The sequence below is a fragment of the Amblyomma mixtum genome, chromosome 9, assembly GCF_055824585.1.
Source record: "Amblyomma mixtum isolate Tamu chromosome 9, ASM5582458v1, whole genome shotgun sequence".
Classification (NCBI taxonomy): domain Eukaryota; kingdom Metazoa; phylum Arthropoda; class Arachnida; order Ixodida; family Ixodidae; genus Amblyomma; species Amblyomma mixtum.
The window spans coordinates 61622276-61688470 of record NC_143020.1 but is presented as its reverse complement, the minus strand read 5'-3'; the positions used below and the strand labels follow the sequence as shown (position 1 = coordinate 61688470).

General features: G+C 48.1%; 4 protein-coding genes across 6 annotated transcripts in view; 2 read left to right on the top strand and 2 right to left on the bottom strand.

Annotated features, from left to right (window-relative positions):
- Nucleotides 1–3559, top strand: part of LOC149329283 (uncharacterized) — an 18560-nt gene extending 15001 nt beyond the window's left edge. For all 3 annotated transcript variants that reach the window (XM_089562182.1, XM_089562180.1, XM_089562179.1), the window contains one exon: nt 3380–3559. In XM_089562182.1, coding sequence (XP_089418308.1) covers nt 3380–3427 — 48 coding nt within the window. In that variant the 3' untranslated portion in view covers nt 3428–3559. The remainder of the gene's footprint in view (nt 1–3379) is intronic.
- Nucleotides 3560–12202: 8643 nt separating this feature from the next.
- LOC149329282 (uncharacterized) lies at nt 12203–20668 on the top strand. Its single transcript, XM_089562178.1, has 9 exons — nt 12203–12413; nt 13900–13946; nt 14811–14858; nt 15016–15051; nt 15233–15335; nt 16896–17050; nt 18584–18637; nt 19673–19708; nt 20545–20668. Exons 1-9 carry the CDS (start codon nt 12347–12349, stop codon nt 20590–20592), a joined length of 594 nt encoding a protein of 197 aa, XP_089418304.1. The 5' UTR covers nt 12203–12346; the 3' UTR covers nt 20593–20668.
- A 12310-nt stretch (nt 20669–32978) lies between these two features.
- Nucleotides 32979–55220, bottom strand: LOC149329280 (zinc finger X-chromosomal protein-like). Its single transcript, XM_089560196.1, has 4 exons — nt 55026–55220; nt 40067–40151; nt 35996–36161; nt 32979–33195 (listed from the first exon to the last, which is right to left on the bottom strand). Exons 1-4 carry the CDS (start codon nt 55092–55094, stop codon nt 32979–32981), a joined length of 537 nt encoding a protein of 178 aa, XP_089416322.1. The 5' UTR covers nt 55095–55220.
- LOC149329281 (uncharacterized) lies at nt 48255–53389 on the bottom strand. The gene is made up of 3 exons (XM_089561186.1): nt 53381–53389; nt 49978–50253; nt 48255–49899 (listed from the first exon to the last, which is right to left on the bottom strand). Exons 1-3 carry the CDS (start codon nt 53387–53389, stop codon nt 49462–49464), a joined length of 723 nt encoding a protein of 240 aa, XP_089417312.1. The 3' UTR covers nt 48255–49461.
- Nucleotides 55221–66195: the final 10975 nt, after the last annotated feature.

Here is a 66195-nt window from a genome sequence, read left to right as displayed (position 1 = left end):
AGGCTGATGATTATGATAATGATGATGATCCCTGGATCTCAGTCGCTAGAGGCAGCACAGCAACTGATCAAGGCGGCGGTCAGACCTGCTACGCAGAGGAGGCTGCCAAGATTCTCTGACTCCAGATATTCCATAATTAGAAGCTGCACCTGGCAAAGTTTAACGCTAGAAAATTATCAAGTGAGGCTAGGCTAGCAATGCTGTTCGACAAACTAGCTGATATTAGATGCGCAGTCGCAAGCTTTAGTGCGGTTAGGAGAACAGACGAAGCTCATACATTGATAATGAGCGGGCACTTAATATGCTATCGCGATTCAGTGGACAGGCGAGAGCTGGGCGTGTGATTCCAGGTCAATAAGAATATATCTGGTCACATAGAGGAATACGTGGAGTTAACGAGAAGTTACAGTTGTAATTACACGTCATGGGTGGTAAGAATTTAGTGTACGCTCCTGCATCCACTCAAGTGATCAGATAATAGAAATATTATATGAAGACGTGCTATCAGCAATAAAACACAGTATATTGTACTAACCAGTCACTTTTGTGCCAAGGTATGCTCGTATTAGTTCTAGGAACAGGAAAGGGGAGTTATTGTAAGAGTTCGCAGAATGAGATATATTTCGAACCATGAACAGCTTCTCCCGCATAATGCCGCATATCGGAGAACCCTAAGTAGAAGTAAAAGAGCTTGAACGGCGAGGCTAACAATGCCACAGACTTGCAACTGTGCGCTCCCTCTAGTATACTGCAGGACGTGGAGGTGCACTCAATGTGAGATGTAGTGAGCATAGGGTGGTTAAGTCGCAAATTAGTCTGGACTTGCAGAGGGAAAGAAACTAGTGAAGTGGAAGCTCACCAACAAGTTAATGGTGAGAGGGAAAGTAGAGGAACTCCCGATATCGCTGGAGAACAGATATTCGGCTCAAACCGAGAACGAATACCTTTGTGTTCGAGCAATCAATGATGATATCACAGATATCATTACGTCATGAGCAATAGGAGTATAGGTTATGCCACCTACACAGGGTATCAATATGCTCAGGAGGCGAAATATCTGATTAACGCACGTCGTAGCACGAAAACATCTGATCCCAAAGATTGAAGAGAACTGCCAGATCTGTCAAAGTTTACCTTTATGTGTGAGATAATTGAGGTAAGGACTAAGGCAGTATAATGTGCAGAGAATAAAGAATGCTTTAAAAAACAGAGGTAGCCGGTAGCATCCAAGCGGTGCGGAAGAAACTAGGCATAAACAAATTCAGGTATATGCTTTGGGACAAGCACGTAATGTCGTTACTACAGTGGATGAGATAGTTATGATTGCGGACGAATAATACAGAGATCTGTAGAGTAGCCCAATTGATTAGAGTGATAATCACGGAGGCAGCATTGCAGGGTAAGTAGATATCCCGCCTATAACAAAAGAGGAAGTAAAGAAAGGCTTAGCAGCAATGGCAAGGAGAGAGCAGATGGTGGGAATCGGGTATCTGCAGATCAGTTGGAGGAAACAGGTGAGACTGTGCTAAAAAAACTATCCACCTTGTACACACAAATTCTCATAATTTAGAGTCTACCGGATTCTTGGAACAACGCTAACATTATTTTAATCTATAAAAAGGAAATTTCAAGCACGTGAAAAATTACACACAGATGAACTTACTGCTCGTCGCCTACAAGGCGTTTAATAAGGTAATTACTGAGGGAATAAAGACAACGTTAGACTTTCACTAACCAAGAGAGTAGGCAGGCTTTGGATGCGGCCGTTCAACAATCGACCACAATCATGCTACCAATCAGTTGAGAGATAAATGCGCAGAATATAAGAAACACCTAATATAGCGTTCATAGATAACGATAAAGCATCTGACTCAGTCAAAACCCCGGCAGTAATGCAGCTATTACGGAACCGGGGTGTAAAAGAGGTATATAAAAGTTGAAAACACCTATAGCAGTAGCTAAGCCACCATTGTCCTCTATACAAAACCAGTAAAACGCCAGTAAGGAACGGTATCGGGTAGTGAGACACGATCTCTTTGGTAGTATTCACCACGTGTTTACTGAAGTTGTTGAGAGATCTCTGTTGGGAAGAGTAGGGATGATAGGTAATAAAGAGTATGTTAGTGATCTGCGATTCTCTGATGACACTGCCGTGGGAAGTAACAATGTGACGAATTACACAGCATGGCAGGAAAACCAGAATAATGGTTCCAGAAATTAATGTTTAGAATACTAAACTGTTTTTCAACAGTCCTGTAAGGAAACAGCAGTTTATGACACGCAGCGAAGCGTAGGAATTAGTAAGGGCTTCTACTTAGGCAGGGAGTGCAGATGCGGACAACTACAGTTAAAATGCGCATTAGTCAGGTATTGTGAGATCATGAATAGAAGTGTACGAGTAGTCAAAAAGAAAAATTGTATATAACAGCTTTGTCTCACGGTTCCTCGCCTACGGGGCAGGAACGCGGTGGAAAGCTAAAAGGGTTCAGCATAAATAGAGGACAACGCGACAAGGTTTGCAAAAAAAAAAAAAATGGTGTAACGTTAAGAGACAGGACGTGAGCAGAGTTGGCAGGGAACAAAGGCTTGTTAATAACACCCCAGCCAAATTCTAGAATGAGAAAAGGGTATGGGCAGGTCCAGTATTATGAATGCAACATAACGGACGGGATTCCAAGAGAAGGAAAGTGTGCCAGTGGGCGGCTGGAAGTCAGCTGCCCAGAGGTTTGCAGTGATAACCCGGCCTCAGTTTGCGCAGGACAGGGTTATTTGGAGAGATATGGGAGAAAACTTTGACCTAGAGAGGGCCTAGTCAGGCTGTTAGTTATTGTGGTGTGACAGCGAAAACACATGCTATTATTTTTACACTGCTTACAATGCTATCTTTGTATTTGGCTTCTTTGTTATTTTTTTGTTAATCACTACAGGTAGTACAAACAATAAAGAGTTTCCTAGATGCAGCAATAAAATTAACTCCGCCTATATCCGCACAAAAAATAGCTGCCTGCTTTTGCCTACCCCTCTAGGTGCATCGCCTTGAAAAATTAATTATAGTGACATACCATAAAACTCACTTTTCAAAGTGATAGAACCCTATACCGTAATATCTTTCAGTGTTGGTTTGGCTGCGAGATATAAAGTAATGAAGCTGCACGTGGTCCTTGAGGGAAGGTACATTTGAACAACTGGGTTCCTTTCCGTGCTCACTGGCTGGAAAAAAAATTTCCGCTAGTATTTGTAGTGTGGTGTAATTAGTAATGGATCAAAAAGAAGATTGCGTGGTTTATTCTTCGTCTCAGGAAATAAAAAGTGTAGCGCCGAAAAATTGCGCCTTTAATGCGCCAATACTCTTTACTGAAATGAATCCATTTTCTTTCAGTGCGTCTACTACCGCATCACAGCGATCCTGCCGTACCAGGAATACTGAATGTAATTTCTTCGACGCAGCTCAACAAGGAAGACCTTGTACCCAGTTGCCCGAGAACCACTGAATATTATGTGGCCCCAAGAAACTAGAAACACTCTGCATCTTCATCAATAGTAAATTGTAGATCGTCTGTATGCCACCCAGAACACTGCAATGAATAAAATATGGCACAACAATGCATGCTCGTCTTTTTTTTTTGTTCGCTTGCGGGAAGAAACAATATTGGTTGAAGCGTTGCACCGAAAAAAGCCCCTGGTTCTCGTTTTCTAACAAGTCAGTCGGTAACAAGTCTAAGCAGTGAAGCGGGAATGTATGACTTCCTTTCGATCTTGTTAACCACATTTCCTGAGAGGCAGGAGGGTAAGGAGTTGTATTGAAAGGGTACTGATAATGAGATCAACTAACATGACGGCTGCATTCCCAGTAACAGCACCAGGACCTAGAGATACCCAAATCATATCCTCATATTGTCATTGCTGCTAAGACTTCCGAGGGATGATCATGGGATGTCCTTGTTTTGGTTGCTCTGCCAGGGTGCCCAGTGAATATCCCATTCGGCCTTATTAATGGCTCTTATACATTTTATATCTGTATTTCTGCGCGTATATGAGTTATATTTGCTTCTAAAGTACCTCTTATAGTTGCAAATGTTAACCTCAAGTAAACCATTACTGCAGCATGATAGCGCTTAAAAAGCAGCAATTGGTAACACAGGGCCAGGACCCGTCGATTCCTGTATTACATCGTGAACAGTCTCGCCAGTAAACCACTTCAGTTGTTTATGTCCGCCTGATTATAGAAGCCTAAGGCGTCAAAAGTCTACAGTTTATAATTTCGCCTCCAATTTGTTGCTTGTTAAGGCCTAAACAAAAAACTTAACAGCGGGCTACATCTTTTTTTGTCGTGAATAGAACTTGCATGGTGGGGATGAATGTGGGCATAACTTCACGGGAAACTTGTGTTGTATTCCACTCAAGAACGCACTTCTCAGGTGTATACAGCGTTGCTCACAACTTCCGGTGAATTACACTGGGTGTGGCCTTATGACGCCTTTTCGACCTGATAACACAACCTTGGAGGTGAATTTATCGTGCAGTGTGCCGAGGACGATGTAATCGTTACGATCGTCACCATTCTCATGCGCTGAGAAGGGCAAGTGTTCCACGGTTAAAATCCTTGCAGCTTGATAGTAGGTGCCTGCCACTGGTTGAAGATAATGAAAATCTAAAACCTTACTTAGGCAAGTTTATGGTACTAGTTCATAGAAATGCATCTTATATCATCACATACATTCCTGGGTAAGAAAATTTCACTTCAATATTGGCTCAATTGGTTTTATATTGTTGTGTAGCGGCAAGGCGATAAAAGCAGGACTGCATGAAAGATGGAAATGCATGACCTTATGGTGGCGGGCCTAGGGCGAGCGCTCCGTGCGCGCCACTGCCCACTTTCACGTCTTCTAGTCCGTGACACTACCCGGGGCCACTGAGCGATCGTCCCGATCGCGCGACGTAGTGACGATGAAACCCAAGACGTGACGGTGGGTGTGTCAGGAGGAACGAACACAGAAGAGAAGCAGTTGTGAGGCTTGCCGTCACGATTAAATGCATGAGATGATGATGATCGAATGAGCGTTGGTCCAGGAACCGGGCCATGGGTCACCTTGAGCCGACGGCCGAGGCCCATGAACGCACCGAACGGCATGACAGGAAGCTGTGTTCGAACACGCTGGCGGCGTTTCGGGCCGGAGGGGTCATTGGTTCTATTAGCGGCGGCGTCGTCGAGCGGTCGTGTATTTTCTTCGGGGAAGGGGACGTGGCTGGGGTGAACAGCGAGGTCGGTTCTGGTCTGGCGGGCTGGTGCACATCTGGGCGGTGTGGACAGAAGCACACCATCAACAACCCCGGCAGACGCAGGACGCCGAGGCTTCAAGACCAGGGTGGCGATGATTACCCCGCACCTCGCACCAAATGTTTCGTGACGGCTGAACGATAAAAACGGGACTACATGACAAATGGCGATGCATGACTTTATGGCGGCGGGCCAGCGCGAGTGCTCCGTGCCGCGCCACTACCCACTTTGTCGCCTTCTAGTTCGTGACGGCGTGAAGCCCATTCTTATCGGCTACGAAGTACAGATGGACATCTCTCTTTCACTTTAAAAAACTGCAACGACACTAGTCTGGAGTGCCTTATCTTGCAAGGGCAATCGCATCTAGCACCTGTAGCCAGCTGTCTCGCATGCACGCTTCGCAGCACTTCCGAAATGCTTAAACCTACAGTGGTACTGCTGTGTATTGCTGAACGGCTCTGGTGTTTAACTGCTAAGGCGCAGAGAGCGAGATAAAAGGTCGGTTATGGTGATGGTTTAATGCAAATCTTTCCTTGTCCTGCTGACATTAGAGAACTAGAGTGAGTTAAATGTATCCGAAATCCTTCACTTAAAGCCTTTTTAAACGCCGATATACAACTTGCGGACACTGAACCTTACATACTGCATAAGATATTTCGTGATGTCGGCAAACTGCGGTCTAAGTGAATTTTTGTCAGCACTGAATGCTCCTTGCAACGAGCGAAGCATCTTTCTTTGTAGTTGCAGAAATATACAGTAGTAAGATGGAAAGTTGGGCGAGTTAAATCTTATTCATGATGAAGTTAGCGCCAAAAACGAAGACCAAAGTATGAGAGAAGACACAACACAAGCGCTTTTAGTGTGGCCAAAGAAGCCGGACGGGATAGGTGGAAGTTAAAACACGCAACAGAGCCCGTTGTAGAAGAAATATACCGTAGTGAGGTGGAAAGCTGGGCGAGTTGAATCTTATTCATGATGAAGTTAGCGCCAAAAACGACGGACTCTGTTGCGTGTTTTAACTCCCACCTCTCCTGTCCAGCTTCGTTGGCCACACTAAAAGCGCTCCTGTTGTGTCTTCTCTCCTACTTTGGTCCTGGTTTTTGGCGCTAACTTCATCATGAATTTGCAAAAGTCGATCGCATACCACTCAGCTAGCAGTAATCGCAAGAGATCATCATTCTTCCCGGAGTAGAATTCTGTAATTTACTTTCACCATATGACAGGGCATAATCAGTAACAGGGCAAGCAAGGGAAATAAGTCACAGCACTTTTCTGCTGCGCTGACAAACAAACACAGATGGTGTTCTAAATGAGTTCTGCGCTTCTGTCGTCCATATGCGGCGGGCTTCCATCGCATGATGCGGGGTCTTGAACCTCTGGTCATCGGTACTGGGTTGCCTACCTCGGCGTCACGTGTGAAAGTGGGAACACGACCACGTTCTGAGAGTTTGCCCAATATTACTATTGTAGCTACAAGATGCCTCAAGTTTCTTGCCTGACTTGAATCGGCGAACTTGCACCACAATCCGCGTTTCACTCTCGACACTCGTTTAGTTATGCTCGTTGCGACTTGGAGTGTTTTTGCAAAGTCTTTATATTTAAAGAACTGGCTCTTTGAGATAATACCATGATCCTATCGCAACCATAGCGAAGGCGTTGGCTGGCGTTTAAAATAAATGAAATTTGTTCAGTACTGGGACAGCTATGAAAACCTGTCAATTTACTTAAAACTTTTGCACTTAGGCCTCTGGTTTCAATTAGAGATAGTAGAGGGTCGTCAGTAAAAGTAAATAAATTATTAGTTGTTTGGAAATGAAATTGCCCTCGATGGAATTCGACTACAATTTTCGGCTGCACAAATGCTCTCTTTTTTTTTGTCTTTCCTCCACCACCCTTACTATTAAATTCATGGTCCTTCCTCACCCTAACTTCGTGGAATCCCCTGAGCTTCCCTCGCCTCCATCCTCCCATTGTCAGCGCTCCGTCACCTTTGCCCTCACAATCAACACTTTTAACATTCCAGCTATTTCTCTTTGTTGCAGGGGAGCGCCGCGGTATTACCCAGTCGCAATGAGCGCTAACTACTGTTCACTACTTTCGGTTTCCGTTTAGTAGAGCTGCGTGGACCTTGCTTAGCCCTACGAAGTTGTCAATATAGTCAAGAATCGCCGCAAAAAAACCACACGGGACCATACTCATGCTGTAGCCGATCGTTGGTAAGAGCTGGGTCAATCTGGTACTTCTGGCAGCTGCTAAAATGAGCTGCGCCGGGAGAATCGGGGCCGTGAAAAGCGCTGAGAAATTCTTCTCCCCACGCCAAGTAACCAATCAGAAGAGAGTCCCGGCAGGACAAACGCTGCCATAGCTAACTGGGTCTACCTACGCATCGCTTCATCTCCTTAGGCTTAAGAAACAAACTACTCCATACCATGTGCGGAAGATTCCCACTGCTGACCGGCGACACAGGTCACGCCTCATTAGCCGCTGACCCAAGACAGGGCGGGTACCCGGCATATCAGAGGCCGAAAAACGTTACTCCAAATGATGTTACAACCAAACCGTATCCCGCACAGAGCTGAAAGTAGCAACGTGATTTTAGTGACGCCTCCTTTGCGCCAAATCAGGACTTGCAGTGCCAGCTCCCTTTCGCCCGGCTGCGCGAGCAATCTCGCCGTGTTTGAGATATTTGGCGCACACACCGACTCACAGCCACACAGCATGCACAGCAACGACTCATTTCTGCCGTTCCACTTGGCTGGCGACGCCGCGGCGGAATGGAGGCTAGGTCTCGGAGAGCAAATAGACACCTTCAACGTATTGTGTACCATGTTACAGTTGCCGTTACCAGACTACCGGGATCCGCGCGCCATCAGTACGTATGCGTACATCTCCTTGGGGCGTCACATGATGCTAGGTGCCCTGCAGGTGAGCATACGCCTGCCGCTTCAAGACCAATCAAGGGGAGCTCACTGGCGGTGGGCGGGCTACCGGTACTCCGGTAGCGGTAACGGTAATTATAACGTGGTACACAACAATATGCTAAAGGTGTCTGAAGTTTGTACCATAGTGATGAACATGAGCACAAGCTTATAATGGTTAGTGTTTTGTTCGGTTCTGCCTTCCTCCCGCTCCATCTGGCGCTGAACATGTCCGTTGCTGAATGGTAACAATCTTGTTAGTGGTCGTGAGAGAGCGCTTATTTGAAATAAATGTCACAAGAGGACACCAAACGCGTAATAATTTCTACCAAATAATTTGCTACATCGTTCCTTTAGGCATGAAGTGCTTAAACGAGCGGAACTTTAGGCATTGTTTTCAGCTGCCATTTCCTGCATATTAGTAGGAACATCGTCCGGGAAGCACGGAGAACCTGAAGGTGACAATGGCGGTGGAATCATTGGAAATATTGCGAAAATTTTTGTCCAAACACGATTTATACCTAAGCTATACTTATAAGAAAATAGTAATTATGGGCAAGAAAGCGCTCTTGTAGAAGCTACTTACTTCCAGACCACCAACACGGATGGCCAGCCTACGTCTCTCACCGCGCCTGCGCAAAAGTTCCCCAAGTGCCCGCGAGAGGCACTCCAAGAACTGCTGGTATGCGCCAAGCATCAAGAACTTCTGATGGGAGCCACCATGATTGCTATACTATGTTCCTTTTATTCTTAAAAACACCAACCACGAGAACTGAAATAAACTTTATTCACCTGGATTTGTAATTGCTGAACACTAAAGCAGAAGCGCGGTTCAGATCGCAGACTCTTGATGGGGCGCGTGTATTTCAGGGTTCTCTAGTGATGTTGGAGCACCAAAGGAGGAAAAAAAGTTACCCCTTTTCCGAGTAAAAATTGATCCTCTGGTCCTTTCTATCTGCAGTGACGCTGGTGCGAAGGCAAAAGAGGCATTTTTCGGCGAAAAAAAACCGCATTAAAAATTCTTCTTAGAAGTCCATTCAAACTAGCGACGCCTTTATCGAAAAGGTCAGGTTGGTGTCATTTTGAGGCTAAAGGTGCTGAAGCGTAATTTGGGGATTGTACGTAAAAAATCGGTGTGACGCAAAAATTTAACTTGCGAAACCTGCCGGTGGTGGCGACTTTTTTTATTCAGTTTCTTTTTTTTGCAGCTGATAACTTCTTCATTGTTGGTTACAGTGATCTCCTTATGGTTATAACGCGGTACCCTATTAGTAAGTGAACTTCTAGTTGTGTCCAGTGCCTCGTTAGGAGTTGCTATGTGTGTAATTACGTGAAGCGCGCAAGTGAAACGCTGCGCACACTTCAGAACATTTTCTGAAGCATGCCCAACAATTCTGGACAAAAGCATTTTTGAACGGCAACCAGTTTATGATCGCAATTTTTTATACATTGCAAGATTTCACTGCAATCATCAATTCCCGACCTTCATTTCCTCTTCTATGCAGACGATCTCACCTTGTGGGTCACCACTGGCTCACCGGGAGAGGTCCAAACTACACTCAAACAGGCACTTAACACCATTTCCTCACACCTCTCCCAAGCGGGCCTGCAACCCGCTCCGGAAAAATCTGAACTTCTACTCATAACACGCAATAAATATCAACGTACGATGAACCCCTCCATCTCCCTCACCCTAGCCGGACAACGCATCCCCCGTGTCGACTCTTGTCGCATCCTGGGTACGCCACTGACCTCCAAAACTTTCACCTCTGCCTACAATCAGCTCATACGCACATGCCACTCAATCACACACTTACTCCGCCGCGTAGTCTTAAAACATGCCGGCCTCTCCGAGACACATGCCAGCCGCCTTGCTCAAGCGCTGGCCCCGAACAAATTCCTATACTATATCCCTTACTGCCCCCTTACAAGTACACAACAAGACAAACTAATGCGGGCCCTCAATACACTATACAAAACAACACTAGGACTCCCCCCTCAGGCTTCTACATATACCCTGTACAGAACAGTCCTTCTCCATCCCTTTCCAGCCCTCCTTAACCTGCACTGGGAGAGACAAATCATCCGCCCTGTCCAGTTCATCAGCTGGACGGTGGATACTATCACAGACTCCCTACTCGCCCAAATCTTTCCCAGACCCACTGCAGTAACCGATCTACCCCCCTAACCTCCGCCTCACACCGATTCCATGCAACATATCCGCCCACACACACGCAGGCCGTCGCCGAGCATACGCATACAACCACAAGCCACCCTTGGACGCTGCGGCGGTGGCCTACACAGACACCTGTCTCACGGAAACGCGGGCTCCTTCCTCCACCCTTGCCTCTCTACAGCCAACACTAACACAACCGGTCCATACACCTCCCCACCCTCCACGCTCGCCCTAGAAATACCCGGGATCGCCGATGCCATCACACACTTTGCCTCCTGCCCCCCGCCCCCCAATACGTTGTCTATACAGACTCGCAGGCAGCTCTGCGTGCCTTCCATGAAAGAGCCCTCCCTTTCCCTACCCGATCGACCTTAGATGCCGCCCTCTTAGCATTAAGCCCAAGACCGGTGACCCTTCGGTGGATCCCTGGTCACATGGGCATCTCCGGCAATCAGCTGGCTCACCAGCTTGCCTGCGATACTATACACCGGGCGCCAGAGATCCCATGGACGAGCCCACCGACGGAGCAGGCGGTCAGGGCTTAAAGACACACTGTCGACGAATACTACACGCAGCAAAAATTGGAATTAGCTGGTCTGCCACCACCACACCCATCCTTATCGATCCATGAAGCTCGCATTCTTCGCCGAATACAATTTAATCTCCTACGTACACCAGCCAAACTTTATCTGTACCGGCACACTTCCACACCTCAGTGCCCAAACTGTCCACACACATATGCAGACATAGAACACTGCCTTACACAGTGCAACGTAGCCTTCCAGTCCCCCGCCTATCCTTTTCCGCCACCCCCACCGTGGCCCATCTGGCTTGCTTCCTGGGACTTGAACCTGCAACGCGCCCTCGTCGCCTTGGCCCACGACCTATTGAACGCCTAACATAAAGGCTGTTAATAAAAAGTGTCACACCACCGCAATAATCAATATATCAACAGAAAGCCGTCGGCAGGCTTTCATTTTTTTTGCTGTTAACGTTTCTGCAATCGCCAAAAGCTTTTCTTGTTGGTATTTTGTGGCACTCTTAACTGCCCCATGCGAGGGATGGAAACAGTAGAAGTAAGCCTTTGCTACACACCGAAAGAATGCACATATACCTTCAATATCTCCTTAACAGCCCCTTAAAAGTTTCCAAAATTCAAAATTTTAGTCCAAGAATGTTGGACACGAACTAAAATGTAAGCTGAGAAAGACTCACAAAGACCGCTGCGCCATAGATGCGATCTGAAACTTTCTTGCTGTGCAGAAAGAGACCTAAAGTAATTGTAATGAGCCAAACCGCACCCGAGCGTTTTTGAGGAAAAATATTCTTTGCGGTAGCCACGGAATACGCATCGCGCTCTTTATTCTTCATATACCAAAGCACATAACTGAAATCATTATTTGCATGCTGCATTTAAAGATAACATGTGATCAATGCAACACAAACTGCAGTACCAGGCATATTCTTTCGCTTTCTTTTTATAAACTCAGCGGGTGTTTCTCATGGGTTGCGTGTTTCCATATAAGGTGCGGCAACCGCCGTACTGTAAGCAACGACTCGCATTGCTTAGTTGCCACCGGAAGCGACAAGCGTCCTTCAAAGAGAAGTTCGGTGAAATGGACGCGTGCATTTTGATTTTTCCTCGCTGACGCACGAGCGCGAGCCGACAGCAGCTGTCCGCCGGATCTTTTTGCGTGATATCCTGCCACGTGGGGTGGTCGACTCTCTGTGAACAAATATAAAAATAAAGTCAGGCAGCCAAAACGCTAGAGCGCTAATTTTCATCCGGTTACACTGCACCTGATTCCTTTACAGTGAACTCAAGCAGTACGCACCACGTGTACCCTCAATCACCTTATATTTCTGTCGGTAGTTCTGTACGGCTACATATGCTTGCACTGTCAGCCAGCGAGGTATAAAAGCATTGCCCCTTGTAAAAGGTTCGGAGTGAAGTCCTTTATTCGACAAGGAAACATGCGGACAAAGTCGGCCATCGTGTTTGTGTTCGCCGCTGTGCTCCACGCTGCAACCGCTGGCAGTGGTAAGCTATCCATACTTCGTATGCTGTTACTATACTATCAACGTGTATGCAAAGCTAGAAAAGTATGGGAAAAGCGAAACCTCTCCCTTTGTAGCAACACAATTTTGATTGCTTTTTCGTCTTGAGGATGCAATAAGATTTGAAGCCACGCTTACCTGTTTTCCCAATTACCAGCTCTTAACAGTATGACACCGTAAATTCTACTTACCTCTAGCTTTATTCCCACTTAGCTAAATGATCCCAATGCATAATAAGTGAATCGTATGTACGAGTTTACTTTCCTACCTCAAAAGGCTTCTATAAGTTTTTAACAGGAATCACTCCGTTTGGCATGCGACGCTCTGTGGTAACTCGCATGAGCTTCAGCAAACCGACAGCTTTATGAAAAAACAGTGGCGGTCCCACAGCATTGGTTTTAAGGGAGGACGGACGGACGGACTTTCGTATACCAAGAAAAAAAAGAATAGAAGCAAGGATTTTCTTATTTGAATTTTATTTGTACAAAATTGTTGTTTTTGTTGTTGAATGGCGGGTGATATAGATATTATACCATAACCCATGCTTTGACTGTTAACAGTTACGAGGGAAATATACATTTCGATACAAGGGGAAAGCAGGTCGTCGGCTGAGATATCCCGCCAAGGCATGTCCAGGAAGGTCAAAGCTCCTGCCCGGGCATTTCACGAGCGGGGTTAGAGGCCTACGTTTCTCAGTTTGGGGAAGTGGCTTTGTTCCGCTCTGAGTCCCCTCCGACAAGGGGCTGGTCGGCGTCCTTGTCAAGCCAACAAAAGGGATAATCCCCTCGCTGGCGTCGCTGTGTTCCATGGTGGGGTAAAGACATGAATGGGTGGCTCCTTGCCACCCCGACGAAGTTGCTAGCCACCGCAACCGCAGGATAATGGCACCGCCCGCCGCCCTCGTCGCCACGCCGACGACAAGGCAAGGGAACGGTGGGGGCACGTCAGGATCAGGATACCTCGACAATCAGTACAATATGTACTCGTACAACTACTAACCAGCATAAGGTAGAATTTTGTGAAGTAAGGCAGCGGCTAACATGGTGAACGCACAAAGTAGGAGACCACTTGACGCATCGCAGACGAAAAAGCTCAAAAACTGCATCTCGCCCTATGAGAACCCGAAAACGGACGTTCGGGAAGATGTACAAAGGCCTGGGAGAGGGGAAGGCGACCCGCCACCCCCCCCTTAGGATCGCCACTGTCACAAAAGAAATTCTGCGGAAAGAACGCAAAAGAAAAGAAGAGCCCAGAACAAAGCTGGACCCAGCTCGCCGCACTTATCTTCCAGGGTCAGGCTGTGTTCTTGCTGCGAGCTTGTGCCTCGATTGTATTGTGCGTGGCCATCCACAAAATGGCCCAGATGTGCACTCCTTTAAACAGAATACTTTGTTTTTCTTATGCTCGAGTTGTTCTCGATGTAAAACACCCAGATTAAAATCTACGCATGCGGTTTTCTTTTCTCGCAGTTCCTTGCTTCACCATTACTACGCCTGACTTTCTTACGACTAGTGTGGTATGACCATTTTCGCATTTATTTGTCTATAAGCTAGAAACTCTTTGTAATTGCGCAAAAAATGCACCAGTAATTGGTTAGAGGTCTTTCTGTAATTTATTGGCTATTATAAATGAGCATAGTGACGATAACGTTTTATGCTGAACGGGAGTGCGCTTTGATGGAACGTGATAAAGGATTCTCGTAAATGAGTTACAAATTGATGGGGACAAACGGCGAAGAAACATTAAGTGAATACTTCCTCGTGGCGCAGAGAATAACATCCTCGAGCTAGTGCTTCCACCGAGTGCCTTGCATATAAAAAACAGAAAGAATGCAAGGTAATGCTAATCGCTTCTCATAAACTAATGCTAAGTGAATGTGGTCAGAACCTGCAGAAAGAAAAAATAAAGCTTAGCTCAGATCTAAATCATTTGGACGGCCTACTGCTGTATCTTCTGTGTACTCGTTCCGTCTTTACTGAAGTGGTGTTGCCAAAATTTAAACCGCTTTAGCAGTTAATTAGATAAGCTTTTGTGAACAACTTCAAACATTTATTGCCGCTATTGATGCATGAAAATTTTAAATATTTGAACACGCAGCATTTGTGTTCCTGACGAGGACATTACTGGAAAACTTTACATATATAGAAACTGGGTTCAGTTGTGTAAGAATCAGTGTGCAATACGAAAATAGGCAGCGTATATATTGGAGCTGCGAAAAATGCTTTATAAGCATTATCCTTAGTCGGGAAATCAAACAACTGAAGAATAGAAACACTGTGCACTTCGTCTCCTTCATGTTCCCCTTAAGGTTTCGTGATACAGCTTATGCAATGTTCTTCCAATGTACTCCAGCAGCTAACTAACTACGCTTTCCCACCAGACACACTGTTACGAGAACTCACCCATCGACATTTGTACTCCGTTCAACGTAAGTACTTATGTATTTTTACCATTATTTATTTCAATTTCTTCTGCTAACTTATTTGGCCCAACGCAGCAGTGAGCAGGCAGTTTTTGAAAATGTCTTTCATTTTAGCTACTATGGGTCACAAAGGAACTTATCGTTTCACGCTCTGTATTTTCAGGACAATGACACAGAGAAAGTGCGCGAGCTGATAAACGTGAGTCTTCGAAAAAGCCGTGGATTTCTGTATTCCGTTAAAGATTGTAATCAAAATTCAACAAAATTCAACCTTTGCATGCAAATGGTGCAACTTTCTTCTGAGTCTTCGAACATTTCAAACGTGCACGAGCTGAATGAATAGAAGACTTGCATTCAATCAATATTCTTTATTTTTTCAGTGCACGAACTACGATACAGAGTACAAGGTACTAGCGCTGACGTACTTGTTAAACGATGCCGTGGCATCTACACTTCCAGAAGAGGAGCGCAACCAGAGCTTGAGTACGTACAATATGCAGGAATTTTTACAGAAGCGCCTAAGTTAATTCAGTAAAATTTATTTGGTGAAAACATATGTTGCAAGATACAGGTAAAAGCTACACCGCCTGGTGGTGCCGAGTTCGGCTTAAAATGAAGAGTTTCATAGCAACGTCAACATAGAGAAATGGGCCGCCGTCCTTAGATCATTTCTTCTTAACTAAACTTTTCAAATTAAGAAACAACGCTATTGCAGCTGATATCAGAAAGAAATAAAGAAAGGAGAAAGAAATAGGAATGAAAGAAAGGAACGAAGGAAGGATGGAAGGAAAGAAGAAAGAATGTAAGAAAGAAAGAAGGAAAGAAGGAAGGAAGGAAGGAACGAAAGAAGGAAAGAAAGGGAGAAAGAAAGGAATAAAGGAAGACAGAAAGAAAGAAAGGAAGAAAGAAAGGAAGGAAGAAAGAAAGAAAGAAAGATAGAAAGAGAGAAAGAAAGAAAGTAAGAAGGAAAGAAAGAAAGAAAGAAAGGAAGGAAGGAAGAAGTAAAGAAAGCAAGAAAGAAAGAAAGAAAGAAAGAAAGAAAGAAAGGAAGAAAGAAAGAAAGGAAGAAAGAAAGGAAGACCACTTGCAGTCGATAGCTAATGTTGCAGAAGCCTCCACGTTAGCAAACGCACCGCTCGGCGTGTACGCTGGGCTGCATAAGCAGCGCTACGGGGGCTAACCGTCTTTGTCAAAAGTAACCAGGCTGCATGGTTTGCTTATAGCTTGTATAGTGGAGCCCTTGTGGATTTCGTAAAGATCAAAAGGCGTTGGTACGAAAGATCAAAAGGCGTTGGAAGGTAAGAAGACCCCCAGTCCTTACCTTTAACGACGATTTCAGCTGCAGGGAAGCTGTAAGGCCTCCACTGTACAAGCTAGAAGCAAACTATGCAGCCTGGTTACTTTTGACAAAGACTGTACCAAGTCTCCACTCATTAGTCGTGAGGGTGGCTGTGCGGTGAAAGCTGCCTGACCAGTAGGTTGGCTTGTTGCCGACGCTGGCTACTCCTCGGCGCCCGGACTATTCTGCCAGACCCGCCACGTTAGCCCTCAAAAGCGTCGCACGCTGTGTGGGGTTGAGGTCGCTGAAGTGCTGGCCGCAGTTCTTTGCGAGAACTTCTTTTTAGGATCGGGAACGGGATCCATCGTAACGCTGGTGCAAACGTAAACGCAGCGACAATAGCTAAGAGGGGTCTTCAACGTCCAGCCTGCGGTAGTTTTCCTTTCGGTTGCTGCTAGACTAGACGGCATGCTGCTCGCTACCAGCGACGATAGAGTCCCCAGTTACGTTACGTTTCTGCTGCTTCTTCATCACAGAGTCCCGAATTTGAACCAGAGAGGTGGAAAAACGTTTCTCAACAGCGAATCAAAATCTCTTATCAATAAATGCATCTTTCGCTGCCGGACAAGCGGCAACAAAATCAAGAAATACTCAACTGTTAGATTTTTCACAGATTTCTTCCTCCCGCAGTTTCCACAGATTTCTTCCGGCGATGCTGACAGCTGACATCGAATTATGAACTTTAAATTAAATATTTCTTGCAGCTAGGGCTGAATTCATCGCAAGGTGGTGCGTCACGGGGAATCCTCTTCCAACATTCCTCTACAACCTGACATGTGAGGACTACCTGGGCATGATTCAGGTTACGTGCGGAAAACCCGTTACTTTTAACGTTCCCGATGTCAACGGCCTGGGAGAGGTAAGTGTAGAAATGCAAGTCCTGCTTTTACAGCGAGAGCTCTACTTCTCGGGGTAGGTGGTAGTGATTTATTTTTAAAAATAAAAAGGTGAAGCAAAAGTGTGTTGCCGGCCGCGGCAATTGCTATCTAATATCTTAAGCACCCGAGCTGCAGCCGCTGGAAATGAAAGGAAAAGGGAGAGGATAGTGAGGAGAGTATAGAGGGGAGCGAAACCAGGAAAGGACAGGGGAGTGCTTTGTACACCATCCGATTTCGATGCGGCTGAGACAATGACCAACAATATACCTCACAAGGTAAACCGATCTTAACTGCGTGGTGGTATCCCCAGCTACAGCAGTATCAACGCGTGATATGGCTATGACCACTGGCTACCTGACCTTGACCTTTGACCTTGATATTTGACTGCAGACAGTCGGCACCATATAAGCAATTACCTTCAGTGCATCACAAGGTGAAACCGAACTTAACATCGTGGTGGTATGCCTCAAGCTATGGTGCTATGACCGCATGATCATATCACTATGACCACTGGGTACCTGACCTTGACCCTTAATCTTGATCCTTGGCCTTGACATTCGATTTGTGACAGTGGAGGCTATGCGTAACAGAGTTTTCACTCGTGTAACTAGGCTCAAGCTACGTTGAACCACAGGTATTTTTTTCCCAAATTTCACTACAAAAAGAGACTAAAATCACAAGTTCTACCGTGCATGCAAAGCAAATGAAGGTAATGGTTCTTTGCCCATGAATAGCAATGTCTTACTGGCGTTCTTCATCTCGCGACTGCCTTCGATATAACATTGTAGGCAAGTTGAGTGGAGTGGTTTTGTGCGGGCTCACATAAATATTTAGGCAATGGAGGCTACGTGCGAGGACGTCAATTTGTCATTTGGGTGAAGGGCTTGGACTAAGGAACTGCCTTTTTTGCAATTGGATGTAAAATTGGAAGCGGGAGAGCTAGCCATGTCATCGGAGCACCCATAAGCTCCGCATTGGTCGACTTTGGTCTGCTGATGGCTATGACCGTTTAGTTTGCGCATAATCGTCGAGGGTCGTGAGGATTGTACGGGAAAATCGTATTTATTTTTATTCCATTTTGAACACGGGGCGGCCAAGGACGAGGGGTTGTCTTTTACGATTCTTGGTTGCTCTGCAAAAGACTGCCGCACCTAAAAGGCCACAGTTTAAAGGCAGGAAGCGATCTAGAAAGTATTGCTAATGAAAACGTGCGCAATAGTGCATATTGTGGATGCTAGTCTTCCCGTTTTTGTTGCACTCAAATAGCAAGCCATGCACGACTTAGACACTTGCATCTTGATGCATGCACGCCGGTGCATACGCTTATTTTGGCAAGCGTGAGCAATGGGTGAGAGCATGTTAGCATACACTTAACATTTCTTTTGTGACAAAAAAGCTGGTTACGAAACACAAGTTTGCGAAAGCCCAAATTTTATTGCCATGGACATAAATGTTTTAAGATAGCAGTGTTAACCCGCATATGACCTGAACGGCTGTCTTTTTCTTGTTTCAAGTGCGCCCAAAACAATGAAATCGAGCAGCTGTGTACAGAAGGACAAACATTCACCGTAAGTATGGCCAATTGCTGTCATCTGTGCACTTCTGAATGGTTCCTGAAGGATATTATTTAACCAACTTGTTTTATCGCTTGTTCGGAGTTCTAATTTTAATATGCACCCTACATGGCTGCAGAAAAGCGCTCAAGAGCAGTTTTGAGGCCCGTGTACTGTGCGATGTCGGTGCACGTTAAAGAACCCCAGGTGGTCGAAATTGCTGGAGCCCTTCACTACGACATCCCTCATAGCGTGAGTTTCTTAGGCACGTTGGACCCCAATAAACCAAAGCAGAAATTGGAGAGCCGCAAAGCTTGCAATTGCGATCACGGGTACATTGTCTTTGCTTTGAACTATGTACAGAATATGATTCTACAGCTGAGTAGTTTATTATGACTTCGATACGTGTTTCCCATCGTGCTCCTTATAAACATTTCATTGTGAGAAAAACATGTGTGTAACTTCATCAAGTCACATAAAAGCCGCCATCAGTTGTCCGCTGATTTTACAGCAAGATCCATGCAAATACAGATAAATACATGTGACATTAGATGAAGGGAACTGATGGCGTCTCTGCTTTTTCTACTACCTTTCCCTAGACCTTTATGAATGTACGAGAAAAAGGCCTCGTCTTTTGGTAATTCATTAGTCTGAAATAGCACCCGTGAAAATTGTCAAGGATTCCTTTGGAAATGAGTCGTCATGAAAATGAGCTATAGCCTTGAGATAAAAACTAGTGGTCTGTTCTTCACTACCTGAATGGTTTGACGCCAAATTTATCAAAATAAAAAGTACAAGTATAAGTTACCTAGAGCGACTAGGCTTTAAAATATTTATGCAAGCGGTGTTGAAGTGACTATTGCAATAACACAAAAAAACGAAGTAACTACTTTAGCTAACGAGTGAAGTTTTGTACGAGAGCATTTCGCTCAAAGCGAAGAGTCAGTTTCAGACACTTAGATAAACACACCAGTACAAAGGACTGCACACAAACATCATTGATAGCGTTGCTAATCATGATCGCTAATCATAAGTTACATTATTTTTCAGTGGAAAACCTTCTCTGAGTTGATTGAACTACTAAGGGTAAGCGACATTTTTGCTAATAATGTATTGTTCAGACAAAACACATTTGTCGTTATGGTAGCGGGTTGGCTTTACGCTTGTTTTCTTTTAAAAAAGTGGTCATGATACACTTAGTAGTTTTTGATGACAATTAAGGCTGTTATAACGGAATGAGAAAAAATTATTAGCGCTAAATTAGAATCCTCTACATGTGCGACATGAAGATAAACCTTATGATACGCATAACTAAAAATGTATTTCGAGGAATGTGAGGTAATTTTTTTATAAGTGCTAGAATAAAAATTTTTAACTACCTTTTTTGCACCGCTCAGGAGGTGCGCTCCAGTAGTTGATACAGAAACTGAAAAAGATGTCTTACAAAATGGTTCAAGGACTTTTAGCGTTGATAGATTGTGTAGCACTATATTCCTTCAATCTTTCCACTGTTCTTAGACACCACTGCATGTTGGAACATTGAACCGAGACACTTTTTTTTTGCGCTGTGACAATTGTCTGCTTCTGTTTGCGCTGACAGCTAGCCTGTGCAGAGCAATACTACCAAATGGGAAATTTTTACTCTGCAATTCCGTAGCATCGCAAGAGTCCTGGTTTCAGCAACACTTAAAAGTGCAATGTGCTGAGCTATTTATGCTTCGATAGCTCGACTAATAGATCATTAACGCGCAATAAATCCGCCTGTCTGCCCGTATTCAATTTGTACTGGAACATTAACACCCGGTCGGTTCAGGTGTTAGTTTAATGAATCACAGTCCTCAAACAAAATTCGCTGTATGCATCGGGTCACCAACAACAGAAATTGGGCTCTCTTTGATAACTCTTGTTTTCTTTTTTTTCAGTGCATTTATTTCAGCATCATACCGATTCTGCCATACCCTGAATACTGACGACGCCGAATGGCTTTCATCAGCATGTAGTAGAAAGAGTAGGAATGTAGCTCCTTGATAACATTCAGTCTAGTAAAGCAAATAAAATAAAAGTTTTGTGTTCGGTTTGTTTTATTTTTAAGGGATTCTTCGATATTGGTAATGATGATGACGAATTTTTACCGCACAAGGTCATTTCTGACCAAAGCGCGCATGGTACAAGGTTATTGTCTACTCAAGGTAGGGCCGAATACCCGTTTCTGAAGCATTTTATCCCAAAGAAACCGATCATCAGACCATGTGAAAGCTTGTACCCATGTAATCACCGGTGGGCACCCGGCGCACTGGGGATCTGACAGAGCACGTACTGTATGCGTGGTGGTTGCTCCAACGACTAGGCCATCGCTGAGGTGGTTAGGTATTAATTTGGTCATGTAGTTCAAGGAGAGTAAATTCTATTGCACTTGAAGGAAAAATACTCGTAATGTTTTAACGTAGTTAAACCAAGCAGACCTGCGAAAGCATGTGTCCATTCTTCACCCTTTCTTTCTGGCATCCACATGTGCACGCAACCGCATTTCTCGCTCATCTTAGCCCCCTCTCTCTATTCGACAGCAGCTGACATGACGCCTTCATCCCATTGGCTGCAGCTTGCGCGACGCTCCTTCAAACTAACTCGAGCTTGCCCGAGTTTCTACGAGCTCTACACAAGATTCTTGGTTGGGACAGAGTAGATTGAGACCCTATGTTGGGACTCTCCCGCACCACTAATGTATCGCGCGTTCTTGGTTGGGACCGTGTTAAGTAGTGCGTTTGCTCTGAAATTTCGAGGACGCTTATGCTTCTCCTTTTAAGAGTAGAACGCGCTAGCATTATGGGGCCGCCGCCGCTTATCGTCAGCCGCTATCGGCAATCGCAAGTTGACGGAAGAGCTGCACAAGTCCTCCGCCACTGGTGCTTCTGCGGGTGCCTTAAAGTACGTTGTCGGGCGAGTTGGTGACTAAACATTACGATTCAGTGAGGGCTGCTAGTCAGCGCTGGTGTGTGTCTCTTTTGTACCTTTTTTCTGGCGTTGTCTTTGTTCATAATGCCCCCGACATTTTTCACCACGAATGACGCTACGGAGCCACGGTAGTCTTAGACTGCCGCGACGCCATGACTGTGACGACGACGACAACGACGCGGCTTTTCCGCCTCACGAGCTCCTTCGCGCTTTTGCGTTAATATAACGTGACGCTCGTCACGGAGCAGTTCGCCATTTCACCATTTCAATTGCTTCTGTTACACTGGATGAGGTGGGGCCCAGTAGGTCACTTCGACTCTTAGTTTGTTCCGCCGTATATGACCAATTAAATGAAGCTGCTTCTTGCACTACATCTCAAATCTTATCATTTCCATGCCTGACGGGAACTAAAGTTTTTTCCCCATAAAATTGCGATGTCTGTGGTAAGTGGCGACGCTGTATGCAAGTTCTGCAGATATCACAAAGGGAAAAAGAGACCGGAAACTAGCTTGTAGCATTAGCTAACCAGCGCCTAGAGCCTTTGTTCCCGTTTCCTTCGCGAAGGCTTCGACAGTGGAAGCATGCAAACCACCTCGCATGCCGTGCCTTTACTCAGTTGACAAACTCGTGCTCCTAATACCCCTGTTACACGGGCGTTTTCAACGACAGTTCAGTTGACCGTCAGTTGAACTGAACGGCAGTTAGCAGTGTTACACGGCAGCGCTAACTGCCGTTCAGATCTCAACGGCAGTTGAGTTCGACTGAGATCGGGGGCCCCAGTTGAACGGCCAACTGACAAGATGGCGTCCAACGGATAAAAAAATTTCCCGTAGTGGATTGCCTTGGCTCAGTGTACTGCGGCATGCGCAAAGCAGCAAACTAAAAAAAGCCCTCCAAATAAAACTGGAGACGCATTAAACACACATATAAGAATAAAACAAAACAACATGGAGGTTTACTTAGTTATTAACGTGTATTCTGTCCAAGGTTCTGTCTACCTCGGTTCTGTGTTGTGATCACGTGACCACGTGATCACGTGATTTAAGACTATCCCGCGAAAGTGCGAACAGCGCATTAGCAGCATGGAAGCGACCGGACAAAGTACGGCAGCGGCGCAGTGCGGCCCCGTCGTGGCCAGGCGCTTCATGTGGACCGAAGCGATGACTAATCTTCTCATTGATCTATGGGAAGATTACCTCCCACAGCTTCGAGCTCAGAAGCATAACGCGTCTGTGTACTCGGAGATAACGGAGCGTTTCAACGAGCTGATTGCCAACATGAGCTGTCTCGTTACAGTCAAGCAGGTGCGGCAGAAGCTTGAGAATTTGAATCAACAGTACAGGTAAGTGACTGCATGTTAATAATTCATCAATACAAAACTTTGCTGCTTAAAGCGTTTTGTAGCGAAAGCAACACCAAGCTAGCAGAAGCGCATTTCACGGTGCCCAGCGCCGTACCACGTGCGGCACTTGCTCGCTGGGCAGGTGCGCCGACTTTTGTCCGCGCCGCTCCTTAATTTAATGGGAAGAAAATGCGCAGGAAACGTGCAGTATGTGTCTTTCTGCTCGGGGGTAGAAACTTGATTTACTCAAAAAATTTGAAACTTGATTAACTTGATTTGATTTTGCAGAAACTTGATTTTACTCGGTGAATATCAATTTTAAATAAAATAATGTTCCACAGTTGTTCGTGCATTGCTCGCAGTAAAAAAACAACAACGAAATGTCCATTTTTATGGTGCACCGAAAGAACCACATAGTTCCGTACATTACCACTCAATACCTTGAATGAGAAGAAATGTTGCTACCAAATTTATGAGGCAACTGCTGTTTATTCTCCTCTTTATTTACAGAAAGCGCGTGAGATGCGCAACCGGTTCTGGGGCCATCCAGTGGCCTTATTTCTACCGGCTGCATAGGTTTCTGGGGTCGCTTCCATGCAACAACGGAAGCCTCTTGGAAGAAAGTTTACAGGTGTGTCAGTTATGTGTTCCGTGAGGTGAAGATTGGGATGTGATTTTTAAATCAAACAAACCGTTTTATTCTTGCAAAGGCGCAGTATTTATTTTATTTTTATTTAGTAAGGAACCCACAGCGCCGTGGCATTACAGTGGGGGGGGGGGGGGGGCAATGTACAAAAAAGAAGCACACATGACACCTCCGCTCGCAGGCAGAGTTACAAGCATAAAGCGTTCGCCATGTACATCTCACTTCAAAAGAACACATCACAATTCCATCACATCATTAAAGAACGAAAGAACGCATCATTTGATGTCACACTCACAACATCGCTCGGTAGTCTGTTCCATTCTCTAATGGTTTTCGGAAAAAAAGACATTTTAAACAATTCAGTTTTTGCCGCGAATTCGCGGACTTTAAAAACATGGTCAACACGGTTGGATCTATAAAAAGGCTCCTGCACATACCTTTCGCGTTCAACCCGAACAGTTGAATAATAAACAGTATGAAATAGCTTCAGACGCAACTTCTTTCGGCGCGTGTCAAGCAATTCCCAGTTGAGTGCATCCTTCGTACGCGATGCACTGTAACGAGCCCCGCGAGTTCCAGACACGAAGCGAGAGGCAATGTTCTGCACCCTCTCCAACTTATCTTTATCTCTAGCAGTAGGCGGGTCCCAGACAGTGCACGCGTAGTCCAGAACCGACCTGACATAAGTCTTGAATAAAATGTCACGACATGACAGTGGAAAAGTGCTTGCATTTCGGCGAAGAAATCCCAAGTTTCTGCATGCTTTAGCAGAGACATAATCGACGTGACGGCGCCAGCTCAAATCAGGAGTAAAATAAACGCCTAGACATTTAAATTCGAATACCTGTTCTAACATTGTGTTCCTAATAACATATGAATACACATCAGGGTTTTTCTTTCTTGTAAACTTCATATGGACAGTCTTGGACAAATTCAAATTCATATTCCATTTAACGCACCACTCTGAGATTCTGTTCAAATCTTCTTGGAACATTTCAGCATCTCGATCACTAGTGACAACACTATAAAGAATGCAGTCATCCGCAAATAACCGCATTTGGGATACTATTCCGTCACCAATGTCATTCACGTAGAGCAGGAACAATAGTGGTCCTAACACGGAGCCCTGGGGAACACCAGACACAACCTGCACTCTTTGAGACTCGGCGCCATTCATAACCACAAACTGCTGCCGTAAACATAGGTAATCATTTACCCATGATATCACTTGAGGGCTAATATTGTAAAAAGACATTTTTTGAATTAGCAAAGAATGCGTCACGGTATCAAAGGCCTTTTTAAAGTCCAAAAACACGCAGTCCACGCTAAGTCGCCTGTCCAGTGCCTCAGCCAGATCGTGCGCAAATTCAGTCAGCTGCGTAGTACACGATAGGCCCCTTCGAAAACCATGCTGACGAGGATTAAACAATGAATGTGCGTCCATATGTGCTGCTATACTGGTGAACAAAATATGTTCGAGTGTCTTGCACGCAACTGAAGTTAGAGATACCGGTCTATAATTTGATACAGTGTTGCGAGGGCCAGATTTGTAGATTGGCACAACACTTGCAATTTTCCAGTCATCTGGAAGGCAGGATTCTTCAAGAGATTTTTCAAAAATTATCTTTAAGTAGGGTGCAACCGACTCAGCACACAGTTTGTAGAATTTGTTTGGCAAGTCATCAGGACAACCAGCCTTAGCAATGTTCAGATTCTGCAACAGAGACTGTATACCGTTGATGCTGATCACAACATCATCCATAACACTCGCCACTGGCTGGAAACTCTGGGTATTCATATCAGCATGTTCGATTTCAGAGCTGAAAACAGAGCTGAAATATTTGTTAAAGAACTCAGCTTTTTGTGCATCATCATCAACAAAGGTGTCACCAGAAACAAGAGGTGGTATAGTTACAGAGTCTTTGCCATTTCTCTTTACATGTTTCCAAAATTCCTTTGGATTTTCTTTTAATTTCGTCTCCATTGAAATGCCAAACGAATTCTTTGCAGCTGCCACAACAACTTTCATTCTTCCGGCAATTTCCTGCAGCTTGAACCAATTCTCACGCGTCGCATTTCCTTTAAATTTAACGTAAACACGTTGCCTTTTGCGCGTAAGACTGCGTAGCTCCCGAGTAAACCATGGTTTGCTTTTACTCCTCCTTTTCGTTAATATCCATGCCGGAACAAAGCACTGCCTCAGTTCAAACATCTTATCCTTAAATCTAGACCATAGTTCAACCACTCCAGAGTTATCGACATGCGTTTCAAAGATCGTTCGGTACTTATTCAACTCTTCGTTTATCTCCCTTACGTTTGCTTTTTCATAGTTATATACTCGCCTATGTGCTGTACCAGCGCTCCTTACATGTTCAACTTTCATTTCACAAAGCACAGCACTGTTGCAAAGAAGTTGCAGTAAAAAGCAATGTGACACAACAGCACAAGGAAGTGTACTGGGTTGCTTATGCCAATGTTACTCTTTTAGGTGGAACTGGTAACAGAAATGTCAGCCGGTGCAGAAGTGCTGGCGTCCGCAGAAGAGGAGGTGGCGGAGACAACTGCTCTGGGCACCGACGAGGTGTGTGAAAGTGGGACACCATCCCTGGCAGGGAGCAGCACTTCAGATGGGCCTGCAGCAGCAACGAATGGAAGACAGAGTAACCAAAGAGAAAAGCGCAAGAGAGGCTCTGCATTCGACAGGCTGATGAATGCCTATGAAACCGAGGCCAAAAGAGCAGCTCTGCTATCGCAACAAGAACTAAAAATAGCCAGAAAAGCTAACCGTTTGCAGCAAGAGGCAAACAACATACAGAGAGAGTTGCTTAAAGTTGTGTCTAGGTATTTTCAAAGCCCAGATCAATAAAGTGCAAAGGCATGAGCACGTCTTTTTTTTTTGTTGCTGACAGTCTATTACTGCACAGCAATATAAAACAGTTTTTCCGGTAAGATGATGCACAACCACTTGTCGTTATATAAATTTTATAAGGTCTGAAAAGATTCCAAAACAGAGAGTGGTGAAACTTACGCATTCATGGCCAGGAGATGCCTTGCCAGAGCACCTCGAACTCTCTCAGCGGGTACACTTGTGGTGCTGCTGACGTTCACTGGCTGTGGGAGCTCACTTCCAAGTTCCTCACTCCAGTGGCTGTCACATTCATCGCGCATTTGCTCGCAAATGTTATGAAGTACGCAACACGTTTTAACAATACAATTGGCATTGCGAATGTCGCATTCTAATCCCTTTAAAATTCGGAACCTTGCCTTCAATCTTCCGAAAGCATTTTCTACCACACGCCTTGCTTTCGACAGAGTGTAATTGAAGATGCTGACAGCTTCATCCCCAGTGTGCCGGTGAGGGTACGGCTTCATTAAGTGAGGCAGTAGGGGAAAAGCTTGGTCGCATAATATCACAGCTCCAACCTCTTCTCCTCCAATCGCCTTTGCTGGCACAGAAAAGTAGCCTGCATCAGCTAACTTTGGTATCAGAGTGCTATTATAAATACTTGAATCATGGTTTTTCCCAGGAGATCCCACAATCATGTGCATGAACTTATAACTATGATCTACAAGTGCCAGTAAAATGATGCTATACCACCCCTTGTAATTATAGTAAACTTGGGCGTTCTCTTTAGGCGGTGAAACTTTGATGTGGCACCCGTCAAGGGCACCAAACCCTTGTGGGAAACCGGTCACCGCTGTAAACTGACGGATGTGGTCTTGCATTTCTTGCCTTGTGGGCATCTTGATGACAACAGACTCAAGTTCTTCCACTATGAAGTGACAGAATTCTCGGAATATGATATTGACAGAAGGGCGGCTGACTCCAAAAAGATTGGCCACAGTTCTTTCTTCTGCCGAAGTAGCGAGCCTGTACAGAGAGATCGCGACGCGTTTTTCCAAGGAGATGGCCCTTCTCATGTTCGTGTCGAATCTCTCCAGCCGCCTGCAGCAACTCACAACATAGGCGAACGTCTGCCTTGAGAGACGAAAGTTTGCCTTAAAATCTTGCTCCGACAGCGTTGGCACGGTGGTGTCGTACCATGACGGCGGCCGATGCAGTGACCACACTCGTGGCTCCTTCGTCCGCAAGTGGATAGCGCATGCCATGAGGAAGCGGCACCGCTTCTCCGCTGCTTGCCTCTTCTTTTTGATAGTGGCTTTTCTTTGCAGAAGAGCGCGCAGCTCGCATCTTTTGGCCGAAACCAAAGCCTGCTGCTGAACCAGAAGAAGCAGCAGCTCATCGCGGCGATCACGATCGCGCTGGTTCGCCAACCGACTCAAAGACATCGCGCGTGCGTCGAGCAGTCGAAGTGAGAAGAAAAAGAACGATGACGAGCAGCGAACCGACCGACATCGGATAGTCTTGGCTACGAACCGACGTCGTAACGCAAATTTTTACCCAAAAGCAAAAGAAAATACACAAAATTTGTCGCTATAGGAAATAATATGTACACGTAAATTATTTACTCCACAAAAAAATATGTATAGGTTGTTTTGTTTTTATTTTCACTTCGCTCTAGATGCGATGTCACGTGGTTAGTATGCTAACTGAACTGAACGCGACGTGCTCGTGTAACAGCAAGCGAATCCAGTTGAGTTCAACGACAGTTGAAGTACTCAACTGAGGGGTAACTGAACTGCCGTTGAAAACGCCCGTGTAACACGGGTATAAGCGTCCTGATAATCTGGGACCGGCCTATGTCGCACGTTCAGGCCTCTGTAATACATACATAAAAGCTTCATCTATACCGTGGACACACACCAGACCTGCTGCCGATTAGCTTAATATATTCGGTACAGGCCAGGCAGGTTAGTGACGTGAGCACCGCAAAAGCGCTGAGCACAGCACAAAATGTAGGGTAGGGAATGTAATGTGGCATCAGCAATAGAATTGGAGTCTTCAAACTGCAACGCACATAACGGGATAAGACAGGCCATAATGAAATAAGCACACCATTAAGTTTGTACGATTACTTTTCCACCTCGTTTCTGTGCTGACTGGGCACTAGTCACCGTTTTGTCATTCATAAGCGCCTGCTCCGCAGTCCTCCAGAGCATGTTGAACTTGACCATCGCATTAGATTGCCTTGTAGTGAAAAACGCCCATATTGCGTGCACTAAATTTGGTTTTTCTCGTGCACATGATCGTCGCCACATAGAACGTCAAGCTCATTCTGTCGGCCGTTCGGCGCAGAGTTTACGGGTTAAATGGGCAGTCAGTTGTTTGAGCACCGGCATGGCGTCTGCGAGCATACTGTACCACACCCTTTGAATTTCCACGTACGTGTTGTCCGCTCTTTCTCTTTCCATACATTTCGAGCTAAAAACGTAATTTTTAGCGCATCAGGCTACGATCTATCCAAGATGTCTTCATTCATGGAGTGTTAGCCGTGACCACGCGTCGTTCGCTACCACAGGGTTCCTGGCGTTTTCCTAAGTTTTTATTCGGCGACCACTCCCTACCAGACCCAAGGCTAGTTATGCAGAGATGGCTGTCAACCATACGTCCGGTCTGATGGAACAAGACGGCACGTACAATAAGACATTGGTACAAGTGTACATATGGAGCATCGAAAACCTTGGTTCAGTGGCAGGAGATACAAATGCAGGTTTAGTACTTCTTAGGATAAGTCTACAGCGAATATTTGCACACTTCAACGCTAGTTCTTTCCGTTCGGAAGGCCTTAGAGTGGGGCGCGTGATAACTCATGTTCGACTAGCCTTCAGCAGGACGACGCATGCGTTTTTTTGGATGTTTGTCGTTCAGTGGAAGGGCCTGGAGTTCGGCGTTTGCGCTCTTCTCTGATGATCCTGACAGCAACAAGCCTGCACGACAGATTGGCAGATACAATGTCCCAGTTCTTGTTGGCAGTTTCACATTTTTTTCTTCGAATAGATAGCCAATAAGCACGGAGACATTTGCATGATCTGCCTGAATATTTACAGACTAAAAATAATCTGTGCCACTGATTAAAATTAGAGGCTGGAGGAAAATCATGCTGTAGCGCTACGTGGCTGCTCACGAAATGATTTTATCTGCTCGCCAAGCAAAAGTGGCTTCAACTCACTGATTTTTTGCATTGTCGCACGTATTGCATTGTTTAAATTTTAAAGTACAACCAGGTTTTCCAGCTTCCGATTTATTCATAACAAGGCACTACATTTGATTCACACCGAAGGGCTTACCGGAACATGAAAATACTATGCGCTTAGGTACATGGAACTTTCTGGATTCATAATAGCAATAGAGCCGCCACGGTGGCTCACTGGTTATGGTGCTCGGCTGCTGATCCGAAAGGCGCGGGTTGGATACCGGCCGAAGACACTGCGAGATACGTAGTGTTCTGCGCATGTGCATTCGTTGCCCGCAGAGTCGCTGTGTACGCTAGCTCACTGCGTGCGCCCATCTGAAAGTGTCTATTAACACAACAGCGTTAAAGGCCCCGTACCCCAGAAAATCCGATGCCGGCTACGTGAGCGAAAAATCATGGGCATGGCTATGGCAGGTGGTCCCCAGAGAGCAACCTAGGAGACAGGTGGGCCATGGCGTCATCACAACCTGCCCACCAGATAGTGAGTAAACTGTCAACCGTGGGAGGTGGCAGTTAATTCGATGATTGGTCGCTCAGGAATGGATGCCGGGGCCGCAGAAGGCCCACAGCTAGGAGCACCAGCCATCGAGTGCAGTGGCGTGTCGCTGAACAGCTGCAACCACTGCGCCAGGAGGGGTATGAGGACTTGCAGCGGTTTATGAATATAAAGTATAGAATAAGCATCTGCATTTGTGGGAATTAATTCATTACGCAATCGCGCCATACCCTTATGGCAGAGCTTAAGTGCCCTCTCCGAATTTGTCCGGATGGTTATCCTAAGTTTAGGGGATCAAATTTCTGACAAGGCGTCTGTATTTCACCGGAACAGCGCGCACTAAGACACGGACAAGAAGGGAGACACGACACACACGAGCGCTGACTTTCAACTAGTGTTTATTGTTTGGAACGAGGCATATATACACAGTTCCAACAACACAAGGAAAACAACCATCCATTCATAGATTCATAGTCAATTCATGCATGTCACACTGAACAAGGACGATAACAACATTATCGAGAGCAATGTTGTTATCAATGTTGTTAAAGCGAGCAATGGCTTTCTGCTTCGTGGCTGGTAAGACCAACACATGTGATGGTTCATTTATGTGAGTCATCTTACGTCATCTCATTCTAAGCTGGTGAAACGTGCCGTGGTGAAGTCATGCTATCACAACGCGCTTAACAAATCCTGCATGCACTCCATGCAAGATAGTTTCCTTCGCCAAACCGATCGGCTCGTTAAGGCTGGTTATCCCAAGCAGCTACTAGTATCAGTGTCCGAATCTATTCTCAGTAGCTTGAGCAAAAATGGAAAAGGGAAGCAGGCAGATTCAGTGACGCGGAAGGAAAAAGAAAAAACTACTGTTGTACCTTACATTCATCATTTCTCCCACAGCCTAAAAAAGATAGCGAATAGAGCACGAGTTAAGGGATCGGCTCCAGATAAGCTTGGGAAGATGTGCAAAATGGTTAATACTGATTTCGTTCCCAGAGATTGCGACATCAAGCATGAAAATCGATTCGTGTCATGTGAAGAAGGTGTAGTGTATGCCATTCCCTTGTCATGCGGCAAGCTGTATGTGGGTCAGACGGGGAGATGCCTCAATGAACGCCTGAAGGAGCACAATAATAACGCACATAACACAGTAAAAGGGCATCTCGGGATTCATTGTAGAGACTGTGAAAACAAAACTTGCCACCCTGACTTCACTAGCACACGAATTTTAAGTAAACACAGTGACCAATTAACACGCGAAATAATCGAAGCAGCGCACATCGCCTGGTCTAAAGACGCATGCGTCAGTAGCCCCTCTTTATCTATCAGTTCAAAAGAATTGGCATTTTTAGTGAAAGGAAAATGATAATGTTGTTATCGTCCTTGTTCAGTGTGACATGCATGAATTGACTATGAATCTATGAATGGATGGTTGTTTTCCTTGTGTTGTTGGAACTGTGTATATATGCCTCGTTCCAAACAATGAACACTAGTTGAAAGTCAGCGCTCGTGTGTGTCGTGTCTCCCTTCTTGTCCGTGTCTTAGTGCGCGCTGTTCCGGTGAAAATGAGTTACCAACTTGCCCAAGCATCTGTCTGTATTTCACTGAAGGCAAAATGAAAAACACCCCGTACAGTACGACGTCGGCGCACTTAAAAAAAAACGCACGTGGTAAAAATATTTGCCAATCTTCCACTACGTCCATGATGGATTTCAAAGCGCGACAAGACGGAGACGAAAGGAAGAAGCACACACGACATCCTTTCGTCTCCGTCTTGTCGCGCTTTGAAACCCATCATGAATGTTTACCAACTTGCCCAACTTTCTGCCCTCCTTCCACTACGTCATATCTCAGCGCCCATGTGTCGGTTTAGAACTGTAAACCCACATACCACTTTGCCTCAAATATTCCAATTAAATTTTATTCGTAACACGTACACTGAGGACCCGTACAATAAAACCGGTACCCAAAAATTACCTAGAATACAGCATTGTGGGGAAGGGACCTTTCTTATGGAATAACAAATGTAGTTGTAATGCCATGAAAGGTTATGCGCAAAAAATACGAAACGAAGACAGAAGCACGACACGACGAGCCCAAACTTACTCTATCGTCGTGTCGTCTTTTTTGCGCATAACCTTTCATGGCATTACACGTATCAAGCCAACTAGCCCGCCAACATGTCTTGCTGAACAAATGTACTAAAGCAACAAAAAGTAGCGGGCAGTGCAAGAAGGCTGTAGCACAAGAAATAACAGCTGCAAGAATAGCACGCAAAAATAAGCATTGATCGATATAGAGCAAGCCATAATTATTGGACAAATATGCGCAGCATCAAGTTAAGGACGCAATAATGAAAATGGAACAATCATAACGAAGAACAATCAGGAAATAAAATCGTGATTACCACTGGCCCACCGCAAGTGGTGATTTTTTAATAGTGCAATATGAAAGCATGCTGAATGCTGCGGGTGCAGTCATCGATGAACACATACTAAAGCACATCACAACTCTAGTGATCCCGCTGTCGGCTCTTATAGATTTATTCTTTTCGTGGCGCTCGGGCTATTGGCGCAAGTTGTAGTCCTCACAAGGGTTGTCCTATTTTCCTACGGCTGCGGCGAATCGCGTAAGCTTCAAAAGCTTGCCTTTAATTCCATGGCGTACACCAGTTCACATTGCTTTCTTGCAGTATTCAGAAATGGAATTTTCCGAGTGTCAAATGCTCTCCCGAAACCGTTTCTATGGTGGCAGTCGTTGAAACCTCAAGGCTCCGTCAGCATGGCAAAACAACGTCTCCAGCACTGAAGATACGCGAAGGCCATCTAGTAATGAGAATACTGCTTCTTATGGACATACAACGTGGACGATGCCCTGAACCGAAGAAGACAGCAGGGACACTCGAAGGGTTTTTCGTTGGTGCGCACATGTAGAACCAGGTGATCTGAGAGGTGGTCTTTTCTTTGGAAGGTTGCGAAGCACACTTCACATACGTGAGGTCTCTCGCCGGTGTGGATCCTCTCGTGCCTGGTCACCATCCACCTGTGCTTGTAGATACGGACGAATTAGGTTCGTTCAAGCGCAAAATAATATAACTGCCATCTCTGAAGCCATCGACCATCTGAAAATTACTACCACGAGGGTAAAGAGGTCCAACAGCTGGGCATAGCCCTTGAACTGGATCAAGAATTTACGGAAATTCACACTTCGCCTTTGACTTGCTTCGCGCTTCGTAACATTACGAATTTCGTGGAGAAAATGAGCGGGAAATGCTTTGAAACTTCTTATACTCGCTTAAAGTGAAACATTCATTAGCAATTAGCCCGTGAAAAAAGAAATTAAACTACCATTAAACGGAATATACATCCGCATAGTGCAAAATATTGCAAGCCCTCTGCACTCTGCCGCAGAATCCACGTTTTTTTTTTTTTTTTACTCAGCACTAGTCACGCCAAAAAGAAGTGTACAGTCAGGGGCAAAAGTATGCGGGACGGGGGTGCCGTGAAAAGAATTTCTTCCTGGCTTCGATAGCCAATTATCTGGTACATATCCAGAGGATGTAACACGCTTTTCATTGACCTTGACATCGACAGTTCATTGCAACGTACTATTCATTGACCAGCTTTTCAAGATTGCAAGATTACACAAAAAATAAACTTACGAATCCGCATTCCATAAACGTTTGTCTATGACTCTGTATGCCCCGGAATTTTCACAGTTAATCAAGGGCTGTAGGCCATGAACTCCTGAAAGGCGATGTGTTGACAAAAGTAGAATGACGATAGCGATGGTCCAGTTCTCTGCAGCGAAATGAAAGTGGCGGTCGGTGGGGCGCACATCTGTCGTGGATTTCGCGAAAGGGTGCTCGGCGATCCTGGCTATACCCAATTACTGCACCACGGGCAGACGTATTTGAGATGCTTCGTGAACGTGGGTTGCCGAAGCCAGTGCCGGACGCGTAAAAATTGCTGTGTTCGTTGAACGGTGATAGCGTGATGTTGCAAGCACTTTTCGCCATAATAGCAAAAGGGTCTTTGAAAACATGCCAGGCTGCCTCGCGAAGACGACATGAATTGGAGCTTAGGGTAGGCTGCGGGTGCGCTGCAAAATTTATGGTGCAGCTCCCAATACCAGATTGTAAGAATGAGTTCACGCCAAATCTCGAGGGCTGCTAAGTAGGCGTTAAACGACAGAATAGCTGCAGCAGCATGCACTGGCTGGTCGTATATCTCGGAACAGTGTCAATGTAGCCTTTTATCGCTGTCGTCTCGGCGAGAAGCTCAGTGGCTGTTGATGGACGCTGCACACAAGGTATGCTTATAGGTGCTCCTTCCAGCCTTGCCTTAAATGCCGCAATTCAGAGATGGCTGGATAAGCTACCAGCTTTATGAATTTTGTCTTCGACGGAATTTCTAACGCTTTCACTCCGCAACTGAATGCATGATTGAACTAAAGTGAAAACTCATTCGCGGCGGTCAGAGTTGATGTAGGGAACTAGCAGCCTACGATGGATACACTAGGTGGAAAAAAGTTCTTTTTCAATCCATGGAATAAATTCCGCTTTATTTGATTATGATATATTGTACGTAAAATACATTAGGTGGCGCAGAATTCTCTTTACTTACATCGCAATGTTTCAAAGGAACCATGAAGAGAATTCTGCCAAATAAAGTTTCTTTTTCAGCCTTTTCACAGATCTCTGCACGTGTTCGCACCTGTCGCGAACACGTCGCGGCTTCAACAGTTTCGTTCATGTCCACTACAGGGGGCTGCCATGCGTGGAGTAACCTAAATACGTGCTGCTCTGTGATATACGAGGTTTCTCTCATCTCGTATGTCAGCCTCACCAATGGGGTCACGGACCATGGATTCCACATGGTATGTAAGAAGGACTCCCACTAGGCGAAGCCTCCGGACGTCTCTCTGTATATAATAGAATGAATGCTTTGCACCACCACCACCATCCAGCTATTTATTCCTAAAGTGAAGCACATGAATTTACAGCATGGAGACACGCCCACTTCGATACTTGCTGCGACTTATAGTTGCTGACGCTTATCGCAACATATTCTCGTGTCTGCTTAGAAAGTCAAACTCGGCCTTTTATAAGTTCGTCGAAGCATCGGTAGCGCTCATAGCTGCTTCGTTCTTTATGCGAAATGGTTCTAACACAAACCTAGCCTGCATACTCTTTCATCTGCCCAGAATTTTGTTCTTTCGAGTCGAGGCTCGCACTCACACGTGCTAACAAGCGGGACCGAATTGGCATATTTGTCTTGAAGAATTTCTAGTTTTTTGCCGTGCTCAATAAGGCGGTCTTTAATTCACCGCTCCGTTTGTTTTATATATGACATCCCACAGGACAGGAGTATCTCATGTACCACTCTTTCCACGAAGAGGACGTAGGCTGTCTAATTTTACATCTTGCAGCCGGGGGCTTCAGCGCCACAATTCCGGGCTGTAACTTTGGAGAACTTGTTAGGGCTGAAAAAACCAGCCGCACCTTTTATCTGTTAAACACTTACCACAGATTGTGTGACATATTGTGCACGTATGGCATAAGTTCAGGTTTGTAGCGGCATGTCTTTTTCAAAAATGGCAAACCAACTAGCCCGGGAACATACGTTATTTAGGCAGTTCAAATGGCAGGGGAAGGCTGATGGCAAGAAACCAAAGGAAATTACAGCGAAAACAATCTTTCGTAACTCATTAAACTCGTCACCGATTAAAAACGCCGCCTGTAATGCCGTTTAACGGGCCAAAAATTCACGCCGTTAAAATTGCAATCATTAAGAAATGTACTGGATGTAATGGATGCGGTCAGTTACCTGCACTAACTCACTTTTTAGTATTCGAATATTTGCAGTAGGAGCAACGATGTCTTCGCGGCGGCCGACTGCCGTGCTGGCGCAGGTGGTGAACCGTTAGGTGTTGCAACGAGGAGAAGCACTTTCCGCAGGTCTCGCAGGAGGCCGCCTCACGCTCACGGTCCGCCTCTTCGTCTGGTCCTTAAGCAAACGTCAAAAGTTTGGCTCATTAAAAACAACTCATCACTGGATCAAATTTATCACGACAAAGTCCACATACAAGCTGCAACCTAATAAAGTCATACATCACTAAGAATGGCGAGCTACCAATGTTGATATGCTACCATGACCACGGCCCTTGTGGTCATGGCTACATTGAAAACGTGCAATGCTGGGAAACATCTGCACTACGTGGGTATTATCGGACGGCGCTTTGTGATGGTGATGACGAAGCGAAGACGTTCGCCAAAGAGTTGCAAATATCTCCAGTACATGCCTTCAATGTAGCCACCGCCACCTGACATCCATAGTTAGGCCGTATTCCAAGCAAGGCAGTGATAGCGAGATCTGTGAGTGTACCTCTTCTTTCCAGCCAACGTAGATTTGATGACTCAAGTTTTGCTGCATTAAAGTTGCTACAGAAATTACATAAGAAATTAGGTTCTAAAGTGCCATAACTTTCTAGTTGCTCTAGATATGAAGGGAGTTTTCGGGCCCGGACCTGCCCATGAACGCGATAGATTTAAGTGTCTTTGAAAATGAGTAATCACTCTCTTTTTGACTAAGTTAAGGGGAGACTGAGCAAAAAAAAAAAACAGCCAATTTTGAGTAATATTTCATTTTTAAAATTTTTTTCGCAATCCTCGGATCTTCATCTGCGTCGTGACGGAAAACTCTAGTTGAATAAACTGCGGAAATTCACAAAAGGCTTTTTGATTTACGGCCGGAAGTTGTCAACACCAACTGCACCAATGGTACACCTCAATCTACAAACCAGAGTGCCCACACTGTTGAGGAATAGCTGCGACTTTTCACATGGTGTGGGCATGTCAATTCGATCACTCTATTGAGAGACTTCCTAGTCTAAATTTGGAGCAGTGGGAGGTCATTCTGCAAAACGAAGATCCAGACCAGCAACCAGAACTGGTTCGCAGGGCCCGCGCTGCGGCGCAGGCTAAATGGGCTCCCGGTGTAGGCGGACCACTCAAGACTTCTCTAAAGCAAGTCTCTGAAGCACGTTTTTGGCAGCAAGCAACTCGGCAAGAACATGACCACCTTGGAGAGGCTGAAAAGCGCCGCCTTGGGGGTGTGCTTTGAAGACATCGACGTCGATGACACAGTTTATACGAACTGGCCACTTTTGTTGGATTTAGCATTTTTGGCAGTTATACAAGGCGTCCCATACTCCGAACATCGGATACAACGAAGGCACTCCGCGTGGCCGTCTGGCGCGCTGTAAGTGGACTGGATTGTACTCATAAGTTACATAATGGGGTCATATCTGGAACAGCAGTTCACAATTGGTAGTGAGATGCTGGAAGCGGTGAGTAGTACGTGTAGTTATGGCAGGTAGCGGCCGTTGATGCCTATCATGAGATGGAAATAACTAGAAGGATAAGATTGGGGTGGAGCGCATAAGGCGGGTTCTCTCAGATCATGAATGGTAGTTCACCGGGATCCCTCAAGAGAAAAGTATACAACAGCTCTATCTTACCGCTACTCACCTATAGGACAGAAACGTGGAGGCTAACGAAAAGGGTTCAGCATAAGCTAAGGACAACGCAGAGAGCTATGCATGAAAGAAAAATGATAGGTCTAACGTTAAGAATCCGCGAGCGGGAGGGGTGCGTGAGGGAACAAACGCCAATTAATGACATCCTGGTCGAAATCAAGAGGAAGAAGTGGGCGGGGCAGGGCATGTAATGCGAAGGCAAGATAACCGCTGGTCCTTTAGGGTAACGGAGTGGATTCCAAAAGAAGGCAAACGTAGCGGGGGGAGCAGAAAGTCAGGCGGGTGGATGAGAGTAGCAAATTTACGGGGATACGGTGACCGCAGCTTGTAAATGACAAGGTTAATTGGATTGACAAGGGAGAGGCCTTCGCTCTGCAGTGGGCGTTGTTAGAATGATGATGATGTTGCTAAATGTGGTTGAATTACAAGAACGAATTGCAGTTCATTCCCGAAATGCGACTTGCTATTCGTGAATGAGCTGCGAGTTAAGCCAGTAGAGATTATACTGCTGGCTTCTCCTTCATATTTAAGAATATGTAGAAAGGAAGCGAACGTCGTCGAAACCAAGAGGGATAAGGGAATGATTCGATGTTTTGTATACCTTTCTAATTTTTTGCGTGGGCGAATCAAAAATTAAGTCAAATTGAAGGTATTAAGCATCTCCCATTCAAGGAAGCCAACTATCACCAAAATCAAGGAGCACATGGAATTGTTGGTTCTTTATTGATAATTTTTAACTTGTGGTGTTGGTCAGTGGAAAACAGTGTACTTAGTTACGCTACTAATTCACAACTGATCAGCCCCATCAGTAACTTTAATTTGAACTTTAATAATAGTTGTAACTTTGGCGAAGTAATCTCCACGCCTGCATCTGTGTCTTCCTTAGCCGGTATGAGTACTCAATACATATGCAATCTATCCCAGCTGATTTTTGTGTGGGGCTTAAGGAGCTTGAAATATCAAATGAAATTGGCTTGAAATATCAAATGAAATTGACAATTTATAAATAGACGTAACGCTAAAGTAATATCAAATCTTTAGACTTTGCCAGAAGAGAAATTTCATTGAAAACGAGGAATAGCCTAAACATCAAGTACCGATTGCGAGCAGCCATACATTCCTGCTCAGTGTTCACACTTATGACATGCGCAAATTTACCTTCCTAGAAAATAATTTATAACAGACAGCACTAAAAGGGAAAGAAATCCAGATACTCTCTGGCTTATAGCAGCTTTCTTAAGTAGAAGAGGAAAAATTGGGGGCAGATAAATTCTGCAAAAACGGGTTCTAACAACCTAGTGGCATCGTCCCACGCTGTTTAAAAAATAAAGGCGCGTCATGACACGAGATCACTTCCGACGCTACAAGTTCACTCGCGTGTCGGGAAGCAATTCACACCTTCTTTACTACCTAATAAGTAATGTTGAATGTTCGCAAGAAGCATCACTTGCGCAAAATTTTTGGTTTGCGTTCAAGACTCGCTGCACTATCGCAAATGAGCCCTGAAGCAGTCTTTATTTTCTTGGCTATCGCCTTGCAGCGCAATCGGTTCTTTCCTAGACCTGCTGCTTTAAAAATTACGAGGAACTTTAGCGGCTAAAGTGGCGAAAAGCGAAAGGCTGAGGGCTGCATTCTGGTACGCGATTGTTCACTTCACATTCTGTTGGTGCATTAATTAACTGCCAATTAATGACGCTTAGTCTTTGCCTTCAGGAGTGGAACGCGACAGTGTGTTGTAGCGCTGCCAGGGAGTCCACGGAACGCCACCACCCGTTCGGCGCGATGTGTTGTCCTTTGAACGCAACGCTTTTTGAGGAGAGGGAATGGCGCAGTAATTCTCTGTCATCTCGGTGGACACCTGAACCGCACCGTACAGGAAGGGAGGAAGTGGAGTGAAAGAAGAAAGAGGGGCCGTAATGAAGAAACTGGAAATTGTATTTGAGGAAAGAAAATTACGCAGTAACTGTCTCACATATTTCAGGTGGACACCCGTCAAAATTCGCGCGCAGTGACGTCACGACCATTACGACCAATCTGAAACGCGGACAAATTTGCTAACACGTCTTGGTCACGACAGTGTGAGCTATTAAAGGCTTTCGCCTCAATAAACTTTTCACAGCTTTCATTGTCTGCGAAGGCAGGGTAACAAGGCTAACTCATAAAGCCTTTAACAGGAAGCGTGTCGCGGCTAGTGTCACATAAAAAAATATAGCTGCCTTCAAACGTCCACAATCTCCCGGTCACGGAAAAATATGCTTGGCGCATAATATTTGCCCAGGAAAATATTACACGCGTCGTAACTAGGTAAGTGCGTTCACGGCAAAAGGCAACGTCAATTGATCGCAGTTATCAAAAGAGTCAACGTTATCCTTACGGATGGGCTGCAGATCAGCCGGCGCCTTGTCGCCTGTCTTGTCGATGTCCTGTTCCATGGAGGACACTGCGTCTGCTTCGATGACCTGCATGAAGAGCCAGCAAAATGGACAAGTGCGACGCAATACGCAGTGATTCGTGATTTAAATTGGGCGGATACACTGGAGGGTACAGCTTCGAGCTTTATCAGGTGACCTTTGCGCAGCTGATTCAATTGCAGTTCCACAGCTGTCCACTGTAGCCTGTCTGCAGAGTTGTTGGGAAATCGCAGACTGATTTCTTCGCACGAAAAACCATTCTTACGCATAGTTGTTTTTTCGTTCTGAAGACATGCACGAAATATGTGCACAAAGCACATCTATTTTTGTACGAAACACTTCTGCAAATCCGCTGCCAAATTAGCTCCTGCTCTCGAGTCTTCTTTCGTGCTTCTTTTAAGTTACACAGACAAAAACACGTTCTTTTCCCCATTTTATTATAATATCTATAGAGAATGGGCTCCTTTCAAATTTGGTCCAGATTTTGCAGCCTTTCTTTGCTGCTTTCATGCAAGGTTTGCCTTCCTCAGTCGAGGCATTAATAGCAACACGCTAAAGATATTGCGGTATCAATGTAACTTTAGTGCTCTCTTTTGCTGCCCTAAGTGTCTGTTACTGCTTCTTCTCAGATAGGTAACCATTGCTGTTTAAAGGGATATATGAATCAAGGAGTTCTTATCTACGGCCTTCTATGACAGCAGCGTGGTCCAGTAAATCATTTCATGCCAGGAAAACCTTGAGTTGGGATAGTTGGTGTGTTTTCTTTCTCGGCTCCGTCGGCGCTGATCATGAATGCATTTCATGGCAGCTGTAATGGATGCATTGTATAGTAACGTGGTCACGTTTGTCTGTTCTGACAATTCATATCAGGTCCTGCAGAAAAACCTTCCAAAAAGCTGTCGCCTCAAATCCGGTCTCTATAAGTTTACTGCAAAGAGACGAAAACTGACGCCAAGATGCATTGTCGTGCAGACATACAATGCTAGAAGAGCCACAGTCACCAAAACGTGCAACGTTCAGAGAACAATGTACAATGAGGTTGCACCGTTCCTTCCGAAGCGAGCGCACAGTTTCTAGGCTGAACTGATTAACAGGAAGTGAGTGTTTTCACTGCAGAGGACTGAGAGATTTTAGCAAGCACTTGCAACTTTTTCGCACACTAGCAGGTGAGCATCAGGGTGCGATTCGCGGAATCACCGATATAATGAAATTTAACTCTCGTGTTGTAAACAAAAATAAGCTGTGGTTCTACACTCCGACACTCGGTACGAATACCTTTCGCAAAGTTGCCTCCAACCTGAGAGACGTACGCTATATGCAACGAGAGACCGCATGACGCCATCCTCAACGTTGTACTGTAACGGTTGCATCAACATTTTGATAGAAAAATTGGTTTTTGAGGAAAGGAAATGATCCGTTACCGGCTCAGATCTCACTGGTCATGCTGCATAATTAACATACCTTCTTCTTCTTCTTCTCCACAGTAAACAAGGCTGATCACCCGGCGTCGGCTTCGTCGGCTCGGCGCATGCGCATGACGGCGCGTGCATGTCTCTCTCTCTCTCTATTCATCTCTCTCTCCTCTCTTCCTCGGCTACCGTTGAAAGCGCTGGCCGGTTAGTTTCAGCCAGTGTCTTCGCTTCGGAGGGCGCGGTTGTTGCGACGACGAGGTCGTGGTTGCGACGCGAGTCCCTTCGGCTCTTCCCTCCACATCCTTTCCTTCTGCCCGGCGGACCCTCCCCCGCGGGACCTAGAGAACCTCAAGACCTGGGAGGACTGGGAGACTCTGCTGCGCTCGGAGGACCCGGCCGTGCAGACCATCGCCACCGGCCGGGCTGCCAGTGTTATGGACCTCAGGAACATAAACACTTGAGTGCAGTGGGGTCGTGCGGGGACCCTGGGGCGTGCCCCGAATTCCTGTTGTAGCAAAGTTTTCTCTCTCTCTCTCGCCTCTATTTGATGCTACCATTCATTTTCTCCTATCTTGATTAGTTGCCGCGTTATTCGGGGACAGCTTCACACTGGACATGACCTTGGCCGCGAGAATGAGCTATAAAAGCCTTTCTCCTTAAAACCAAGCAGAAAGCTACATTTCCCTCGATTAAAATGCAGGGAGCAGAAATCCGGCCTAAAAGTCCTGCCGAGTGGAGTGGTCCATTTTGACATCTCTCTTGAATGTATTCGCATTTCCTAAAAATATTAGTTATTTTTGCAGAATTCTTCGCATCTCATCAGCGTAATGACGCGTGTCTTGTATAATCCCTAGAAGACAATTATACCTATAGCAACGGCGGCGCAGTCGAGAATTTCGTTGATATACGCCAGGCCTCTTCATGTACTACAATAAGTGCTGTACATGTATTTAGGCCAGACCTCTTCATGTACTGCAATGCGTGTGCTGTACCTATGTATTCAGAAATGGAGTGCGTAGAAGCGAATCTGCGCTTAAGCAGTGTGATGCACAAGTAACATCCACATTGATGGTATAGGGCCGCAAAGACTGACAAACTCTATCTGGAGTTTGGTACTCGGAGTGCGGACGAATGCCGCAGAGAGAGAGAGAGAGAAAACTTTATTTCTACAGGAATTCGGCGGTGGTGGTGGAAACTTTTATTCCCAACGATGTCAATTGTGGGGGCAAAGCCCCCTACATGGCACTTGGATGCGTCTCGGCCTGGCGTCTCGCCTCGCGTCTCGCCGGTAGCCTAGCGCCGCGGCGCCAGCATTGGCGACGAGGATGGGATTGTGTACGCGCCCGGACTGCAACAGAAGACCGGAAGGATGTCGTCGCAACCCCCCGTTTTCGACGAGACGGTGAGCACATGGAGCATGTATCGGGTACGGCACGTATCGCGGGTCCCATCGAATTGCACATGATAGTTGTCCTGGTTGACGCTGAGACAAACTGGATCGAGGCGGTTCCTCTAAAAAATGCGACGGCGGAAACCACAGTAGATGTGCTTCGGAGCATATTAGCATGTTTAGGCCTCCCTCTGATTATCGTATCCAATAACGGCCCACAGTTTACGAGCGCGATGACATCGCAGTTCCACAAGGAAAATGGTATTGCGTCACGTAACAACCGCCGCATACTATCCACAATCGAACGGCGTGGCAGAACGCGCTGTGCGCACCGTGAAAGAGGGCTTAAAAAATCAGAAAGGAACTTTACTAAGTCGACTTGCCAAATTTTTATTACGACACAGGTCCACACCATCCCGGTATCGGAAGTCACCGGCAGAACAACTGCAGGGGTTTCAGCTCCGAACCCGTCGGAGTGCGTGTTTTCCAGAGAAGAACCGAGAGGCCAGTACTACAACAAGCGGGGAGCCAACCTGCACAGCGCAGCCTTTCGCGCCAGGAACGCACGTGTGGGCTCGACAATATAATCACCTAACCGAAAGGTGGCTACCCGGAACGATCACGAAAGTACAGGGCCAACGCTTGGTCACGGTTAATACACCAACGGGAATGCAGCGGCGGCATGTGGATCTAGTGCGACCACGAGGATCTTTAACGGTGGTCGAGAAGCAAGTCGGCAAAACACAGCCTGAGCCTGAGCAAGCCTCGGAGGCTGGTGTCTTCCCAACCGGCGAAACGCCGTCTACACACGACAAAGAACCTCCAGCCCGTCAGTCCTCGGGTAGTATGCAGTGGCCGGCGACTCCGCGGAACCAATTCCACCTCGACGCTCTGGCGGCACCCGGAGGCCTTCTGACAGATTGTCGCCTTAGGGGGGGGGGGGGGAGGAAGGAAGTACTGCATCGTTAACACGCCAGATCACACGGCGTCGGCTTCGTCGGCTCGGCACATGCGCATGACAGCGCGTGCATCTCTCTCTGCACGCGCGTGCACCTCTGTACAGAACGACATGTACAGGGTGTCCAGGCTAACTTTAGCCAAGAGTTGAAAGATAAAATATTTGAGGTAGGCCAGTGAAACCACCTACATACACCTACCAACCGGCTTGCGTATCATAGGCAATTTTTGTTGCGGAAGCAGCACTACGCTAGGTGTGAGCGATTTCGCGGAGCCCCGGAGAGCCCCAACTGCACATGCGCGAGGAGCGAGTGTGAGACAGTTACTGCGTAATTTCCTTTCCTCAAATATAATTTTCATTTTCGTATTATCGCCCCTCTTTCTCTCTCTCTCTTCTTTTACTCCCACTTCCTCCCTTCCTCTACGGTGCGGTTCAGGTGTCTACCGAGTTGACAGAGAATTACTGCACCATTTCCTTTTCTCAAAAAGCGTTGCGTTCAAAGGGCAAGGCATCGCGCCGAACGGGTGGTGGCGTTCCGTAGACTCCCTGGCAGCGCTACAACACACTGTCGCGTTCCACTCCTAAAGGCGAAAAAGCTTAAGCGTCATTAATTAGCAGTTAATTAGTATTTAGCCGTTAATCAGTAATTAGTCATCATTGTTAATTTGTGATTACTTAGTAATTAGTACTTAATTATGTGTGTGGCGTCATCCAGTGATGACGTCACACTATGGCACGTCACCAGTGCCACAGAGGCAGTCAAAGTGGTGCGGAAAACGCTTTTGCCTCTGCGCACTTCACCCCGAGATGCCGCCGCGCCGTTGCTTCCGCAATTCTACTCGGGATGGCCGTTGGTCAAACCGCAGCCAGTTTGTTTGTTTTGCAATTAATTAAATACCAATTAAGATCATTTTTCTAAATGCGTAAATATTGGCCTTAGACAGCAAATGGGAACAGCAAAGTTGGAGTGCGCCTTCAGAAGCCCCCATTCTATTTATTTGCGATAAAGAAAGCCTCATTGATTGTAAAACATTTTATTCGCCGGGAAGAGCTTGGCAAGAGGTCGCGTTAAGTGGTCGAGAGTACATAGCCCTCGACGACTTTGTCAGCCCACTCCACCGCCAAAACTTGCGTTCTGGGGTCAGAGCTAGCCAGCACGGTCTCCCACCGCTCGAGAGAAGGAGCTGTAACTAGATCACCCGGAGAGAGAGAGAGAGAGAGAGAAAACTTTATTTACAAAGGAATTCGGGGCACGCCCCAGGGTCCCCGCACGACCCCACTGCACTCAAGTGTTTATGTTCCTGAGGTCCATAACACTGGCAGCACGGCCGGTGGCGATGGTCTGCACGGCCGGGTCCTCCGAATGCAGCAGGGTCTCCCAGTCCTCCCAGGTCTTGAGGTTCTCTAGGTCCCGCGGGGGAGGGTCCGCCGGGCAGAGGGAAAGGATGTGGAGGGAAGAAGCGAAGGGTTCTGGGCATAGGGCGCAAGCAGGAGTGGGGAAGGAGGGATGATAGTGGGTTAGGGTAAGGGGCGAGGGGAGAGTATGTGTTTGTAATCTGCGCCAGAGTGTTGCGTGTCTGTTATCTAGGGAGGGGTGGGGCGGGGGGTAGAGCTGGCGAGAGGCTCTGTATGCCTGGGTCAGCTCACTGAATGAGTGCATGCGATCCTTCGTGAATCCCCGATCCGAGGCCACCTGAGCCCGGTTTAAAGAACCTCGGGCTAAAAGGTTGGCGGCCTCGTTTCCGGGATTCCCGGAGTGCGCAGGCACCCATATTAGCTCCACTTGGCGGGGCGGGGGTGCATCGGGCGAGTCCAGTATGCCAAAAGCAGGGACATGAACTCGGCCTCGAGCAAAATTTAGAATCGCAGTTTTAGAGTCAGTTAAAATATACCGGGCTTCCGTGCGGGTTATAGCAAGTGCAATGGCGGCTTCCTCTGCAGCCTCTGGGGACGTATCTGGAGGGAGAGGTAGTGTGAGGAGGGTGGATGAAGAGGAGTCCACCGCAGATGATGATGATGATGAAAACTTTATTTATAACAAGGGAGTTTTGGACACGTCGGTCCTTGGGCCCCCGCACGGCCCCACTGCACTCAAACGTTCATGTCCCGGAGGCTCATGACGCTGGCAGCCCGGCCGGTGGCGATGGCTTGCTTGGCCGGGTCCTCGGAGCGCAGTAGGGTCTCCCAAGCCTCCCATGAGGTAAGGTGCTCCAGGCCCCGCGGGGGAGGATCCGCCGGGCAGAGGAAAAGAATATGGTCGAGGGTGGCTTTGGGGTGGTGGCAGAGGGTACAGGAAGGGTTCGTGTGGACTGGGTGATATCGCGAGCGTATATAAGGGGAGGGCAAAGTGCGTGTTTGGAGCCGCCTCCAAAGTGTCTGATGGTAATTGTCGAGGGAAGGATGAGGTGGGGGGTAGAGCCGACGCTCGGCTTTGTAGGCCTGCGTCATTTCACTGAATGAGTGCATGCGCTCCCGCGAGAACCCCAGGTCGGAGGCCGCCGGTGCCCGGTTGAGAGAAGCTCGGGCTAAAGCGTTGGCGGCCTCGTTTCCGGGATTCCCGGAGTGGGCAGGCACCCATATCAGCTCCACATGGCGGGGCGGGTGCGCGGCGAGGGAGTCCAGTATGCGAAATGCAGGGACGTGAACTCTCCCGCGAGCAAAATTTAGTATGGCAGTTTTGGAATCTGACAGTATATATCGCGCCTCCGTGCGGGTGATGGCCAGGGCAATGGCGGCCTCTTCGGCCTCCTCCGAAGTGGCAGTAGGGGTTATGTGAAGTGTGGCAATGGGTTGGAGGGAGGGGTTCGTGATGGCGACAACCGCGTCCTCGCCCGTGCATGCGGCATCCACCCAAACGGCATACGGTTCCGTGCCATAGTATTTGTGGAGTGCCCGTGCGCGAGCTCTGCGGCGGGGTTCGTGGTAGGTGGGATGCATGTTTTTGGGGGGAGGTTTAATAAATAAATCGCGGTGAATGAGGCGGGGTACCTGGAGCTGTGTGGGATCGGTAACTGGTAGGCGTATACCGAGGGTGTGTAGGATGTGTCTCCCGGTGGTGGTTCTCGCGAGACGTATGTATTGTGTCTGTCGGTGGGCCTCAATAAGCTCCCCTATCGTATTGTGCAGGCCTAGTTGAAAGAGTTTTTCGGTTGAGGTATTTTGGGGTAGTTGTAATGCTGTCTTAAATGCTGTTCGAATCATGGCATCCAGGGTGGAGATTTCCCTAGCCTGGAGTGTCAGGTAGGGGAGCGTGAAGATAAAGCGGCTGAGGACGAAGGCATGAATGAGACGACATAGGTCATGCTCCTTCATGCCCCGGTGGTGTGCAGAAACGCGGCGGATTAGGTGTGATATCGACACAGTTGTCTGCTTGAGTTTCCGTATGGTGAGTGTGTTTTTCCCGTTGTTCTGGATGTGGAGGCCAAGTACCCGGAGAGTGTTTACCTCCGGGATGGGCCGGTTTTCCAGTGTCACGGTGATGGGGGCTGTGGGACAGTTTCGTGTTGTGGGGCGGATTATGAGGAGCTCCGACTTCTCCGGTGAGCAGGAGAGTCCGATACTCCGCGCATGCGTTTGGGTGAGGATAGCCGCGGACTGTAGGGTGTTCTCTATGTCTCCATCACTGCCATGGGTGGTCCATAGCGTGATATCATCGGCATAGAGTGTATGCCGAAGGTGAGGGATGGTTTGTAGCTTGTGGGCAAGGGGAATGAGAGTGACATTGAAGAGGAAAGGGGAGAGGACGGACCCCTGTGGGGTTCCGACCCCACTAAGGGTGTATGGGGGGAGATGTGGGGACCGAAGTGAATTTCGGCCGTGCGGTTAGTAAGGAATGTTTGAATATAGGTGTACATACGTTCACCTATGTTCAAGGGGGAGAGAGCCGCCATGATCGCTTGATGGTCCAGGCGATCAAAGGCCTTGGAGAGATCCAAGGCTAAGACAGCTTTTGTGTGACCCGGAATGAGGGGGTCGAAAATGTCCTGCGTGAGTTGGAGCATGGCGTCCTGTGCTGACAGATGGGGACGGAAGCCCACCATGCTGTGCGGGTAGAGGTCTTGCTCCGCCATGTGTTGGGTGAGTCGAGCGAGTGCGACGTGTTCGAAAAGCTTGCCTAGGCATGAGGTTAGTGAAATGGGACGGAGATTTGAGGGTGTAAGTGGTTTGTGGGGCTTTGGTATGAATATGATTTTGGCGTGACGCCATGATTGGGGAAGAGTGCCCTCCTGCCAGCATTTGTTGAAGTACTCCGTGATCTGGGCGATCGATTGATCGTCCAAATTGCGGAGCATGGCATTAGAGATCCGGTCAACTCCTGGGGTGGAGTTAGAACGGAGAGTCAGGAGGGCCGCTCTGACTTCTGTCTCCGTGATCTCTGCGTCGATGTTGGCATTCGGGGCGCCTGTATAGGGGGGCAGGGGGTTTGAGGTACCGGGAGTTGTATGTGTGTTTCTAAGTATATTAATGAGTGCGTCAGGAGAAAGGCCGGTCTTGTGTATAAGGCGTGTGACGTGGTGTTGTGTGGCTGTTTTGGATTGCGTGGGGTCAATTAGGTGACGGAGGAGTTGCCAGCTACGTTTGGAGGACAGATTGCCAGCCAAACTGTCGCAAATCTGACCCCAGTTTGATCGGCAGAGCTCCTCAGCGTGCTCAGTAATTTGTGTTTGCAGCGCGGCCAGCCGCTTTTTAAGGGTCCGATTGAGCTTTTGCCCCTTCCAGCGCTCTAGGATGCTATGGTGGGCCTCCCAAAGGTGGGCCAGGCGAGTGTCGAGGGTGGGCGTATCTGTTGTTGTGACAAGGGTTCGCGTGTGTGTGGAGACATCGTTCATGAGTGATGCCACCCACTGGTCGATGTCTATAATGGAAGCGTCAGGGAGGGCCGCCCGTGCGGAGCGTACAGCATCCCAGTTGGTGATTTTGTGTGTTAGGTGACGGGCCTGTCTTTGCTTGTACGGTACTGTAACGGAGAGGATGTAATGATCGCTTCCTAATGTATGACGCGTTGTGGCCCACGTAATACCAACAAGGTTGCGGCTCAGTGTCAAATCCGGGCTGGTGTCCGCGCTGACACTGTTACCAATCCTCGTGGGGGTGTTAAAGTTGTTGTGTATTGTGAGGCGGAGCTCTTGTACCAAGGACCAGAGACGCCGGCCTCGTCCAGTGGTGGTGCGGTAGCCCCAGTCAGTATGCTGACTGTTGAAGTCTCCTCCGATAATCAATGGATGCTTGCCTGCAAGACGGTGGAGATCTCGCAGTAGCGTTTCCAATGAAGCCATCGGGTGAGAGGGTGGGTGGTATATATTGGCGACAAACATCGATGGTAGTGAGTGTGTATCTTGTATGATTTCTGTAATTACGCAGGGCGTCTCGGAGGTGATGTAATGGGTTTGGTGTGTAATGGAGCGATGTATGAGTGTGGACGCCCTGGGTGTATTCGTGGCGTCCGAGTGAACAGATGTGTAGCTAGGAAGTGTGGCAGGGCTATGTGTGTCCTGAAGGAGAAGGATGTGGGGCGTGGGAAGTGTGGGGAGGAGGAGTTGGAGGGGTGCGCGCTTGCCCCGGAAGCGGCGGCAGTTCCACTGAAGAATTGATAAGGAATTAGGAGGGAGCCCCGCCATACTGGAGCTTTGGTGGGGTGAGGGCAAGTGGGTTGGTTGGGGAGTTCTGTGGGGTAGGTGGACTGGATTGATGCGGCGGATTGAGGTGTAGCGAGGGAAGGGCCTGCTCTATTGTTTGGAGGCGGGCGTCGTACTGTGCAAGGCTCATCTCTAGGGTGTGCACCATGCGCGTAAATGCCGCTTCAATTTGTTGCTCGAACCGCTGGGAGAGGTGGTCGATGAGGTGATGGAATTTTGCCTCTAGACGCGCGTCCATCTCAGCGAGTTTAGCATCCAGGCGGGCCTCGAGGGATGTCAGGTCGGTCTGGGTAACGGGTGTGGGCTCTGTTGTTCGTTTTTTCTTGGGTGGGGGTGAGGGTGGGGATTGGGAGACGGACTCTTCCACGTTTTCTGTTGTTGTTTGAGGTAGTGGAGTGTGCTGGGCGGGAGGGACGGTTTGTGTAAGCTGTGGAAGGACGGAGGTGGGGGTCTGGATAAGAGAGGTAAGACGACTCACCTCGTCTCGCAGGGCCTGGAGCTCCCGGTCACGGGGATCCACCTGTGTGGGCGGAGGGGCCGGGGGCTTGCTGGCATTGTTGACTCTGCCGGCCACTCTGTCCGCCCAGGAAAGTTGACGAGCCTGTTGGTCTTGGCGGCGGCGAGATGATGAACGCGACTTGCTGGACCGACGCACGTCGGTGCGGTCCGCGTCTCGGTCCGGTGTGCGGGAGATGTGCTGTTGCAGTGAGGCGGGTGGTGAGCGGCGTCCCCTGCCTTTGCATCCTGTGGGTTTCTACGTGGACAAAGGCCACCACCCACCGCGGGTTCGAGCTTCGCGCGAGCCAAGGGCCCCGATCAGCCGTCACCACACACACACTGGGACACCGATGCGGTGCACTCAACCTCCGCTGGGAGGAGAGCGATTCGCTGCAAAGAAATAGGCCTCCAAGTTCACAAAGGAGACGTTTATTCACGTCGTCCTTCAGCAGTACACACACACTCAATCGTCACCCCGTCCCGGGGGCGCGCGAGGAGCAAGGCTCCGCTGCGCGCACGAAGCGACTCGAGTAATGCGCACCGCTAGCACGCCGCTGCAGGAGAATGTCCCCGCGGCAGTGCTGTGATCTCTCTCTCGTGTCGACCGTTGGGCCGGTTGCCAGAGAGAGTGGGCATTCAACGCAAGGTACGCCTGTCAGAGGTCGCTGGACCCCGCTGGACAGGCTCGAGCCGCTGCAGGTCAGAGGACACGTGCGGGCGAGCTCGAGTAAGCACTGGTCCGAACGGCAAAGGCCGGCACGGACAAACAGTAACGTACGCACCTTACGCTGTCTCGGAGGGATCTCTCTCTCTGGGCCCCGCTCGGACGGTCCCGGGATGCGCGGCCGCCAAAACGGGTCCCGGATTCCCGCCAAAAGGCGCCAATGGCAAAGGCCCTTGGGGAGCCGGGGCGGAGCTGTGGCTAAATGACAGTGATTAGTCACCCAGCCGCCTCTCCACCGCCTGAGGCGGGAGCAAGGGAAAGAGGAGAAACAACGCGGGCGGCCGGCACAGCCGCGCAAAGGCGACGGCGGAAAGCCCGGATTCCCACAATCCTCTAGTGCCGGTCATGTGGGCGCCTCCACATAGTATGCAGGCTGGGGTGCATGTCGGAGTGTCCTCTCGTGGGTGGGGGACGCCACACCTTGGACAGTTGTGTGTGCGCTGAAGGGTGCACACGTCCGAACGGTGTCCAGGTTGACGGCAGTTTGTACATGCGTCGAGGTGTCCTCTGTAGGGGGTGCAGTTGTGGAGGCCGCCTCCGTAGGAGATGGTTCTGGGCACCGGGCCCCCCCCGGAAAGTAATGAGGATTGAACGGGTCTGTCCCATGCGGCGTGCATCAATGATGGGGGCCGTAGGGTTGCCCACGATGAGGTCTTCTAGAACCTGTGTCGGGGTTTCCTCCCAGTAGGCGTTGGTAATAACTCCCCTTACTGCACCATCCGGGGGGGCGATGTAGGCACTGACAGCGTAGGGTTGGTTTCGAATTTTGAGCTGTTGAATGGCGACCAGGCGAAGCGCGTCAGCTTGGTGAGGGGTGCTCATGGTGCATGTGTTGTTTATGGGGTGAATGCGCAACTGGGTGGCGTCTGGATCTTGGATGTCCTTGGCCGCAGCTATCAGGGCGAGGCGAAGCTGGCGCGGTTGAAGGTCGGTTAAAGAAAGGCCTCCGTTCGAGCGGAAGACAATCTTGTAATCGCCCGCAGGTAACGGTGGCTGGCGTTGCGACCTTTGCGCCGCGAGACGCGCCGCTCGCAGCTGGGACGCTTGGTGTATGGAATGTGGCGGTCGTGAGCCGGCGCTGGCGTTCGCCTTGTCCTGGATCTTCGGCGCATCTTTTTGGCGGGTGGGTAGGTTCAGGATATGAGTCCAGTCCCTGGGATTGTAGTCCTTGGGGTTGATGGTCTCCCCGAGCACCTGGACCTCCATGCTCTCGCTGTGGGTGAGGTGGTAGGTGAACGCACGGTGGCGCGAGGCCTTGTGCGGCAGCTGGTCGGTTAGGGGTGGTTTGCGGCCCGTGGGCCCACGTAGGAGAGACCGTCGGCCACCAAAGTAGAGCTGATCGTAGTGCTCACCTTTATGAACGGTGTAGTGAAGAGGTGGGCACTGCGGGGCTCGTACTTCGAAGAAATCGCCGTGTTTGTACGGAGCCGATGCGTAGCGCGTTCGCACTCACCGGCCCCCTAGCGGTCCCACCGCAGCTGCTGTCGCTTCATCACCCGTGCAGGCAGCGTCCACCCATACGGCGTCCGGCTGGGGGCCGTACGCTCGATGGAGTGCCTTCGCACGGGCTCTGCGGCGCTGCTCATGGTTGGACGGGTGCATATTCCTCGGGAGCGGCCTGATGAGAAGCTCTCGGTGAAGGGATCGTGGGATGGCGAGAAGGGTTGGGTCGTTGGCCGGTATTTTGATTCCCAGGGAGTCCAGGATATACCGACCTGTAGAAATTTTTGTGAGCCTGATGTATTGGGCCTGTCGGTGGGCCTCCACCAGTTCCCCGATCGTGTTGTGGAGGCCCAGGCCTAGTAATCTGTCTGTGGTGGCTCTATTTTGCAGTCCCACAGGATGTGATCGTAGGTAGCACGTTGGCCACAGTGTTTGCAGTTTGGGTTGTAAAGATCTGGATAAGTGTGCGCGAGGAGTGATGGGGTGCGTATCGATCTCGTCTGTAGACGACGCCACGTAACCTCTTGTTCTTTAGTAAGTCTTTTGTCTGGAGGGGGGAAAATTCTCCTCTCTAATTTAAAATGATTGGTGAGATCACGTGCATCGTTTTTTCCGAGCTCGAAAGAGAGTCCACGAAATACAAAAAGAAATCACGTGATTAGCGCAATCGCGCGCCACGATTCTGCTGCTCTCAATACGGGCTTGACTGAACGAAATAAGCTGTTGGCAAGGCGCGACGACCCCACTGCTCCGGCAGGCCGATATGTCGACGGTGGTTGCGCCGCAACTTGCGTGGTCATGCTTGTAGACTGGCTCGCACGCAAGGCGGGGGAAAAAAAAACTAGGAGGGAGCGTCACGTCATAATCTTGAAGTCTAGTCATAAAAAAATATAATGGAGAGCATAATGGGGAAATAGACCCTTACGTGACAAGGCAACGGTAGTTCTTAGCCGGATTTCGGTTTCAGTTTCGTTCTTTCGTTGTGTGGCGCTGTGCTTCTGCTCTACATCGGAGCACGGACGTTCACTAAAAAGCACCGCGGTACAAGCTTGTTGGCAGTCTGGTAACTGTGGAGGGCCTATTTCCCAAGAGTCAGTGCGCAAAAGGGCCCTCGACAGCGGCGTCAGAGGAGGATGGCTTGCAGAGGCTGAGTGCGTGTCGTCACGCTCCCTCCTAGTTCTTTTTTCCTCCATGCTCGCGTGGGGGTCGCACCCACCGTCGACATATCGGCCTGCCGGAGCAGTGGGGTCGTCGCGCCATACCAGCAGCTGATTTCGTTCAATAAAGCCAGGATTGAGAGCAGCACAAAATGCGCTAGTCACGTGATTTTTTTTGTATTTCGCGGGCTTTCTTTGGAGCTCGGAAAAAAGATACGCGTGAGGCTTTCTTTATCGCAAATAAATAGAATGGGGGTTTCTGAAGGTGCTCTCCAACTTTTCTATTCACATCTGCCGTCTAAAGTCAATATTTACGCATTTAGAAAAATTATCTTAATTACTCCTTAATTAATAGCAATAGAACAATTGCCTAGATACGCAAGCAGGCTGGTAGCTGTTTGTAAGTGGTTTCCCTGGCCTACCTCAAATATCTTATTTTTTAACCGTTTGCCAGAGTTAGCCTGCACACCTTGTATACGAGGGGGTACCCAAAAGAAACCGGACTAAATTTTTGGGTCGGCAAAGCTTCTGTGGTACCGCGTTTTGCCACTAGGAGCGCATAGAACGAACATTCTAGAGTCAGTAAGCCGAGTGCCGTCGTTGAAGGAGGTCAGACTAGTTTAGGCAGAGTTTTAGTGTGACGACTGTTTTGTGTGAATGTCGTTTTTGCAATGGCTGATTTTCGTGAACAGCGTGCGCCGGTGAAATTCTGATTTTTGCTCGAAAAAGTTGAATGGAAACTCTTGAAATATTAAGAAAGACGTACAAGGACGATGCTATGGGGACAACTCAAGTGTTCCTGAATCAAAGCAACAATCATGCCAATGGAAAACTTCAAATTCACCTCGCCTCAAGAAAGCTTGTCAGGTGAGACCAAACCTCAAATCAATGCTGATTTGTTTTTTCGACGTGAGAGGAGTCGTCCATTGAGAATTTGTTCCGCAGGGTCAGACAGTTAGCCAGGCTTTCCACTTGGATGTTTTGAAAAGATTGGGCAACAGTGTGCGGTGGAAGCGGCCAGATTTGTGGCGGTCGGGTGACTGGTTTTTCCATCATGGCAATGCCCCTGCTCACACAGCCCTGTCTCTACGAAAATTTGGGACCACAAATGGCATGACCCCTATTCCTCAACCCTCATACTCTCCCGACCTTGACCTGTGCTACTTTCTTTGTTTCCTAGAATGAAAAAATAGGTGAATGGAAAGCGTTTCGCTGATGTTGCTGAGATGAAGAAAAAAACGACGGAGGCACTCTCAAGCATCACAAAAGATGAATTTGAACAATGTTTTGAAAAATGGAATAAAAGATTCGATAAGCGTATCATTGCAAGTGGGGAACACTTTGAAGGAGATTGAAGGTCTGTGCTTAAAATGTGAACAAATAAGTTCAAACAAAAATAAGTCCGGTTTCTTTTGGGTACCCCCTCGTATGATCGTCTGAAATGGCGGTATTTGGCTTGCTGTGTGCGTCCTACGGCCACGCGATGACGTCACCATATTTTTTCTGGCCATTGCCGCGAGTTTCTGCACCATCTGAGAGTAAACACACTAAACACACATGTCGCTGGCTTTTCTCCTGAGGGAGCTAGTAGTGATTTAGCACTAAACAAGAGAACAGAAAAAGACCGCCTTTTCACAATGCTATCACAGCTCGACCAGTTTTGTTACTAGTTATATCTCGGATTCAATGAGTTGGCTAACTTACCGGAACAGCACGCAGCGCATTGGGCTGTGAAGGACACACGTCTCGGGATGGATCAGACGAAACGTCCATGGCTCAGGGCCCACGGATAGCCCGGTCACAGGTCACGGCATGAAGGAGCTATATCGCCTTGTCTCCGTGCAGGAGGCCGTGCCTGAGCCGTCCAGCAGGTCTAGAAGGCCATTGCCGGGCTGAAGCACAGGCCGATACTGAGCCTGTCAGCAGACAAAGCGCAAAATTCATCTCCCTGGCGCCCGCCACGCAGGGGCGGTTCGAACTAATGATGGTGATGACTATGCTCCTTGGCACTGCCACAAGCATGCGTGCGAGGCAGTGGTGAAGACGACACTCAATTCCTTTTGATATCATCATCGCCATCATCCTGACCGCGCCCACTGCAGGGCATAGGCCTCTCCTATGTCTCAATTTACCCTGTCCTTTGCCAGCAGCCGCCATGGTATCTCCGCAAACTTCTTAATCTCATGGCGCCCACCTAACTTTCTGCCGCCTCCTGCTACTTGCCTTCTCTTAAAATCTACTCTGTAACCCTGAAGATTATCTTGCTTTCGCATTAGAAGCCCTGCCCAAGCCCATTTCTTCCTCTTCATTTCGACTAGGATGTGATTAACCGGCGTTTGTTCCCTCACCCTCCCTTCCCGCTTCTGGCCTCGTAACGTTACACATATCATTTTTCTTTGCATAGGCCACTGTGTTGTCCTTAACTTAAGCTGAACCCTTTTCGTTAGCCTCCACGTTTCTGCCCCGTAGGTGAGTACCGGTTTAATATAAGGTTCAGCAAGAAATGTAATAAGGTTTCACCTTGTGGCTCGTGAGACAATTTCTTAAATAGAAATATCGGCTGAAGGGCATTCCAAAATGCGACCTAAATGGTAACACACGCCAAGTTTTTTTTTTTTTGAATGAGGGATTGTCATTGCTGTCTTTAGGAAACTGAACGAAACTCTCGTCTGTTGCATCCCAGGTCATAGTGTTTCTTCTCCTCTATGCCACCTGTCGAACCTGAAGGACTGAGACTGCACCATTGAAAGACTGGCGTAAGACGACGCACCTGAAAGCAAGAAAGTGAGGTGGTAGGGGAAAATGTGACCTGGGCAAAACGTGACTTCCGGTTACTCGGCACTCCTAGACTTTGTCTTTAACCATATTATTACGTCACCCGAAGGCTAGTCGGACGCAAGGGCGACCAAGACACACAGCACAGATCACAGAGAGCACCGAACAATGCGCGCGCACCGCCCAGGCAATTCCTCTACGTCGTCTTCCCAGTGATTATTTGTTGCACGGCCACCGGGCCGGAAGAACACCGTCACGGTTTACTTGAGGGCGCAACTGGGGACAACTAGATGTTATCTGAATGTAGCCTAGTTTCGTTACAGCGATGTTGTCGTTGTCACAGTCGCGTAAAGGGTTACGCGACTGTGAACGCCGTGCTTAGCTATGACCGCGCTACGAGGGCATTTGCTTTCGTGTATATGTCCAGTTGGGCCGTAAAAAGCAGTCTTATCTGCTTATTGTTCTGTCTTTTGTCACTCGTCAGGCGATACCTTTGCTCGCAAACTCCCCTGAAGGGGGAGGTAAAAGCATTGAGAGGGAGCCTCAGCTGGGCAACTGCTGTGTGTTTTGCGCTCCGAAAGAGACACACTACCTCTGCACTCTTTGAAGCTGTGATATGGTGACATCTGGAAGGACAGCAGTGCTTTCCCTCAGAAATTTTTTGTGAGCCCATCTTAATCCTGAAGCATGAAAGATAACACCCGGTTCATATCTTGCTATGTTTTATTTATGCATTCCCCTCTGTTCGGAGGAACTTCGCAGTGCAACTTCCTAGCTGCCGCGCTCAAAAGACTGGCAGAAAGCGTCCATCTCCAGAGATATCAGAGCTCCAGAGACTCCAAGCGGCGGCTACCTGCCCTAGCATGTAAGAGATATCCTTCGGCAGTCGCCAGAGACGGGGAATCGTCACTCCTGGCAACGTATCTTCCTCACCAGCACCCTAGCTAGGAAGGTTCGCCGTAAAATTTTACTGGAGGCTTATGGTGTGAACTGTACCATGTACACGCTTTGCCAAAGGCAGCAGAGCAATAAGGTTTGCTTGCTTGTCGGCCGTATTTTTCAGTCCTTACGGCAAACCAACAGCACAAAAGGGCCTTGAAGGAGAGGACAAGACCTCCTTACCTTGCACAGCTTCAGACCTTAAGGGATGTTGTAAAAGTAACTTGCTGCACCTTTTAATAGGCGATGCTCGTTGATCGGTTACTTTTGGAAAGGACTTAAGTTACGTGCTTTTACGTCACGCCGCCATGCTGCATGACTACAGCGGAAAATAGCTTGGGAAACAGCGTCGAAAGTTTTTTTTTCCAAAGAGCCGGTGCAGTTAATCTCTTTTTCATTCCGTCTCATGCCCTGAACTATGTTGCAGCGCCTCTAAGGCGAGGTATTCCAGATTATTAAGGGAGGCTGAGCTGCCCACGACGCTGGCTTTGTCTCTGGGCAAGGCACTTCGCCGGAAGAGATCCCGAAGGCTGGACCCGTATGCAAAGGACGACCACAAACCACGAAACAATTCGGTGGCACATCCGTGCACGCAGGTCCAGGAACCTCAGCTCCAACAGGCTCTTCACACAGGCCTATATCCACACTTCACTTACACAACGCGACCATTCACAAGACATTTGTGAAGACATTAATACTAAGAGATGAAACAACCTGCCGCACAGAACCCATAATGACAAAAGTAAAGCACACGATATTGCTAAAACTTAGCAAAAGCGGCTACTCAAAAAAGTATGTCTGGAAAACAATTCGCTTCTAAACACACGACATGTGTAGAGAAATCAAACAGTAGTTTTGGCGAAACCACAGAGCTACGTACCTCTCGTGCCCGGGGCGCTGGTAACACCATCACTCGTATCCTGAAAAAAGGTGGCCTCCGAGTAACGAACTAGCCACGGGGACTGTGGCGCTTCGTCTATCTTTTCCCGAAGACTGGCCACCAAAGGAAAGAGCTTTAGCTATTGTTTACAAATTCTTTGCGCTGACAGCTACGCAAGATGTATTAGGGAAATTATAAACACAGAAAAGAATTAAGTAACACAAGAAGAATGTTCGTAACTACGCAAAAGAGTAATTGCGCATCCGAACTTTGTGATGCCGTAGACCAAATAACCAACTTTTGATCAAAAAAACCACTATGCTCGGAATCAAAAAAATTTTGAATATGACTCTTACTCGAATCTTGACGCATTCAAATCAATCGAAACAAGGTCAACCGCACAGGAGGCAACCATCCATCAGTATAAGCGTAAGGGCTTCGCTCCGCATCTCACAGAATACACCAGCGACCATACCCGCACAGCCCAGCACAGTGGCACACAGTCGTAACCACCTAGTCGACGACCCCACTCCTCTAGCACCCTTCTCAACCTAGCACTCGTTTCCTCCCCACTATGTTCGCAAAGGTTCCAGCAAACACGTACTGTCACCCTTGAAGAAGGAGCCGAGCCGACTACGAAACGTCAGGTTTTTGATTGGAGATCTTTCGCAATTCATTAGACGTGTGGTTTGAACACTTAAATTCGTAGTTTTAGGCACTGTGGTAAAATCGGCTCATTTTCAAGACTGCACAATTTTTATTTTCCGGGAGAAGTTGGAGGAAATAGGTTAGAGACCCAGTTAATGTAAAGAAGGTGATAGTTGTAGAATGCGAGGTGTAACGTCCAATTCATTAAAACCAGGTGGAGTTCTCTGACATGCGCCGACGTAGTGCAGTACATGTAAGGGCAAAATTCGGCTGCACTTAAATGCTGCTCTCGTGGCAAGGACTGAATTCTGGGACGCTGCCTCCAGGAGCGGACAGACAGGCCACTTAGCCAGCACCGCGTGTAAGGAAGGGTCCATGTCAGTGCATTCTATAGCTTACGCAGGGTACTTATTGTTGAGACCCATCGCGGTGGCTCAGTGGTTACGGCGCTCGGCTGCTGGCCTGAAAGACGCGGGTTCGATCCCGGCCGCGGCGGCTGAATTTCGATGGAGGCGAAATTCTAGAGGCCCGTGTGCTGTGCGATGTCAGTGCACGTTAAAGAACCCCAGGTGGTCGAAATTTCCGGAGCCCTTCACTACGGCGTCCCTCATAGCCTGAGTTGCTTCGTGACGTTAAACCCCACCAAACCAAACCAAACCAAACCAAACCAAACCAAACCAAACCAAACCAAACCAAACCAATCATTATTTTGCTCTGAAGTCGTGATCATCGGGATGCGTAAGCAGCGGCATGAAGAACAAGCGAGTACGTTAATAATGACAAAGAAAACTGTAGAGATCAGAGTTGACAAAGCTCACTTGATATGGTGCCTGTTCGCTAGCCCATGCAGAAGGCCTATCAATTTATACCCAATAGTGCATGCACGACAAAAGAAAAAGACGTGATTGCGGCGCAGTTTCAGTAACTATTTGCCCACTCGCTCTCTTATAATTGTTGGCTGTTACATTCAAGCATTCGAAATTCGTCCTAAATCTTCTAAAATGAGCCATGACAGCAGCCTATGTTGTGGTTTCACGGCTAAACAGTGCCTTCCGCAGCCGCCATGTCTTCACCCTTGGTTGCAATGCGTGAAACTAAAATTAATAACTGCCTCTTAACAGGCGCACCAGTCCAAAATCTCAACAGTACGGTGCAAGTCGACGTCTTCTCGGGTCAGCGTGAGGCACTTGTGGCGTTGTGACAGCACTGTCGCTAATAGTCGGGTATTGGGCATCCCGCTGGGAAATTCTTTTTCTTGATGAGGTCCTTCAGTCCTATCGTTCGACACCAGCGATCTTCTCTGGGCGGGCATTGTTCGGTACGACTTGACCGAACTCCGGCTGCCTCTAGGAAGCTGGCCCACCTTTTGCGTCTCTTGCCGCGCATAAACTTTCTGCAAGCCTTAGTGCACTCCGCCTCGGTGTCGAACCTGCGTAAGGTCGTAATAAAACAAACAATGAAGGACACGAGGATAACCATGTTCTATGACAACGAAACCATTTTCATAAGAAACTAAGCAAAAAAATTCGCTGTGGCTTAGCTTGGTTAAGCCCGGTAATTGCGAAAGCAATATCCGTAGCTACGCCATGGTTCAGCTGGTAGTGTAGCTGGTGGTGGTGCTTGTGGTTAGACTTGTGGCGATGCATCTGTTATGCAATCCAATCCAATCCAATGTAATCTAATGTAATCTAATCTATTCTAATCTAATCCAATCCAGTACAATCCAGTCCAGTCAGGCCGCCGTTCATGTGCACCGCCGTCGCGCACGGACGGCGCGAGATCGTGAAGCAAGTTAAGCCACTGGTGGTTGGCACAGCTACTGCTTTCTAGCGACGTGAGTCGAGCCCAATCTCTTCAGCGTAACGCCACAATCGCGCTCCTAGCGGAGAGCGCAGGAGTTAGGCGCCGGTGGTGGCACCGAGGCGGCTTGCGACGCCGCGAGTCGGTCGCGCTTCTCTTCGGCGTGACGTCACAAGCACCTGTTGCGCTCCTAGCGGAGAGCGCAAGAGTTAGGCGCCGGTGGTGGCACCGCCGCGGCTTGCGACGACGCGAGTTGATCGCCCTTCTCTTCGGCGTGATGTCACACATGACGTCACACAGAGGCCAACTAAAGGTCAATGGTGGCACCGCCGCGCCACGGCAAAGGCTGAAAGTGCAAGTAGTAAAGCTTTCGCCGCGGTGGTTCAGTGGCTATGGTGCTCGGCTGCTGGCCCGAAAGACACGGGTTCGATCCCGGCCGCGGCGGCTGAATTTCTTTGGAGGAGAAATTCGAGGCCCGTGTACTGTGCGATGTCAGTGCACGTTAAAGAACCCCAGGTGGTCGAAATTTCCGGAGCCCTCCACTACGGCGTCTCTCATAGCCTTAGTCGCTTTGGGACGTTAAACCCCATAAACCAAACCAAAAATTCAAGGGGCACTTTGTTGACCTAAAGTGCAGTGAGGCGAAAGCCTTAAGCGCGGTGTTGCTTCGTGTGTCACTGATGTGTGGTTGAGATGTTAAGCTTCGCCTCTAAGAGTGGAACGCGACAGCGTCTTGCAACGCCGCCAGGGAGTCCACAGAATGCCATCGCCCGTTCGGCTCTACTCCTTGCTCGTCCGAAAATTGGTTTTTGAGGAAAGGAAATGTATGTCTCGCATATCTCGGTGGACACCTGAACGTCGTCGTAAGGGAAGAGAGGAAGATGGGAGTAAACGAAAACACCGTATTCACTAGACGCGCCTTTGTTCATTCCAAATCATCGAGCTGGCATGGCGGAGTGGTAGCGTGCTCGTCTCGCACTCCGGGGGCCCTGGTTCGATTCCCAACTCGAGCAATTTCGTACTCAGTTTTATTTATCTATCTTGTCTGACTAGAAAAGTTATTAGGCTGATTGGTTAATTTAGTAATTAACTGAACTCAGTCCCACTTACATGGAGCATCACTATACCATCCCTTTAACTGGTTGCATGCATGGTTACTAGCTGAAGTACAATTGGCCCCTTTTGAAATTTGGACGCTGTGATTTCACGACCATTTCGACCAATTGAAACGTGACATTTCTGCCTACAACTCCTGCTTACAACGATGAGGCATTAAAGGCTTCCGCCTTAAAACTCAGATCACTGCGGCCGCCCGCATTGGAGCAATGCGAAAGCAAAACGTCCACATACTATATACACGTGGCTGTTGTGAGGTCCATGTACTATATCGACGTCCACGGTTATTTTGACTGCATTTTTTCGCACTTTTAGCGTTTAATTAACTACCTAATTGCACCCGATCAACCAAATCGCTCCCACGGCAACATTTTATCACGCACTATCTGTCGCAATCGCACTTTCACACATTTATCTTAAAAGAACGACATAATCAGGCGGGAAAAATTTGCTGACACGCTGTTTTTTGCTTCTTTTGTTTCAAAAATGTGCCGAATTTTGTGACACCAGGTTTTAAGGCAGAAGCCTTTAATGCCTCATTGTTGTAAGCAGGGGTTGTCGACAGAAATGTCACGCTTTTCAATTGGTCGAAATGGTCGTCACATCACAGTGCACTAATTTCTACTTTGGCTAGTAACTATGCAACCAATTAAAGGGATGGTATAGTGATGCTCCAAGTAAGCGGGACTGAGTTTAGTTAATTAGTTAATTAACAAATTAGCCTAATTAACCTTTCTAGTCAGACCAGATAAATAAATAAAACTGAGTGGGAAATTGGTCGAGTTGGGGAATCGAACCAGGGTCTCCACAGTGCGAGACGAGCACGCTAGCCATTCCACCATGCCATCTCGACGGTTTGGAATGAACGAAGGCGCGTCTAGTGAATACGGTGTCTTTGTTCACTCTCACCTTCCTCCTTCCCGTTACGGGGAGGTTCAGGTGTCCATCGAGATATGCGACACAGATACATTTCCTTTCCTCAAAAACCAATTTTCGGACGAGCAAGGCGTACAGCCGAAAGGCCGATGGCGTTCTGTAGACTCCCTGGCAGCGTTGCAAGACGCTGTCGCGTTCCGCTCTTAGAGGCGAAGCTTACCATCTTAGCAACACATCAGTGACACAAGCAGCACCACCGCGCTGAAGGCTTCCGACTGACCGCACTTTAGGTCAACAGGGGGCGCCACCAGCGCCACCGTGATCGGCTGTGCGCACACCGAGCTCCAGCAAAATCACGTCTACGTCCAGGTTCCTGACCTCGGATCGCCACCAACCGGTCTACAGGAGCGCTACTTCATCGCCTGTACGCCTGGTAATCAAAATTCCAAGCGTTCTGCGCCGTTTTTTGGCACATCAGCATCTGGCTGGCCGCCCACGCCGGGCGCGCTAAGCCAAGCCTACATCTGCACCGCCGGGGCAACGCCCCCCGCGCTCGCCAGCATGCTCGCAGCCGGAACGGCGGGGAGCTCGCCTAGCCAGTCAGCAGCCCAGGCGCTGAATCACAAGCACTGTGCTCCCGCGGCGCCCCGGCAAGCCACCGCAGCCACGATCGTCATGAAATTTGCGAACCACCTCAACCTCGGCAACACTTTATTCCCTGTGCTCTGTCGGTCCGTCATGGATTCCGCCCGCCTAACCAAGACTGAACGTGACAATACCTACATCAAACTCCGCACCTCGCAAAACATCCTGGCCATCGATACCCACCGTCCAGCCGCTGCTGACAAGCTGCTCCAACTCAAGCAAGTTTCACTGAACAACACACAGTACGAAGTCACCTCGTACGTAGCTAACGACCCCCTTAACGCCCGTGGTGTTATACACGGCATCACCATGGACTTTACCGAAGACGACTTTGCCGCTAACCTTCGTGTTGACGGCACCCGACTCCTAAGCGTCCGCCGTCTCGGACGTACCAACACACTTCTGCTCACCGTCGAAGGGCCCCGTCTACCACGCTACGCCGTCTTCTACAGCGGAGTGTACCGCGTCTACCCGCAAAAGCCGCACAGCAAACAATGCACGCATTGTCACGCCATAGGACACCGTGCCGACGTCTGTCCTAACAAGCCTAGTCTTGTTCGGTGCTCGATTTGCAGCCAACCGTTTCCTCCTGACCAAGACCCAACGACTACCCCACACGAATGTGAACCACACTGCTGGAACTGCAAGGGCGACCACACACCGTCTCATCCTGAATGCCCCGCAAGGAAAGACGCTGACGCTGCAGTCCTAAAGTGGCACCGCGCCCAACGACGCCATCGCGCCCGCGCCGCCCCTCCACCCCCTAAAGCCGACGCGACCAACTGGCCGCCCCTGCCTACCTCGAACCGCTACGAGGTCCTTCAGCTCTCCTGCAGTAGCAGCAGCAACAGCCCGGGGCACGAGACCGAGCAAAGAAGTCAATCTCGAACCAAGCCCTCTGCCAAGCGGCCACCGTCCACCACTTCTGGTGCGGCAACCAGCACCTCCACCTCCTCTACTAAACCGCAAGCTTCCGTGATGCAGTCACAGACTCCACCAAGTCACCAGGTGAGCGGTCCATCTCCCACATCCATCGCACCCCCTCCCCCGTCCTTCCAAAACCGGTTTTACTCACGTCCCTCCACACCTACTCCACTTTCACCCCTCCCTACCGACAACGCTATTGCTCTCATACAGCAATCCCTTGCTCCCGTCCTATTGGCCTTACAACAACTGACGGCTCGCGTCGAGCAACTAGAGCACCATCTCCTCTCTCTCGCGTCCTCTGCCCCACCCTCTCCCGACGCAGACTCCAATGCTCCCCCTCGAAAGCGCGCAAGCGCCCCTCTAGTGCCTAACCTCGACACAATGGAGGAAGACCGGCATGATGAGTGATATCATGCGGCACACATCCCCACCCCAAAACCCTCTAATTATTTGGCAGTGGAACTGCCGCGGTTTTCGTCGCAAGAAAAATGCCCTCTTGCAACACATGCGGATTACTGGCGTTAACCCAGACGTCATCGCACTGCAGGAAACGCACGGTGCCTTTTCTCTGCCAGGTTACGACCATTTTACTCAGCCAAGTATAGTCATGAAGAGAAAAGGACATCAAACGCTCCCTCCTCCGCCGATTTTGACGGTTACATACATACGGCGCACGATACCCACCATTCAGGAAGATACATCCCACCTCAACTCCGGGACGAAAGAGCATGTCCTGACACACTCCACCTATCAGGGTCACCGTATCACGATTTTAAACTGCTACTGGACTCCCTCCGACTCCAAAACCAGCATCCCACCTTTGCATACGGCCCTTCCTGCCTCTAATGTCCCTACTACTTTCGTCCTTCTTGGTGACTTCAACTGCCCACACCCTGCATGGGGATACGACCGTACTTCAGCCTCCGGACGAAAACTCGACCGCTTCGCCAGTATTCATCACCTCACCCTCCTGAATGACACGTTCATGCCTACACGTCTAGGATGTGGAGCACAATCCGACACAAACCCCGACCTCGCATGGATTCGCAGCGATCTCCGCGCTTCTTGGAGTAATACGGGTGACACGATGGGGAGTGATCACTGTATTCTTCAGATAACGCTCACGTCCCAGCGACCCTCCAGACCACCCGGAACACATCTACCTCCCACTATGCTCGTAGACTGGCCAAAGGCTCGGCCGGCCCTCGACTCCTTATCAGTCTCACTCGAGGACCCCGAAAAATGGTGTAGCGCTATTATGGAGACCGTCTCCCAACACACCAAACATATCCACCGATCTCCCGACTATCCATACATTGACACACACCTACTTGGGCTATGGAAACAACGTCGCCGGGCCATAAAAGCTTGGCGCAACTGTAGATCTAGCCACGCATTGAAAAGAAAAGTTGCTGAACTAACGCAAACAGCCCAAGAATACGCTGACCAACTAGCCACGAACAACTGGCTTCAGCTCTGTGATGACATGGTCGAGAGACTCCACACTCCAAAAGTCTGGCACATTATGCGCACCCTACTTGGACAGGGTAAACCTCGTAACACACTTCAAAAGCTACAGTTGGCCCTCTCCGTCTCACAAGAAGAGCTGGTTGAGCAAATCCGAAATCAATTTTACCCATCCTCTACTTCTCCTGCCAGCTCCCCGTCATACCCTTACACCGAAGAAGAAGCAGACGAACAAGGAATGAATTCCGACTTTACATTCGCCGAACTTCAGGCTGCTCTACGCTCCCTTAAGCGAAACACAGCACCCGGCCCAGATAAAATTACCTATGGTATACTCCGTAATCTCCCCGATTCAAAACTAGACGAACTTATTCAGATTATTAATACTGTTTGGCGCTCCGGGAAAATTCCCGCTGCATGGAAAGAGGCACACGTAATTATGATTCCGAAACCAGGAAAATCCTCTGCGCTCATCACTAACCTCCGACCTATATCCATGACTTCTTGCCTAGGGAAGCTGATGGAGAAGATGGCCCTTACCCGCCTCGAATGGCACCTGCATACCAATCGCTGTCTTGCTCCCACTATGGTCGGATTCCGCGCCCACGTATGCACACAAGACATTGGACGGCAAATCTATGAGGATTTGTACGCCTTCCCAAGCAGCGCACAGCTTCGAGTTTTGACCGGCGTGGATATCAAAAAGGCTTTTGATAATGTCGCCCACTCCGAAATTCTCACCAACCTGGCAGACACTCGCCCTGGGGTCCGCATGTTCAGCTACATCAAAGACTTTCTTAC

What these genes read in the sequence shown, in the direction of transcription:
- LOC149329282 (XM_089562178.1), top strand. Translation starts at nt 12,347, where the DNA reads ATGCGGACAAAGTCGGCCATCGTGTTTGTGTTCGCCGCTGTGCTCCAC. An exon ending in AAGTGCGCGAGCTGATAAAC is followed by an intron (nt 15,052 to 15,232) that starts GTGAGTCTTCGA and finishes TTATTTTTTCAG; the next exon opens with TGCACGAACTACGATACAGA. An exon ending in AGTTGATTGAACTACTAAGG is followed by an intron (nt 19,709 to 20,544) that starts GTAAGCGACATT and finishes CTTTTTTTTCAG; the next exon opens with TGCATTTATTTCAGCATCAT.
- LOC149329280 (XM_089560196.1), bottom strand. Translation starts at nt 55,094, where the DNA reads ATGGACGTTTCGTCTGATCCATCCCGAGACGTGTGTCCTTCACAGCCC. An exon ending in GGCTGATCTGCAGCCCATCC is followed by an intron (nt 36,162 to 40,066) that starts GTAAGGATAACG and finishes CGTTTGCTTAAG; the next exon opens with GACCAGACGAAGAGGCGGAC. An exon ending in AAATATTCGAATACTAAAAA is followed by an intron (nt 33,196 to 35,995) that starts GTGAGTTAGTGC and finishes CTACAAGCACAG; the next exon opens with GTGGATGGTGACCAGGCACG.
- LOC149329281 (XM_089561186.1), bottom strand. An exon ending in TCCAGGCCCTGCGAGACGAG is followed by an intron (nt 49,900 to 49,977) that starts GTGAGTCGTCTT and finishes CCTCCCGCCCAG; the next exon opens with CACACTCCACTACCTCAAAC.